The 72,089-nt window shown below is 37.0% G+C and overlaps 2 protein-coding genes across 3 annotated transcripts; one reads left to right on the top strand and one right to left on the bottom strand.

The window, feature by feature from the left end:
• Positions 1-1,014: 1,014 nt before the first annotated feature.
• On the top strand, positions 1,015-29,569 carry LOC139121856 (uncharacterized). 2 transcript variants are annotated; one of them, XM_070687085.1, is made up of 15 exons: positions 1,019-1,199; positions 2,173-2,295; positions 3,699-3,748; positions 5,034-5,133; positions 6,218-6,306; positions 7,811-7,925; positions 9,113-9,244; positions 10,708-10,911; positions 13,273-13,362; positions 15,753-15,818; positions 17,010-17,098; positions 24,259-24,317; positions 25,504-25,595; positions 25,901-25,964; positions 28,665-29,569. In XM_070687085.1, the coding sequence occupies exons 1-15, from the start codon at positions 1,032-1,034 to the stop codon at positions 28,937-28,939; spliced, it is 1,716 nt and encodes a 571-aa protein (XP_070543186.1). In that variant the 5' UTR covers positions 1,019-1,031; the 3' UTR covers positions 28,940-29,569. The 2 variants fall into 2 exon arrangements, with proteins under 2 accessions (XP_070543185.1, XP_070543186.1); XM_070687084.1 differs by lacking the exon at positions 15,753-15,818 and having other exon boundaries at positions 1,015-1,199; positions 28,665-29,105.
• Positions 29,570-35,458: 5,889 nt separating this feature from the next.
• LOC139121857 (synaptotagmin-11-like) lies at positions 35,459-53,563 on the bottom strand. Its single transcript, XM_070687086.1, has 4 exons — positions 52,920-53,563; positions 50,348-51,117; positions 40,547-40,673; positions 35,459-39,945 (listed from the first exon to the last, which is right to left on the bottom strand). The coding sequence occupies exons 1-4, from the start codon at positions 52,951-52,953 to the stop codon at positions 39,638-39,640; spliced, it is 1,239 nt and encodes a 412-aa protein (XP_070543187.1). The 5' UTR covers positions 52,954-53,563; the 3' UTR covers positions 35,459-39,637.
• Positions 53,564-72,089: the final 18,526 nt, after the last annotated feature.

The following is a 72,089-nucleotide window of genomic DNA, read 5'->3' on the forward strand; positions in this document are numbered from 1 at the left end:
TTTAACAGTGATTTTGATTTCATAAAAATAATGCTAAAAGATACAGCTAGTGGAGCTTTAACCAACCCCCAATTGACTCTTTTTGGCATCAAACAGTCGAACGTAAACAAAGAAGAATAAAAATACAAATCTGTAATTTTACAGAGAGTGCACTTTGATTCAGGTTGGTGCCTGCTGGATCCGTCACACCACCATGGAGGTATCTCTGCTACCTCCATGATCACACACATGTACGCAGCAGAACTCCTGACTGGAAAGACTTTTGAAATTTGAAGGGCGCCTCTAGCGTCGGACATAGATAAAAAAGAAAGCAAATTCAAATTCCGTATAGAGGACGCGCTTTGATTTATTTGATAATCCACCAAAAAAAGTTCGTACGTATAAGAAATGTGGATGGCTCAACTTCGTCTGTCGGGCATATATAAACAAGACTGAAAATACATATGTATTATAGTAAAGCTCTTGGTGAAAGAAAACTTTTTACCGGCTTAGTTTTTCGAAATTCGAAATTATTTTTCTCCATAGAGTTAACACAGAGATGGCGGCCATTTTGAATTTCTAATATCAGTAAATCTTGGGTAATTTGTTTCTCTAGTACCAAAATTTGCACGGTGATCCCCTATTTTTATTATTGATTTGGAAAGAGAATGGTTGAAAGATACCTTGAGGAAAGTTAGGGCAAAAGTTCTTTCACTTTCGAGGTGCATACTACCTTAAGGGCGAACTTATTAATTTAATTTGTAGTATTGTAATATTGGTTTTCATTGCCTGTCCCGGACATGTATGCATCGTGAGAAATGTGAAGGCACCTTCTGCTTCTTGAGCAAGTAAAGAAGAAAAAATATAAGAATTCGCTATTAGAGGGCGCACTTTGAAGGGCGCCGCTTACGTTTAATAATGACAAAAAAGAACGAAAATGTCAAACCTGAATAGAGGGCGCACTTTGTGCAATGCATTTGGACGAAGACAAAAGTAGTTGACAAAATCTAACATAGAGGCCGCACTTTGTATCAGCTGGTCGTTTGAAAGATATGTGTGTAAATCTATTTTGGACATTTCTGCCCATCGAAGAGACACGTCGTGGCGTGCACAAATCAAAGAGACTTATCACAGCAACCCGTCCAGAGCTGAACAGAAGAAGTGGAATTAGTATGGATAGTAGGAAGAGCAAAATAAATCCTTCCGGAAAAATCAGAAAGGTATGCTGTGGGATGCTGTGTGTCCATGCACTGTCTGTGGTGGGTTTCGTGTAACTTTTGTCACTGTCAGTGTCATTCCTAGTGTTTCAAAATGTACTATTGTCAGTCAGTTGCCACTGTGTAATACTAGTCACTTGTTGTTTGATACACGGCGGCCTTCGCCGTCTATCGAACCACAAGCGACTAGCGACTGTGCCCTGTGAATGTCGTACGCTCCGTTTCACGCTGTCTAACTGGTACAGGTATTAATTATCCGTCGTAGAGCAACAGGTACCGTTATGGTTGACCTCGACCATAGAGGTCGACAGGAGACTTCCTCCGTGACCTGTCATGGGATTATCGTTCTTTATAGTATAGTGTGACAGCACTCATGATTTGCCAGGTGTTTTAAACCCAATAAAGCCTTCGTCAAAAGAACGTGTTACTCGTATGAATTAAAAAAAGTTGTTGAGATCCATGCTGTATTATGCTAATATAATTCCAACTGCATTACTGTCGCCCCTTGTTGCCATCATGATCATCATCATTGTCAATGTCATTATCATTATCAAGATTATTATTACCAGAAGACAGTGAATGCTGCACCGTTTTATCTAAAATTACTGCATTGCTATGTGAATTCAAATCTTGGATTGCGTCAAAAGAACTCACTCATTTCTCCAAATTCATGACTTGAAAGTGCCCCCTAAACCTGCCATTATGCCGTACACTATGATAACCATATTTATGACACTATTAACTTAGCAGTATTACCTTCATGGATCAAGTTATTCAATATAGCAGCATAAGTTGCATTATTCTGGAGATGACTGTGACGCCTTTTACACCTTCATGGTTGACATACGCCACTCTTGGCCACAGCACAGACAGGCATAGGCAGCGTTTGTGTAATAATGCCACAGTATTACATGTAAATGTCTATAACCCAACCCAATCTTTGAAAATCGCAAAATTATTTGCTCTTCAATTCCAGAACAATCCGTCCTCAAGAATCACAATGGGCTTCGATGAAACACTCGGACCATCAGATCTGAAACAGCCTTTTCAGGACAGAAGTACCTCAGCAAGCAAACAAGCTGAAATTAATAAAATGCAGGTAATTAAATCGAAGCTGTTGCTTAATTAACGATGCAGTCAGCCTGATCAGTTTCAAAGCAACTAACAAAAACTCAAACATCCTATCTGAATACTTCTCAAACTTTCAGTGGCTAAGTGAAATTTCACCGAAATATTTTTTTCAGCAAACCTATAACTCAATATTCACACAATAGCATGCATTACCCTGCAAAATAAAATCTGCAATGTGTAAATATTCTGTATTACACCGAGGCAATGTCTGTCTGTCAATAGAGCTTTATATGTATCTATATTCCATAAAATACCTGCCCCTCCATGCTATGGAAATTATGCTATGTATGCATTGTCAACAGGTACTGTTGTGTCCTTAATACTCTGCTAGATGTTTAAGCAATGAACTACAACCAGCGATGGTATACCACAAGATTTTTACCAGTTCACGACATCTTTGCACAAGCGATAGCGAGTGCATATATGGAGTGAACTGGTCAAAATTAGGTGGTATATCGGTTGCTAAGGTGATAGCTACTAGTATTATATCATAATAGTAAATTAAAATTTTAGCTAAAAACATCCATAAAGGGAGTTTTCTCTAGTTGAGAGCTTGCGCCTGTTCTATTAACTGGGCTATATTGCAAATATAGTGCGGTTATTTTCACATATTGACCAATCAGATCAAGGTATTTGTGCCATCAATACTGGTATAATATAAGGTAGGATGTATCACAGTACCCTTTTCAAGTTAGTATGTCTTGGTGCAAGTACAGATATCATATTGCCACAAGATTTCAATACGTTAAAATCCATATTTGTCTCATAGTAATTCTACCAAGGTGAAATCGAATTGAAATTCTACATGACTTGTGATGCTAATTTGTCATATGACGTCAATTAATTGACTGCAGAAAGCATTGTAAATGTAGATCATGTATCTTTGATAATTAGTTGCAAGATAACTTTTGCTTTAGGTAACCAATTACCATTAATACAATCAAAGAAGCTGATTGGCAGCTTGAAGTGTGAACTGGTCGGAAATATCTGTCATATATCTTGATTAGATTAGCTACAGCAAAACTTGTGCTGACGCAATTACTTTGCACTGATATTGAAATGACTAAACTGTTAAAGTGTCATTGGCAATGTTTTCTCTGTGCCAATTTGATGCACCACTGAATAGATATAATTGTAAATATTACATATATTGGTATAGGCAAGGGCAGACTCCAGGAAACGTCAACAAATTCACCAATTCACTTCAAGAGTTGGAATACTTAAAAGTGTCATATGAAACAGTGAATATCAGTAACATTTACAGCAGTATTCTGTGTAGACATGTCATGTCTTGACTCCAAAATCTTTTGACTAGAGATAAGAAGAAAAAGTCCCTGAAATACCTGCAATATTTGTTTTAATTGTTTATAGATGTTGACGTCGGAAAATGAAGAATTGAAACAGGAAGTTGAACAACTCAGGTAAAATATTATCAACGAACATCCCTCCACTCAACCACAGTCCCTCCACTGAACCAAAGTCCCTCCGCTTAGTCCTTCCACTGAACCACAGTCCCTATACCAAAGGAACTGTGGTTCTTCGTCAATCCCGTATTAGCAATTTTGATCGAAGTAGGGTAATACAGCCAAATTTCTTCAGGTCACAATGAAAAGAAAGAAATTCATATTGCAAAAAGAGTACACCATGGGTCTTGAGTGTCTGGACAGAGGTATAGAGCCCTTGATGACTGGTTATTGGTGATTCATATCCTACATGTGAATAATTTATACAAACATTTTGTAAGCAGCATCACAATGACAGAAATTGCAAATATCTGCTTTAATTTATTAATTTATTCACAAGACGCGGGTGACCTAGGATGTTCATTGCTTTCATGAATATTCCATGAATGGCATTATTGGAAATATTGACAATTTTTGAGTCTGTCTCACTCATGAATGAGTTACCAAGAAATGTTTGTCATTCACGGCAGACAGTTATGACTTCATGTTTTTTCTACAACTGTAAATGGTTTAAATTGCAATGAGAATGTGAAAATTTTGTATCAGTTAAAGAACTGCTTTTATCAAAAAGAATCTGAATCATGAAACCTCTGTTCTCAAACAAGTTCATAAAGACAGTACCACTTCATGAAATGAATTCTGAAAAAAAATAAGAAGAGTGAAAGAAATTGTATAAATGAATATTCATAAGATTCCTCAAGAGCATGACATTGAATTTCACAAAGTGTACTCCTGGCAGATTTACTGTCTGATTTGATCTCTGAGGGCAAGATTTATGATCCAATCTTTTCTCAAGTTTGGGTTCCATACTATCACATCAAAGGGCAAGATGTTCAATGCCAGATAATTGCCTCACATCAAATTCTGCCTCCATGGTGTTAAATGTTGACCTTGAGTTTCTGTTCAGAGATTATAAGTAAATTTCGTATGAAAAATATCTGAAAACTGCAAATCACAGTGCAGTGGTGTGATTATAATTATATACTAAGGATGTTGATAAACAATCTCTGTATTTATGTTTCTTTTTGTTATTAAAGTAAACTAATATAATTTTCTTTAACATTTTCATAATAAAGGTAGATAATAGAAAAACAATGGCAAAAGTTGCCTGCAGACAAGTATTAGGATCACTGCAATGTCAATCAAAAGATTGCTATTGTAAAGCTAGCTGTATATAGCACTCTCTCTTCCATTACAAACTGTAAAAAATGTGTTGCCTTCATGTTTTCATAATTGTTGACAGATCTCTGTATAGTCAGTTGGTCAGTGATGGTAAACAAGAAAAGTTTGAAGAAAGAAGAGTTCAACTTTTGAAAGCTCAGCTTGTACAACTAGAGAGACAGGTAAGATGAGAGATGAACATCAGAATATTGTGACCAAGTCCAAGATTTCTGCTTCATCTGTGTCATTCATTATTTTCATTTGTCTCCTGTTGTGAAAGATACTAAACTTTTCAAAAATTCATGTAAAGTCTCATTAGCAGCAACCTTTGCTATTATTTTCATGAATTTGCTTTTAAACTAAAAGGAGTCTTTCTAGATGTAATGACTGGAGCATACACAAATCTTTACTCCAGGCAGATATACTATCTGATTTGATCTCTGAGTGCAAGATTTGTGATCAAATCTTTTCTCAAGTTTGGTTTTCAATGCCAGATAATTGCCTCATATCCAATTCTGCCTCCATGTTGTTGAATGTTGACCTTGAGTTCTGTTCAGAGATAGAAAATTTCTAATGAAAAATATAACAGGTTTTACAGTGTAGTAGTTACATAAGTATATTTTTTAACATTTATCTAGTTTTCCCTGTTTTGTTTACTTTGTATTTTTTTTACTATTTGTTGATTGTAATGCTGAGTGGCATATTCATTTGAATTGGACTGCAAGCCTAAATTTTAACATGGAAAAAAAACTGGTGGTGTACTGTTGGTCTTTAAGTATCAGAAACCATAGCATCCCTCTATCAGAGTTCTCTGACTGTTCACTGCGTGTAGTGTAACACTTACAACCTTTTCATCAGCAACGTGGCAATGACAAAGACGGACATCTAAACAGGAAAATGGGTGTGAAACGATATAAAACAGCTGTCAGTGGAAATTACCATGATTACCCATCATGCAATTTTTAGTCTTGCAGTGTGATTGGTCAACACCATCATGATTTTCATAACATAAGGCTCAGCCATCAGTTCATTAACAATCGCTAGCTGATTCGCTTTCAGTTGTCTTGGCATTAATCAATCATCATTCTGTGCTTTTTTCAGGATACTAAAGAAATTTAGAGATCAAAAACCAATGTTCCATCATTATTGTACTAGTTTAAAAATGTTTAGTGTTACCTTTCAAGGTAGCCTTTTCCACTTTTTCTTCTTTTTTGGGAGAAGGGGACTGGATGATGAATGAACAATTTGCTGATTTGTCTCCAACAGGTGATACTTCAGTCTGAAGCAATAAGTTCAAGGAGCAAGGTGTTGTTGGAAGTTGAAAATGCAATATCCGCAACGGTAGACCAACACAGGTGAGTTACAGATGTGACCTGAGACAGTCACGGCAGCTTTCAAAGTCTCAACAAATTGTAATTAATGTATTTCACTGGACAGCCTTTCTAGCTTTCAGAGAAATGATGAAATTAGAGTACTTGGAAAATACCAAATCCCGACATTGACATAGAGATGAACATACAGACACTAATAATGACAGACACTGTGAAATGCAACAAAATTTTCCACTAACGTACAGCCTCACACTCACTTTCCAGCAGCAACAACCTAATATTCCATTTATCACTTTCCCTCAATCAGAAGTGGTTCTGATTCTCAAATTTGTATGTGTTTTCCCTGGCATTATTACAGAGTATGTTTAAAGGAAAATGAGTATGAGTTAGAGAATTCTCATCTCTTGAAATTTGAAAAATATGAAATACTGCTTATCCATCTACACCATAGAAACCTTCAATCAAGTTGTACTTAGAAACTAATAGTATGATTAGTGTCAGGGCTTGAGAAAAGCTGACAAGGATTTCAACTGTTATAAACAATCATAGTGTCGCCCTGTGTTTCGATGTACTGATACAGTAGTTGTGTGAACTGCCAGCGCTGTGCTTCCTTCTAGCGCCCTCTTGTGGTGCAACTGATATGTTTTGCTTTCTGTATAAAGTACTGCACATATTGTGATGTTAACTCAAAGCAATGCTACTAGCCTGTCACTCTTTTCCAACATACATGTAAGCAGCTGTTCGCCGCACAACATATTTGATACCAGAACAGTGTACACACCGTAGATTGAAATTTTGCTATGATTCTGGTGGTAGGAATGTATGTTCAATCGATACATGCTGATGATATTTTTTTAATATATCAAAGCAGGTTTTTAACAGGATTTAGACAAGCAAGCATCAAACTGCATCTCAGTTCTGATTTATTATTCACAAAGCTACATTACTAGAGAAACCAGAAAATAGTTGTCAGAAGTGACAGCAATTGTCATTTTATTAAAATACAAATCTGTCCTTACAGCAGATATATCTATCTTACCATGATCTATGCATTTACAAAATCTTACACCAGCTTTTGAAAACATTTGACTCTGCTCCTTTCTCTAGATAACTGTTTAAACATTGGTTCTGAAAACTATGGATGTATCCAGGATCAGTTTTAAAAAAACTATCAATAACAGTTATAATCATTCCAGTGAAAATGATAGATATCAGTTATGGGCAGATCGTCCATGTAGCCGACATGAACACGAAGTGTCTGTTACCGGCTACCAAAAACTATGAAAAATAGTAAAGAATGAGCTACAAAATCACTATCAGTTTTAAGTTGAAGGTAGAATAAGTCTGTGCCTTTGTATAAAATACTATAAAAATAGTAGAAAGTGAGCAACCAGCTGAAAGTTAGTCGAGGAGACCTTTACCGCATATCATTTGCATCTCATTTTCGGCTACACGGACTGTGTGCCCAGTTAGGTGTGTGGAATTTGATTTTCCAAGTATAAATGTTACTTTTCTCTCTTATTATCAGAGCACTGCTAGCAAGTGAAATAAAGGGACCTACAGTGTCTATTGAAAGATCACAACTGACAAGTCTCATTGGAAATCTAGAGTCATCAAGAAATAAACTCTACAGAAACATTGAGGTATGCTCATAATTAGTGTGTTGTGTTGGATTATGCTAGCATCAGAGCGTATGAAAAAGGCAATCGAGTTCCAATGACATGTGTGATATCTAAACAGATATGATGAAAGCTTTAAAATTGGAGATTTTTACTCGATTGCTAGCAAGGAACCTATCCACATTGTATGGCGTGAAATAAAACTCCATAGCATTGTACGAGTGCATCATTTTGGTAAATGGTATATAGTATGTGTGACCATTGTTCATGCTTGTTGTTGATGTGTAATAATTAGCAGAACATGTGTTGAATATTCCAAAGCATTTTTTACAAGTGTAGAAATCCTTCAACCACATAGATGGAGATACTGTACTGTTGTAGTTGGACGTTTCATTGCCCTTTGTGAGTTTGACTTGAAAATGCATACATTACTGTATGTGTACCGGTGTGTGTATGCAGTGATCTCCACAAGGAATTTTTGGGGTGGGCCATCCCATTTTTTTTTTTGAGTGATCTAGTTATATGTGAATAATCATGCAAAACAGATACATATTCACAACTACATGTACAAAAGATGTGCAAATTTTGCATCGTTATGTACCGGTAAATTGGCCTACCCTATGTTTTTTTCTAAGCTATGGAGAACTCTGGGTATGTGTATATGCACAATGAGAAGTATAAAATGAGTGAACACTGACACTGATGGTTTTATGATGGTTTTGTACCACTTGACGTGCATTTACAATGTCTGTGCAGTTTACTCTCATGTACTCACTATTTTTTCAATAAAAAAATACACATACCCCTAGTGCTGACCTATAGCCTAGCAACTCATTTGAAACAAACATTTCATCGCAAAAATGACATGATGAATTGAAGTCTGGTGTATTATTCATGTGCATGTACACTTTAACATTTTCAAAATGCCATCAGAAGCCTCATAAAACCTTATATACATCAACAGTGGCTTTGTTCCATGTGCATATTTAATTTACATATTTGCACTGAATAATCAGTCAGCCCTTCATACATTTTTAAATAGTGAGCATAAGTTGCCCACAGTGTTTTAATAATTCATAGCAATATTTGTTTCATGTAAACAGTATGGATTATTTGCACAGTTGAGAAACAAATATTATAACGAACTCAGCTATGATAGATATACTTTTAATTTTTTTACTTATGTTTTTTTATCCTTCACTATTATACAGGGTCATAATAATGCTAATTATGCTAGGCCTTTGTTATTTACCAATCCATTCATCAAAGAAAAACCTGATGAAACTGTGACAGTATTGGATGTGTGTTCTGGATCTATGAACCATATCAACTTGAAGCAAGTGGTAAGTTTCATGCTGTATGTCTCCACCATATAGAATTTCTGAGGTCAAAGTTCACCATCCACATTAAAAAGACTCGGTGAAAGCCTTCCAGTATTGAAAGCTCACTCATAGAGGCACCTGTCCAATAATAATGGTTTCTTTTTTCCGAGCTTAATACAGGAAATTGAATGGAAGATCACCTGTGGTGCGTGTCTCAGAACAGCTGCGTTGAACGAGGACACTTTGATTGGTCTTCATAGGCAGCTTTTACTTTTGATCAGATGACATTAAAATTAAGAGAGGAAATGTGCGGATGCTGGTAGATGTGTCAGATATTGCGTGCAATTTCTCATGAGAGAACAGGTTGTCTGTTGTGGTAGATCGATTTTATTTACAGCAATACTTAAATTATTGCTATAACAGTTAAAAGAGAGCAGTGCTCTCATCAATATCATCAAACTCTTCACCACTTAATTTTGCGTATCTCCGTTATTTTCCACAAAGTAGGTGGATCTATTAAGATAGATGTGCTTTTAATAGGGACAGATATTCGGACTCTCAAACTTTTAAATGATTTTCTGGTATGATGCTTGTATCAATTCAATTTGAAGCTGGTGCCGTAAATGAAGTTCTTGGTGTTTTTGAAAAACGAAAATTTAACTCTTTATTTAAGGGGTAGCAGCCATTTTGAATTTCAAATACATGTATATTGGTTAAACTTGTGGTAATTTGTTTCTGCAATGCCAAATTTGCTTGGCGAATTGTGATTTTTAATCTTTATTTTTTTAAAAAGAACAATTTCACGATTCCATGACTTTAGCAAAAGTGTAAATGTGTCACTTTGAAGGCATGTACTACCTTAATGGTAAAATGAGGTGAAAAGGTTAAGTATGCTGGGTTCTTCACTGAGACAGAATTTCCACGTCTCATCATAGCATGTGCAGCAGTTGCACATGCCATGTGTGGACATCAAGCTGTGCATCCGTCCAACATACAGATTATTGATCTCGTTGAGATTGTGTAAGCATTTCGGGAATGTGTTTTTCTCTTTGCATCAGCTCTCTAGCAGTGCATGTTAATATGACAACTATTTTGCATCATATGAAATCTGTGGTAGCTGGGTTGTATGATCTAACCGCAAGACATATTTGCCATGTCTCCATACCAAAATGTGCACATTAGAACACATGTTTGGCAAATTCCACACGACATGAACAAGGTACTCCTTTAAAAATCACATGTCACAGGATCAAAACACCAGATTCTCAAAGAAACACAGGTGCAGATAGTCAATGGACAAATTTGATCGAAATTGATGTAAGCAGTAGTCAAGATCACGCAGGTAATGATATAATATGTACAAATCTACATATACGATCTAAACCAGAGTGATTGAAATCAACATTGACTTTGCATGATGTTTTTAGTTTATTCTCATCATGTTATTCTGTTTTCAATATAGTATGTTCATTTTCTTCCGTCAGGCGAAATTAGAATCCAAACTCTTCAAGTTGCATCAGGAATTATATCATTTAAAAAAATCATTAGAGTACACTCCAGCCCTGCCAGCCAGCATTGAACCAATCACAGAACATTTGAATCAACAAATGCAACATTGTAACAATTCACTTAGCGACTGTTGTCAAGACCTTCTCTCTTTATCAATTCTCATACCAGCTGCACCATGGGTAAGTTTTTGCAATATCCTTGTCTATCTGTATGTACATGTCTGTCTGTCTGTCTGTACACACACACACATATATATATATATATATATATATATATATATATATATATATATATATATATATATATATATATATATATATATGTGTGTGTGTGTGTGTCTGTGTGTGTATATGTATATATATGTATGTATGTGTATATGCATGTTGCAGCACAATTTGAGAACTCTAAAATGAAAGTTTGGTTGTCTTTTGCCCATTTTTCAATCCTTTGACAATCAAATTCTACAGTTTTGTTTCCTTAGGGAATGTTGGACTTATACATTGGAAAATGTGTACAAAAGACAAATTTCATTTTTAAAGATACTGACTTCTAAAGAAGAAGCTGAAATGTATAACAAACACAATTTTTTTCATTTCAGCGTAAAAAAAGTGTTCATATCAAATGCTGGCATTAAACAGTAATAAGTTCTGACAACTCTGAATATCTTCTCTTATCAATAATATGTACAATATGTCATCTTTTTTCCGAGCCGTTCTGCTTCACAATCGCCTTTTATATGCCCCGACACAAAGACAGGGGCATATAAAATGCATCGCTGCGTTCTCACGTGACTACAGATCAAACTTGTAGTGATAAAGTTTTGATAGGCTATCTCCATGTTTGAATGTGATGCGTTGGTTCAATTGTCATCTGGTCTATTGAATGTGTCACTTTTGCCCAAGGTAATTTGTCGGAGTGTTTTTCCTTCATTGAGAAAAACATAACACAGTTCTTGAACATTCACTATCGTCAATAGATTTCACAGACAGTGTGGGAGGATACTTAAAAAATGGGAGGACACTAGAAGAGAATTCAGGTGTCGCTTTAAAGCTTTGAATAATATTCCCCAAGAAGTTGACATTTAGAGCTGATAAGGAGTTTAACTGCCCACTCAACACATTTCTGAGATGTCAGTGACGCAACAAGTCTGGTCAAGCATTTCAGAAGAAATTTACAAGATGACAGATTTTCTCTATTTTGTGTTACTGTCATCAAGTCAGAGCTTATAAAATTGATGATTTTCTCTCGTTGTTTCTCTGAGCCTGGCATTGTCTATCAACTTCAATCTTCTTCTAAAACCGTGCATTTCTGAATGCCATGAAACTAGATTGTAGGTCCCTATATAAGACTCACTTCAATTTTTTCACAATGTTGAGGAAAATAGGCAAGCCAGGAAGGATAATACTGTTTATGTCATTTACGTAGGAAAGGTTGGTCAGAAAATCTTTAGAACGCCTGATTGTAAATGCTTTGATATTTGTTTCCAGCAATATGACCAGACTCGGTGAAATTTCACAAAGTTAAAAAAATTTCGAGGTTGATGTCATGTAACCGATTACCGGAACAATGACAGAATTCTATGACCTTAGAGAGTTGGTATGCATAAAATTATTAAACACCTGTTATCATAACCTATTAGGTTCAAGCATTCAATAACTTGCCCCTGCTGATGTGCAGTGTGCTCGGAAGGTTATATCTGATTGGGAGTCTTTTTGTATTATTTTATTATAACGGTAAGATTCAGCCACCAAATTGGATATCAGCTTCCGAGACGCTACACATCAGCCCACTTTCCACACATTGTATTTGCACAGTATGGGGAGTTCCAATATGGGTAATAACTCACTGGGAATGTTTGACCTCTGACCTACTGATTCATCCGATGTAAGCAAAGAAAGTTATAGTGCTTTGCGTAAGTTGTAATGACTTTTCTAATAAGCTATTCATGTCATACCTGAAATTATTACAATCATAAGCAGACTGTGTGAAAATAATTTCTTATTTCAAAACTGAACAAATTGAAAACAGTTGTATATTTGGCAAGTACCGTCCATACAGAGAAAGTTATAGCTAGCATGATGTCAACTGCGTAGTTCTGCACATGAATTTATCACTCTGGCAGATGCACATTCAATTCACATTGTGTCATCAGTCCCCAAAACTTCAAAATAAGCCTAGAATGACATAAAAATTGGCCAGTAAAAGCGGTAATGTGTATAAAAACAAGGTTATCAAGACTCAGTGATTGATACATTGTACTCATCTGCAGCTTGTCAAATACAGCACTCACTGTAGTTTGTGAATAACGTTAGACTGTTTGCCTGAATGCTGTTGTATGTTCAAGTGTTTCTGTATATATGCACACAATACACGTAATACTAGATAATTTGCCAAAAGTTGTAGTTCTGTGTAATTGACATGTAGAATAAGAATTTTACAAGAGTATAAGAGTAGAATAGAAACCAGAATTTTGTATTGCAAGAAGAACTGCAAGGGCATGCCAATGTCTTATTACCAGATTTTCATTTAATTTACTGCAGGGCCTTCTGAACAAGCCAGTACTCGGTGAACTGACTGTCGATAAAGTCATGAAATCACTTCCAAATTTTACAAGAGGTCAACAACAACAGGTTAGTTATCGTGTATGAGTGATGGTACTTCTGTATTTTATTTAAGCATTTGTCAGGTCTGATTGTTTTTTCAGTTTGACAGTTCAGAGATCTCTTTGTTTCATCATTAGGAAAAAGTTGCCGGTGAAAATAACACTGTCCAATGCAGATAAAACAACTCAACAAGTCTTTTTCAAATCTGTCTACAGCTACAACAAGTCCTTTTTAAAATCTGTCTACATCTACAGTGGCTATTGCTAGAAATGTTTGGCTATGCCAGACATACCGGTAGTATCACAATCCTGCCTCCTGCAGGATACTTTCTGTTTTCAACTTTGAAGAAAGAGAATAAATACGATGAGTCAGAAGCACTCTACTGGTGAATTTTGTCAGAACACAGCATTCCCGCATATTACTGTAAACAATTTCTACATATGCATGTAGCTAGGCAGTTGGTAATGAAATGCACACACTGCTACAATAACCCTCAAGTTTCCTTGATGTTTAGCAACGGATATTTGAAGTCTAACTTTTTTATTACATGTAAATGTAAATGTAGCTATCAATCAGATGATTTTCATTTGTTATCAGGTAATTTTTGAAATGAAATTATATTCTCCAAAATATGCCGAATATTCAAATATGAAGATAGATGATGATTAAGATTTATAGATGATGTTGAACTTTTTGCAAGCTTGAAATAACAACTTGGGTGGTCATTTATTTTGAGGAGCTAATATGTAAATTTGTCTTTTTACACTTATTTAAAGTTATCGGTCTTTGTATTTGCAAAACAGGTGCTACTAGCTTCCGTTTCTGTTCAACCAAATCTATATCTACTGTCTACAAAACCACTTATAAAGCTTTTATCAAATTATGTATACTATCTCATCCCACAACGATCATTATTTTCCACTTCTGAATCATTCAAAATGTGCACTCAGAAAAAAAAATTAATCCTAAATCTATATTCCCAAAATTAATGAAACGCTTCAGTGAATGTCTATACACAGTGAAATGTATCTGCTTCTATCAAGCAATATACTAGTACACGTAAGTGTGTACAAAGCATAATGAATTATGGGTAATCTCAAGTACTGCGTGCTGCCAAGGAGCTGCATGTACACAATGCACATTGATTGATCAGTGTTGGATTTTCAGCTGTCAGGTGGTCATGCAAAGGGGTCGTAACATTTTATGCTGTTCAGCCTATTAAAATATATTATATGAGTTGAATACTGGTGTATTTTGGATGACACAGTGCAAAAATAGAAACAAAATGCAAAGCAAATGTACAGTTTGACATTTCTTCTTGCATAGCGTCTTAAACTGCAAGAGAAGAGTCACCATCTTTTGGCATCATTTTTGTAAGTTTTTTATGATTTGAGTGGTCAGTCACACGTTCATATATGTTCACATATCTTGATTGGCATCTTGAAACATGCTGCTACAGTGTAAATGTAATCAACAATCCATACAGTCAGTTCAGCTTTACATGTAGAATGGAATCAGCAATGACATACAAGTGACTTCTACCGTAGAGGCTAGCATCATTAACCTACCAGGGATCTAACAACAAATTTAAAAGTATAGCATACAGGGTCATATTTGTCATATCACTCATTGCTCATTGATATTATGGCATTTCATGGCTTCTAAGGTCACAAGTTATTCCTGTACAATGTCTTTTTCATCAGACATATCCAAGTAAATGGCTTTTCAAGGAGATCAGAAATACTCGATAATATTTTTTCGATCACCACAAATTGGTACAACCATGATCTGTTTTACTGCCTGTGCAGCAGAGTTGGCCCTCTATGGATTGACTGAATGTTCCTTCATGTCTTTGATCCTTGGTTTGCTGAAAAAACAAGAATGCTACATTTTGAATTGACAGAGTTCTTGACTTTGTCACACACCCACATGCATATACCACAAGTACTGCGCACAGACAAGAAATAGCACAAGTGCTGATGACATGAAACCCAAACAAACAAACAAGCAGACATGACAGACAGTCAACAGACTACATTTCATATCAAATTTTTATAAAGCTGATGTATCAACATGTTTTTATATGTGGACTGGAGTAAAATGCCTATTCTATTAGTTATGCATTCCAGTGATAAAAAAATGAAAAAAGTGAAACTGAAAAATCAATATACTTTTCAAGTTTGTGTGATAATGTTTCATATACCTGTAAGCACAACAGGGTCACAGACACAATGTTATCAAAATGTCCTTCCCTTTGTTCATACAGTAATTAAATGTGAATATGCCGTGTATAGAATCTAATATTGCAACCATTCTCATGTGTCAGGTAACAACGAGACAGGATAAGGTGTATAGTTTCACATTCATTTCCATGGTTATTGATGAATGTGAATTAAATTTCCTTTACCACTGAACAGGGCAAAGCCATCATTGAAGCTCTATTGAAAACCGTAAATTACAGCATTGAAGTCAACAATCGCAAGGTCAGTGATCTTTTTTGAAGGTAAAAAGGAATCTCGGACATTTCAGAGCAATACAGCAAGATCTCATCCATGTAGAAAATATTCATTTAAGAACATGGTTCATTTCTATGGAGTTTAAGAATAAATATTATGATTCACCTGATCAATATTAAATTTCCTGGCACGGATGAATATACAGTATCATATAGTCTATCTGTGTATTCATTGCTTGTAATATTACACAGACTCATTTTTAGCTGTTCTTGTTCATATATTTACACGTGTAAGGTACAAAACGGGAACTGTAGCCACTGCTCGTTAATAATGCAGATAAAGCTATTACTAAATTAAAACTCTTGAATCAGTGAATATTTTGACTTCTGAGTGAAAAATTACAATCATTGTTCCGTAAAGTTTTTGAAAAGTAATTGATTATTGATTACTATATGGTCTGGGTGATTGTGTCATAGTCTTAGCATCCATCAATTTTCTTAATTTCATTAATGTTAAGCTGAATGATGGGTGCAATGTTGATTTGGCCAAGAAAATCTATGGTCTACAAAGATTTTGAGAATGAACTCTGTATTATTGCCAAATACGCTGACAGGAATTCTTTGGAACTTTGTATGTTTATCAAAAATGCAATTATTTCAAACTAGTACAACTTTGCTTGTGTATGTATGTTAATGTGAACACAATTGTGAGTCTTGGATCAACATAAATTGAAGTGATATACATGAACTAAAAGTCAATTCACTAGTTTTAAGTCATTTCATGTACATGTATCTCTATGGAAGCCATATCATTAAATCTGGATACTGTGTTTCTGCTGAAAAAAAAATGACCTTGACCTTGTCTTTGCAACAGTAAAAGTGTTGGACCATGCAAACTTCTAGCATCATTTTTAAAAATGGATTTTGAGCAATTGGCAGTCGTTTACCTCCAAATTATAAAACTCTGTGGACAGGTCACTAACTTTGCCAAAATGGAACAGCCGACCTCAGTCAGTAGTTGAGGAAAACAGCACTCAATTACACTATATACACTGCGACTTATATGTGAAGTTGCCCTATCTGAAAATTCCCACTGCAGGTACAAAGATTGTGCCCAATCATCTCTTTAATAGCTTGTAAAGAAATGAAATATTCTCACTGACATGTACAATTTTTGTCAGTTTACTGTTTGTGATTTTATTGTCCATGTTTTTCACAGGTACATGCCTTGCAGGAAGAGCTTGGTTATCACAAAGCTGTCTATGAAATGCAAATACAATACATCCAGTCTTTATTTGATTCTGTCAGGTAAGTTCTCAATAATGAAACAAGGCCTTAGATGTCATGTGAACTCTCCCAAAGGTTGTAGATAACATGATATAACTATGCTGTCTTGTAAATACAATATCTTGATAATTATTTGAGTCTGTTCAAGGAGCATAGTGATTCTGCCCAGTAATTCCCTACAGTCAGCTTGCCTGCAATAATGTCAGCACAGAGCATATCAGTGTTGAGGGCAACTGTGTAAAAGTTCACTGTACTGTGGTTTCCAGTCTCTCAAACAAAATTCCCAAAATCACAAACAGCATTCTAAGGATTGTGAGATGTATTGTCTTCTAAAAAGAGAAATACTTGAGATGCTATGTTAAGTCAGATACCATGATTCAACCGGTATGTGTCATCATGCTGTTATTATAATATACATCATGATTGGCCATACACTGGAATGATGACTGTTGTTGTCCAATGAAATTCAACGTAAGATAGGTAGTACAGCTGTACAGATTTCATGCACATTGACAGTACCAAATTAAAATCTTGGCATGTAAATCCTCAGTGTATGAGAACATACTGAAACCAGTGTTTTCGTGTCATATCATCGGTAAGGTTCATCTAAACTATGTGAAGGTTAGAAGACTTGTAGGATGAATCGGCCACATACAGTATGCAAATCAGGTGACTTGAAGTGCTCTTTGTAACATAATGTGTTCAGAGTGGTCTGTTGAACAGTCAGTCTGAAGGGAAAAGGATCCTTCTTCGGTGACATTAACCATTTGAGTGCTGTAATTTTTCCCACCAAAATTCTAGTGCAACATTTTACCTATTTTTGTAATTTTTTTTCTGTACTTTTTTATAATTTTTGACTAAATTGACAGTACTCTCCATTAACTAGTTTTTAAAAAAAATTTTGGAAAAAAATGAAAAATTGTCAGGATTTGAAAAGAAAATTTTCTTGGTTATATTTTATACAATTGACAAAAATTGACTTTGGCACTCAAAGGGTTAATGAACCTGTTTAGACTGACCATGCCTTTATGATTGTAAAAAATATGTTAGCTTTGACCAGGTGTATAAATGTAAACCTACATAAAGTGTAAAGACAACAGACCTTTGACTGTCATGTAATTTTCATACATTTGCTAAATCAACAGCACTTTACATCAAAAAATAATAAGCAAACACGAAATTTCCAATGTAGTGTCTCTTTGAATTTGTTCATGGATTGATTCACTCATTTTATTATGCTTCTTCAAACTAGTTTCTATAGCTGTGAAAATTCAAGCAGTTTTGACAAATACCAGACCCCATGTGGCATTTGTGTAGGTGTAATATCATGTTATATCTTGAAAAGCCCAACAGAATCTTTCAACTATTCTGACAAATTCCTGAGGAAAAATCTTTTAATGCTACTTCTTATAAAATTTTAATGACAAAAATCAAGACGAGGAGTGGCTTTTTGTCTTGCAATGATTAGATTTCCCACTTTATTGAAACTGCAGATGAAAAAATGCAACAATCATTTTTGCTGGGTATAATTCTGTACTTGTCCCATCATTTGCCAGGGACTTCTATTCTTGATTAAATTTGATAAACAGTGAGCTAGATGGAGTATGGCAATATCCCCATACACAAACTTTGTTGGTTTTTAGCTCACATTTGGTTATACCCATGTGAGTTTATCGTATAAGCTGAAGTCGATGGCGTCTGTATGTATGTGTGTATGTATGTATGTATGTATGTATGTATGTATGTATGTATGTACGTACAGTATGTCCGTCAACATCAAAACACGCAAACCGCTGCACATTTCAGCTTGGTATTTGGTGTGTGGATGCATCCTGGGCTATAGATGGGATTTTGTTCAAATGAAGTGTGCATTGCCAAAATTATGCAAATGAGCTTACAAAATGTGAAAATGGTCAAGAATTAATATCTCGAGAACCGCTGTTTTGATTGCTTTGAAAATTTGTGTGCAAGTACCTTAGGTGAACCTTATACAGTTTTATGAATATTGTGAAGATATCCTTAATTTTGTATTTTTGCTGAATTTTTTGGTGATTTTTCTCATTTTCAGTAAAAATTCTTCTTCTCTGAAACCGCCAGCCCAATTGCTCTCAAATTTGGGTTGGATCTTTGTGAGGGTGTTACGCTTCTAATTTGTTGAAATTATGAAAAAATTGGGAAAATTACTATTTTGGAGCAATTTTGTCATTTTTGGTCAAAAAATCTTAAACAGTATTTTCTTTTTAAAACCCCCGGACAGACAGCTTTTGTATTGGTACACAGACATACAAAGATGACAATAGTTCGATATGTGGAAATTGTCCTGAAATATACAATTGTATTTTTAAGACAATATTGTCATTTTTGGTCAAGAAAACTTGTTCTCAAAATTACTGTTTGATAGCTTTGTAATTTGGTATAGAGTCCCGAGGGATGTTATATTAGATAGATTTTCTGCTCAAAGTGTTGGGAAACCCCCAAATTTGTATATTTTAGGTAATTTTCTCAGTTGTGACCTTAAATGACCTACACCAACCCAGGATATGTTGTGATACAGTTTTGAAGGCTGTGAACATAATTTTGTCATATTCGGTATCGATTTGTAGGAAAATTTGATCCAGAAAACAAAGCTTAGGTGAATTTTTTCATTGCGGACCAATTTTTGCAACTTTTCTATGTGAGACACACAGTAAGTGAGGCTACCCACAATTCCCCTTGATTTGTTCACTCAGACATTTTTTGCTAAAGGCTTTTTCAATTTTATCAGTTTCTTAACGATTTTTAACTTACAATTTAAGTTCAGGATTATTTGTTAAAATTATGTTCCAAAATTATTGATTATGTTTAAAATTCAAGAGTAAATTGAATGAGAAGTCGATGTTTTGAGGTGCTAAAAATTTCACACTTTTCAAGGTAAAGTTATCAGCAACTAAGATGGTCTCATCATACCACCTGTCAGACATGCAAATTTCCTTTGTTACAAACATAAAAAAATCAATACCCTTTCTTTTGCCAACACAGATGCAACTTATTCCCTTAGTTTCCTTGAAAATATTGTGTATGGCTGTCAAAAATTTGTCGACAAAATTACAAAATTGCTATCTCCTCCGCGGAAAAGGGGTTGATCTTCTCATTATTCACAGTGAGAAATCAGAAAATCATGATTATCAGAACTATGTTGCCAGAATTTTGAAATATGGACCGAGTTGTTCTCTGTACAGAAGAAATTTGCTTCACTTCAGTGAGTGATCTCCGTGTGTACTGATCATGGAGAATTGTGGGTAGCCTCACTTACTGTGAGACATACAAGAACTGATGAGAAATTTGGATCCCGGATAATTCCAGATGTTGTAATCACCACCCACAGTGGAAGGCATTTCACCATCTGTAACTAACTTAAGTGCTGTTTAGATTAGAATGATAACACCCATGGCATTAATTAAAAACTCCCCAAGGTTGTAAATATATTTCCTGTCATCTGATGTTATGTAATACCAAGGGATGGAACATTTGATATTCAGGAAGGGGTAGGGTCTTGAAGATTGATGAGGTAGCATTACTTTTTTACCAGATCCTTGTACATTTTTTACCCACTCCCACCTTTTCTTCTTATCAACCTTCTCTGTCTATTTTTTGTTGTTGACATTTGCTTATGTATTTAGGATCTGCTTGTCCCATTGCTATAGAAGTTGATATGCATGTAAAAGATGACTCCAGTACATAAGTTGGAGACCATATTTGCTTTTATCATGCTTGTTTTTAGCTGGTTTTAATATTTCTCGAATGGACCAATTCAAACCGAATGTGAGCACACTGTCCTTGACGGTATTTTAGTAACATGTTTCCAGACGACAATCTTCACTCAATTCTAAATGCTGAAATTTGTACAGCCATCACAGATTGATGAAAGTTGCTCTTGTGTTTAGCTCTGTACACTTGACAATTCAATCCAAGAATGTATGCTGACTCTCCGGGGCCTAATTTGTCCAGTCACCTCATGTCATTCATCACATACAGGTATCTGTTTGGGTGATTGATTCATCAAGGATTACAAATAATGGCATCTTAGTTTCATTTCCTCAGGGATCCTGTGAACTTTTACAAATTCCTTGCCATATCTGTTACAGTTATGTTTGTGTTCCTCTTTGTATTGAGACCTCGAATATTATGAAATGCACATGATTGCTAACTGACATTAGAAAATACAGACAGAGCTCTGGGAATTTCACTCCACACAGACGCTACGCGAGATTAAGAAAAAAACTAGGAGTTAATAATCACAGCTCTCCACATTGACAGAAGAAGAATTCCAACTCAGTGGCACTGTACAAAAGAGGCTGGTTGTGTTTTTTTCTTCAAAAGCCATGTCTCATCTGAGCAATGATAACATAATCCTGAAACTTTAATGGAAGTGCTTATCTCCAAACTTGTTGTCTGTGCTGTCAAAACCTATCTATGGATTACATTGAGAAATTCCTACTGAGGTGTGTTGTAATCAACAAAATGGGTCACCCAAGTGATGCATTTCCCATCACTTCTCAACAGCCAATGAAAGTCTAGAATCTGCTATGTTTTATCTGTGAAGAATGATATTTACAACAGAACTGTGATAGTCTGAGTGGGTCAACTTTGCATACATCTAAAGTCAAAACAAATAACAGACATAAATTTAACATCACAGTATCTTTATTTGATAACTCTCCATTTCAAAATTTAGAATCTAATATCGTTTTCCAATAGTGAATTGCGTTGAATTTCATCATATCATAGTGGTTTGCTTTATTTTATATAATTGTGAAAGCTAAAGTTTTCCTTCAAAATTTCTTCAATATGTCTCAGGCATAACTTACAAAGTTCTTCCACTTGCATATCTGTTATATTTCAATTTCTCTTTTATAAACATTAGCTGTGGAAACACAACTAGCTGTGGTAGTAGGCTGATCTATGCAGGTCATGACCTGCATAGATCAGCCTACCCCACCACAGATAGCTGTGTTTCCACAGCTAAATAACCATATGCTGAAGGCTAGGAATTTTCAGCAGAACATAGGCTTATAGTATTATCAGTCCCTGCTGAGCAAGATGAATCTCCCTTAATACCTTACAAGATCGATGTCTGAGACGTATACTCCTCAAAAAGTATGAGAAATTTTTAGATCAAAATGACTGAAATACACGTCAGGTGTGATTTGCAATTGACAAAGATAGACATCAATATTGAAATTAGCAGTAGGCTTCAGCAGAATTGCACATCAAATAGAACAAACGTTTGGTATCTACCAGTATATGTAGTTGGCCATGTATGTTTACTAGACATTGGATTTGTAACCAACACAATTCAACTTGCAGGATGTGAATGCCAAGTCAATTGTTGAACAAAAGATAATTTAAGTTTGATCATAACTTTAAATGGCTTTTTATTAGAAATGACCCATTACCGCACCATTATCTCAAGAACAACGCATAATTTTTCAGTGCAATGTCAATGTATAAAGACCACAGAGTTCAAATGAATTTTCAGTCAGTGATCCATTAGTGAAATAGCTAATTCGATTAAGTGTACTAGAATTCTTCTGTGTGTATAGTACGTATCAATTTTTTTGTTCCAAAAGGATATGGTTCATTATCTATGCATTAAATTAATCATAACACAGCTGTTATGAAAACACACCTCATAAAAACGAAATTTTAATTTTCTTAATGGAAAATATCACTTCCAGACTTTTTTCTGTCATCAAGAAAAATGTTCAGTATTCGTCCACAGCAAGGTTTTATATTTATTTGACTCAAATTTCCTGTGCATAAGGAACATTGATATGAAGTCAGATACCATGACACTTCTAGCGCTTTAGATTGATGAACGGTTGAGTCCTTAATTTCCTACGCAGGGATGAGAAATTATCATAGAATTGATCTACAACGAAATTTTGTTGCTTGTAGAGTCTAAGATGGGTGTTATGTTCATTTTTTGATTCCAGTCACATAAATAGAGTTACTTAAATCTATCCTGTGACTTGTGTAATATTAGCTAATTTCATTGATTTGCATATAGAAATGAAAAAAAATGTCATTTAAATATTATAGTTTTCTTGAAACTTTCATAAGAGACTGTACAAGAAGCCAGATTGAAAAATGTATTCAATGAGAGGAACCACTGCACAAGATTTCAAGAATAATGGTAAAATTAATTCTTTCATTACAAAAGAAATGTAGAAAAAACGCTGACTCAGCAGTTTTTCTCTGTGAAGGTTTATATCTACACTGAAATGAAATGGCAATGCTTCAGTTTTGAACGGCACTCCACTTCACTTAAGGTTGAAATTAGTCATAAAATAATGTGAATTGCACAAAATCAGTTAATAGTGGCTACCTGTAACATATGCAGTAATAAAGAAAATAACATTATTTTGAATTTTTTGTAGTTGTCCTTGGCATTTTGCTAATTCACAATGTCTGAACTAAATATGATGAACACAGCACCCCTTTTATTCATAATAACAAACACAAGACGTGTGACTCTCCCTATTCATGACTGCCTCCATAGTAGACTGCGTGTGTATATTTAGTCCGACATCAGACTAACTTCCTCTATGTAAAGAAATGCTGTGAGTTTCCTTGAATGTAAAAATAGATGATACCTGACATACATGTATGAAGGGTGGGACAACATCAAATAAAGTATAGAAAAATCAACACTATGGTGTTTGAAATCAAACTGTAATAGTCTTGGCTTATAGTTTGTTAAATTCATGAAATAGTTTGTAGTTTTGTGTTTCTTACCGATCACAATCTGTGCTTCTTTCCCCTTTCGATGTATTATCTAGCAGTAGTACTGTAAGACTGTCAAGAATAGTTATCACTTCAGTGCGAAGTTTATTGTGTTTTCTGGTCATTATACGGGTAAATTCAGTTTCATGTACATGTATGTAGTTGCTCAAAACTATTTTCAGTACCTTTTTGTAACAAATACTGGTATTTTCTCCTTGTATAATATACTGTATTAATAATTATGATTGTTTGCATCCAGAGAACATTAGGACTACTACCGGTACTAATTCTAATATTTCTATTTCTATTGTCATACTTGATTTTGTACTTTTGTCACTATTATTATCCCTATTTTATCATATCAACTGATAGTCAAACTGATATTTAATTTCTTCTCTTATTTCTGCATGACTCAGGGAAGCATACAAGACTTTTGAAAGGAGCTCTGTGGAATTAGTCTGCAAACCATTGCAAAGTAAGACATGCTATAGTGTACCTGTATGCATACACTGTCAACATCTGTTGTATTTGCTTTCCACACCAATGTCATTCATGAAAGTTTGATCTTCCATTCTTGCGAAAACATGTTGAATTTGGCAGTTGGTCTATGCAGACACAGCAAACTGTTCATCTGAGGTGTGGCTTACCTTCATCGATTGAAATGCCATCCAGGTGTACAGACTGTAACTAGGCATCCTTCAGAGTAAAATGTTGTACTTTGACTACTGTAGTGTTTTATGGAAAACTGACCCTGAATAAGTCATGCTATACCAGTATACACAAATAGATATCGATAAACTCAAACACAAGAATACACATACTCCATGTCTATGTATGTTTGTTCACAGGTTTTGTTTGTACCATGGTCCATTCAATTTGGGTTCCACCTATTACAGCAGACTTCATCATTACCTCTATGTACATGTAACATCATATTTATAGCTGCTCATGTGCCCATCTCACTAGAAATTAAAAACAAGCCCATATCATAGACAATAATTTGCATTTTGTGTGAAAATCATGAAATTATCTACTACGTTAATCTTCAGAAAATGTTGAGCTTCAAGTTTAGATCTCTTCTCTTCTTCCCAAACAATAGACACAATAGTAGCAACTTTTAATATTTTCAGTTTATTTTCTCTATAAACCAAAGTTCATTTCTTTTTCTTTTCTTGAAAGTATGTTGTAAAATGAAGCTATAGCCATGGCATTGCAATGCATTGTTGACTCAAATAAACCACTGTATGGAATAGAATTCAAATACCAGCAATAACATTTTACCCTACTCACTCACAGGCAGTGTTCATATAGTGAGAACTGGACATTTGGCATGACTGTGAAGAATAGTAAAAAACTATAAACAGAAAAATTGCTGTAAAATACAACACAAGTTATAGCCTTAATCCCCCCACCACACACACACACACACACACACACACACACTTCCATTATTCAACAAACTGTCTTTGCTTTTAGTCTGTAATCTCTTATATGTACATCCCTTTCTTTTATCATGAATGCAATATGAGATTGAGGAGGGATTGACTCAAATACTGTAACCGGCTAAAACATTGAATGATCTCAGTATCTTGTATTTCACTCGCATGTGAATGAAACGTTCGGTTCTTCTATACAAATTTTTTTTGTGTCCATTCTATTAGATGTCCTTGATGCCTTCAGTACATTGAAAGGAACCGCGTCAGAAGAAGCCTTGAGAGAATTTTTATCAACTTTCAAGGGCCAAGCAGATCAGGTATAAATGCATTATGTTACTCGCTGCTTGTTTCCAGTGCAGAAACCAGTCAAGATTAATGCACCTTTCATATTACTAGTGCAGTATTTGCAGCTGTTGATTGTTTTTCTAGATTATATTTCTTCTTTGTCACATTTAATTTTTAATTATACCATACTGTTCAAGCATACTGAAATACCCAGTATTCAGCACATAACATGTGTTGTGTTTTTCTCTGTGAACAGTTATTCGGTATCGGTACTGTCCAAACGTGTTCAAATACCCAGTATTCAACGCATATGTATTCTGTTTTTCTCTTTGAACAGTTATCTAGTATAGTCAAGTCATTGACGCCTGCTGATACATCAACAGAGGTTCCAGAAAAACAAAGTGAGTTGTTTTCAAAAAGTATTTTCAGATCTCATCTTATTATAATTACGCAATACTTGAGTAGGATTCTTGACTTTATGTGAGAGTCTGGCACCTGTTATCCCACTTTTATAAATGTCCGCATGTCGGGACCACGTGTAAATATTGTATGTGTATGTATCATGTATTGTATCATGTATTGTTTGTGTAGGTATCATGTATTGTATATGTGTAGGTATCATGTATTGTATGTGTATGTATCATGTATTGTATGTGTAGGTATCATGTATTGTATGTGTAGCTATCATGTATTGTATGTGTAGGTATCATGTATTGTATGTGTAGGTATCATGCATTGTATATGTAGGTATCTGTTACCAGATTCAAACCTGTAAGAAACAAAAGGATGTGCCAATTTATCATCCAGTGTGTATACTCACTGTAAATTTAAGGATGTTAATTCATATAAACGTGACATTTTTTAACTCATACAATGAAATAAAGGTTATGCAAAAATTCTGCAGGTCTGATTAGTTTGATATTTTTGGGAAATGTTTCAGTCGGTTGATAGTTAATAGTGAAATCTCTTACTATCGACCAATTGAAACATTAGCATGGTCAAAACTATACAAATTGAAATAGGTGTTCACTGAGATTTGTTATGCTAATGGATGGTCAAATAGAGTGACAAGCATGGCTACAAGGTACCATAGGGTTCAATGATATTCAGCACAAAATTCAAAAACATTTACTCATCAAAAATTAAAATATCCTAATAAATAATGTGAAATGATTCGTGTTGACAGATGGTACCTGTTCAGTAAACATGTAAATTAAGCAAATAAGTTTCAATTGATGGATGTGTTACATTTTTTCACAACAAATATCAAACTTTAAGGGTGTGGTAACCAAGAATAAACATATATATATAATATCAGCTTGATTTGACAGACTGGGCAAGGAAAAATGAGCACAGAACTTGTGGGAACATGTCAGCTGATTAAAGTTTTACACAAGAGTTTCATACCTGACAGATTTCACATCCATAGAGCCTTGTTTCTTAAGATCTTATTAACCCTTTATCCATTGCTTTAGAGAAAATATAAATTCTTACAGTGGGTTCATCTATATTCAGGACACCAAAGTTGATAATTACCCAGCAGCAAGCCACACCGGATGTTCCATTTTCTCAGTAGTACATTTCCCAAATATCAGTGTACACTTGAGCTGCCTGTTTGTGGCACAGATGGGTTAAGTCATGTGAGACTAATTTGATTGTTTTCAAATGTAAATCATTCGTATCTCTATGAATTTATGACACTGTAATACAAAGCTGTATGTTTACAGAATTTGTTTACAAAATTGAGTCATTTAAAGCGTTGACTTTTACATTGCTGAGATCATCTGGGCTATAATGTCTTATATACCATGGGTCTTGTGGGCCTTGTCTTGAAAAATAAAGATTAGCGTCATCCTAAATGAGCTAATTAAGTGACCATAACAAGGTGTTTAAGGTTCATATGTGTTATATTACTTGCCATATGAAAACCTTACAACAGTGATGTGTGCATCCGTACCTGTGTATTCTATGGAAAGATGAAAAACACAGACTTTTCAAAATGGCCATTTCCATTGCTCCTGTATGACCTAATATTTTTGCTGGTTATCCAAATTGTTGTAAAAAACATGCAATCATTTGCTTCAAACACTAAGTAACCATGGCAAATGGATTACAAATGCAGTAAATATGATCAGCCATCAAAGAATTAGAAATCAAGATAATATAATGGAAATGAAAATTACCAATGTAAGCGAACAGCCTTTTAGTGCTTTCATTATCTAATACTAAATGAAAGCAGTGTCTTATGAGTAGCAACATGAATCAAAGTTAAAGATAATTAGCACTTCAAAAAATAAAATTTTAAACTTGCATTCACACCTTGTCAAAGAAATCTTCAACTAATTCCTTTCATAATCAAATAAAAATTAGGGGACTGGTCACCATGGAAATGTTCAGATTTAAGAAGCCAATCACATCAAAATACCATTATGCTAATATTTGAAATTCAAAATGGCTGCCACTACCTGAGATTACTCCTCAGATTTGCATTTTCCACACAGAGAAATTGAAACTTTAATGAATAAGATTCTCTCATATAGTTTCAAAGTGAGCCCACACAAGATGGAGACATTCAGAAAATATAGTCAGATTTGAAAGTCTGGAAATCTAACCCCAAGGCATTTCTTGCCTTCAAGTATTACTTCCAATGTCTGATGCTCTGGCTTATCAACAATCAGCTTATCCATTGTAATTCTTAGAAATTTCATCACACTTGGAAAAAAAAAGTTCCTTTCACTGAAATATCGACTAGTACTCTTCTTGATTAGATTCCAAAGTCATCATCTTTTGTACATCTTACATCAGTGTACACATTTTCATGTCACTTTATTGCATTAAGAACATCTATGAACAGATTACAGTTCAAATAAAAATTGCCTTATACAAGCTGATGAAGTAAGTGATATAATTTCAGTGCAATAGGGTCTCTTAACTGTATGTAGGAAAACAGCTTAAAAATGAAATCTTGCAGATGGTTTCTCATTTGTTTGAGAAAAATATGTCCATCACATTACAAGCACAAATATGATAGTTATCATATTACTGTAGGTATTTCATAAATCTGTGAAATACTTGCCTTTACACCTTCATATCTTTTACAGGTTTGGAAGCCATTTCTGAGTTCAGTAAACATTTTTTCACAAGTCTGGAAGAGCTCCAGGGAGAATGTCGGAAAAAGCAGAAACACCTCAGGAAAGATGTGGAAATGCTGAAGCAACAGAAAGATGAAAGTTTGAAAGAAACTGTCCAACTCATGGAAGATAAGGAGAAAGAGTTGGCAGCCAGGAAGGAGGAGATGAGTCACAAACAGACATCAAAGACAAACCGTGAAAATCCAAACCCCAGCACAAAAATATCTTCTGGTAGAAAAACGTGAAAAAGTGTGACCAAGCTGTGTTGCTGCAAAAAAGTCAGGAATAATAACCACACCTCAGGGCATAGACAATGAAGGTGGTTTTGCAACATCAATTTTAAATCTGATATCTATATTCCAACATGCCGCCAAAAGTACTTCTCAGAGGTTCTGATGAAATGTCTTCAAAACATGTCAACCTTTTCATCCTAGAAGAAAGCTAGTGCAAATCCTTTCTTAAGACAGCTACTAGAGATTTCACAGTTTCTTGGTGGGCAGGGACTTACCATACATGTACTTGCAACAGATGAAGGACTGTCATCAGCAAACCAGAGATTTTTTTTTGAAGATTGTTTGAAATCTGATAATGAAATGTTTCATTTAAGTACTGTAAGCTAGCTGTAACTTTTGATTTATTTTTATTTAATTTTATTCAATCTGTAAAGGACATTTTCCTTTCCTACTCCTAAAATCATATTGATGTGCCTTGTGTTAATCCTTTTAATGCCGGTTGTATTCCTGCATTATTGCAGGCAACTCAATCTTAGTCCAGAGTTCATATTCATTTGTCAACAAACACATTGCAAATTCTACATGATTAAAGGCGTTTGTAAGGCTAATGCTAGAAAAAAAAAATAAAAATTATTTATAATAGTTTCTCTTGTGTCTCCCCTATTTCGTACAAACCTATTCGGAATTTGGCAACCTAGGTCAGGTTTTCCCGGCTATTGAATGCATTACCTTTGAGTCTGCGCAGTATAGTGAGTTAGTTTCTGCGTGATTCCGGGTGAAACTCCCCTGTATAGCGTTCACCCCACTCATAGCGTCCACTCCACTCACGCACACGTTTCACATGAAAGCAAAATACAAATCATTGCGCTCACTCCACTCAAACATTCACAAATCACAGACTTGAACCAAGTCTAGGCTAATGCCTGAAAATGTACTTACTTTCAAGAACAAAAATATGAACATGTTATCAAAAGTTTCAGCTATTGTCATGCCACATTGTTTACCAGAGTCATCACTGTTAAACTCTATACACAGAGCCCATATTCCTATCAAATAGCACATATATATAGTGCAGTAAAAGTGTTAGTTAATGACTCCATTAGTTTCCATAGATACACAGGATGCTGGAATCCCAAATAGAGTACAGTAGTTTAACTTTGCAGTTGACAAACTAAAATTGTCAATTTCGTGAAATTTGTTTTACTGAATAGGACATAATTTTTCTTGGTATGTCCATGTCAGCAGATGACACTGCAATAGACATCATGTTTATCAAAAAACACTGCATGCTAAAACAATAAATGTAAGCTGTTATATAAAAGTGTTTATGGCCATTCATTTAATAATGTGACCCAATGTTATACTGTTTTTTCACTAATGAGATGGTCAAGACCTTGACCAATAAAATAAATTCAAGATAACAGCTTAGTGGTTGATCATCAATGAATCAGTCAATCCTGTACCTTTATTTTCCTCTTAAACTCTCTGACTTTTGTCAGCACAAATTGCTCTGTCATGTTACATGTAGATTATAGAGAATGCATTGGAGTGGAATCTGTGCAAGGGGGCTGAATGTGATCCACAGCCAGTTAATCCCAGATCAAGTTTTATGTGTAATCCTAGATCAAGTGTATGAGTAATCCCTGATCAAGTATATGCAATTTATTGTATTTAATCCACTCACATTATCTATAATAATGATCAGAGAACACATGCAAGAATTACTTAAGAGGAGGGGGAGATGAGACCTTAGTTAGCTTTAAGGAGCATGAGCAACTCACATCAAGACTGCATGGCCTCTCTGACATCACATCAATCACCTCTGACCCCATGAACATGTATGTTCTGTAATTCGTTATTGATCTGATGTAGAATTCTTTCAAAACAGTTATTATGCATGCTAAGCAATGAATAAATGAGACTTGAATATACCAAAGTGCTTTTACAGTTGTCTTTCAAAGCTCAGTACATGCAAAACAAACTTGCCCTGTGTGTTATTTAAATAATTCAGGTACACCATGCCCCTTAGTGTAGTCAGTTTTTTTGTCATGATGACCTTAGATGACCCTTAACCTCTGTGAATAGAAGATCAATAAAAAAAGTACTGCTTAAAGTTTCAAGTGAAGTAGCATTGCTATAGGCTGTGAAGAAATGTTACGTATTGTTTATGAAAGCAATGAAAAGTGTTATGTATGACTGAAGTTGTTAATTTATCCATGAAATCAGAACCTCTGTTGAGTCATTTATGGAGGACAATAATTTTGTCATTGGCATTTGGAACAGCCGGAGTAAAAGATCCCCTTGTCAACATTCCAATACTTTTAATGTGTCTAGACATTGAATTCCAAGGGTTTTTATAGTCAGTGTACATATACTGATGTGTTATGCCCCATGGGATCTATTTTGAAGAAATCAAAACACTATCAACTACACACATGTCAGTGTCTCGTTAGTGTATCTGTTGTGATGAAATATTAAAGTTTGTATTAGCATAGGTCCACTGATTACCAGATCTGAAAGAAAGGAGAGTGTCTGAGATTTGTCCTGATCAAGAACATGACCTTCAACTCCACCTTGATGAAGGGGTTCTCTGTTTTCTTTGTAATATTACAGTTTTTGAAGATGGTGTGAAAATTTATTATGCTGTGAAGTTTTCTTGCCAATCTGTCACCAATGAATGTTGTAATGTAGTAAACAGCCAAGCCTATTTGATGGGTAGAACTCAAAGAATATGTGTCAAAATATATATATATAAATATATATATATATATATATATATATATATATATATATATATATATAATAACACAAAATTACTTCAAGTACAGTCTTATATATGTATTATCGGGACGTACCATTCTATTTGTAGGTGGTGTTAAAATTTGATATAAGAAATATTTGTTTTGGTGGCGACATTTTGAAATCAACTCCCAACCAACCAACGTCCCGATAATACATATTATAGACTGTCGAGCTAAGAATCCTTTCACTTCTTCTGTCTGATGATTGCAGGATGCATGAAACTTAAGTAACAGATATCATTGCTTTGTACTTGAAGTAATTTTATGTTATTATTTATAACGCTCTGCCTTAGCATCGAGCACTGTAATTTCCCACGAGGACATACTTCGATATAATATATATATATATATATATATATATATATATATATATATATATATATATATATATATATATATATATATATATATATATATATATATATATATACTTCAGATCGATTACAGGTACATCAAATATTTTGCATGAAAAAACAATTCATGCCAAAAAATCTTACAGTGATAGAATTTCATTTTAATTTTCTCCTCTAATGCTTTCATGCCACGTACGAGCATGCTCAACTTTCATGAATTTCTCATCTGTAATTCATACTAGATATCAGAATTCATGCAAAGCAGTGTCTGGAGTGACAATTCATGGCGGCGCTGAACTCAGAAATCGATACTGATGGTTGTTTTACATTTGAAGGTAAATGCCAAGACGTACCAACTTTAAAATCCCGGATCAAAATCTTTATGGCGGTATTTTCAGATGTATCGATTCACCCTTTACATAGTGTATTCAGTCCAAGCACAAACCATTATTTGTAGGTTGGTATGGCTTTCACTGACACTATTAAAGGACATACAAAAATAAATTCCAAACAACAATTTTCCTCTCATTCGTGAAAAATTCATAAACTGATGAAGAGCGGTTGTACTCATTTGAATTTCACACATGACTGGTTGCTCCCAACTCTCTTTGCTATTTTATAGTCTCCAGGCACTCAATCTAGCGGGCTATCAATTTTATTCAACCGTATGTAGAGCCATGTTATGAGAATGTGTGTGTTATGTGTGCGTGTTTGTCGTGAAATCAAGTGAAAAACAAGTCAACTGGCGGCCATTATGTCATTAGAAGTCAATTACTGCTCTGAAAAATTGTCAAAGATTGCATTTGCTCGTACTGTAACAGCATGTTGCTAATTAATCAAAAAATTGTACAGATGTGACTGCAATAGCTAATTTAGTTTGCAAGACTTTGCAAGAGTTACTTTTGCTGTCTGCATGAAAAGTGTCATAGTTTCCCCATCCTCCTTTTCCTATGGTATTTTCCTGCATCTCTGTTTCCTTTGATTCGCGTCTATTATAATGAGGTACAATACGTATTTGAAAGAGACATATTTCCATGGACTGAAATTCAAGATGATATATGGGCACAAACCGCAAAATGTTATCATATAAAGATGTTACATTAACAACCTTGTGTGGCGCATATTTAGTACGTACTAAAATTTATGTCGCCAGCTAATAAATTTTGCACAATGATGGATGAGTCCAGCCTGGAGTTGATGCAGTTGATGAAAACCGACTCTCTCTCTCTCTCTCTCTCTCTCTCTCTCTCTCTCTCTCTCTCTCTCTCTCTCTCTCTCTCTCTCTCTCTCTCAATGCATAGGCCTACATACTTTAGTCGGCTGTACTTCTGAATCTTTTTTTTCACAAAAGTTGTACGGATCGCTCCTAGACCAAGTGTGTTTGACCCCCAAAGTATTCTCTATATTGGACCATCGTAATAAAATCCAGGCTACTAAATTCCACCAGCATCTTTTGGTATAGGCCGCATACTAATTAATATGTATTATCTAGAATGATATGAATATGTCCGTCCTATTTTTGCGCAGTCTTATTTAAGAGACCAATAGAACGAAAGCTTAAAAAGCTAAAAAAAATCTGCAACTTCGGATAGTTTTAATTATATGTCCGCTTGTTTTGGATAAGTACTTGAACAGTTTGCAAAAGCAAAGAATAATTTTGACTATCATCGGTTCCATTCTGCTCTACAAATTCCAATATCAGTAGATGATGTGAAGTGTGCAGGAAAATCTAGGCGTCACCCTTGCTCTTTCTGCTATTCGCACCAGCTATATCTGATTTGCTAAATGTAATCTCCACTGACCAAAATTAGCCGAGGTGCAGAACTTTTGGTATGTTGAGAATGGCAACGCGTACAAATTTTTAACCTTTCGGCTCTCAAAGCCCTTTTGCTTCAGCGTAAGTTGTCGTGTTTGTGAGACACAAGAGGTCATTAAACTTCTTACTTGATATCGACAAAGTGGGAATACCTTAAATAAATTGTTTTGGAAGATTAGTGTGGATTGTTCAGTGTTAACAACACACCGACCTACATTTTTTAATTGAGTACGTAGTTTTATGAACAGACATTACAATTAGGCTATCATTTGTATCGTAGAAATAGCTACTCCAAATATAATACAGTTTGATTTTTATGTCATGAGAAACATTGCCGATAGATTTATTTTCGGGCCATGCTGGATGTTAAAAAATTAACACCACTATGCTAGGTATACTTGGTGTGTAGAATTATCTCAAGCAGCAAGACAGTTGGTTAGAGAACACCCTAATCAAGGTATTAATAGGTTTTAGAAATTTGCATAATGGCTTTCTAATGAACCTTGAACTACATTTTTAAATCTACCGGCCATGTTTAGCGTGACTGCCCTTCACACGAGTGATCGCGCAGTACTTTGTAAAATCTGACACAATATAAAGAAAAGAATATGTGGTATTCTAATAGTGTAGATAATGCTTACACTGGTCATCTCTTTATTGATAAAATATCTTGGGACAATATTAAATCCAGTTTGATAATCCAAAAGCTCAGGGCACAGCTGTGCGACAGTTCTCAGAAGTGTCTATACCTGCAGGCTGCACTTCCAATCAACGAGGAATCTGGCTTTGAGTACATAATTTACACAAAGAACTAGTGCATAATGGAAGATTCGCAGAGGCAGTCACTTAGTAATATTTACGTTACATGTGATCTAGATATATTGATGTACGCCGAGGTCGTGCATTTCTATGGCTTATCTGAAATCTGCATAACACGTACAAAGAGCCCATTACATGTTGGGTAGAGCTGTCGGAAGTTGGTTTGATGTTTCAATACTGCCATGTACCTTAAACACAAACCGTTAAAACAGCATTAATACTACTCCTAAATCCACTGCTTATTTCAATAGTACATAAATACATCATTTTAAAATCCGTCAGAAGTACGTGGTACACGGCAGGAGTCTTAATTTGTGTCTGACGAGAGGTAATGTGGTATATGTGATTAGCTAGGGCACGGTCTCTGGTTGGAATAATGAGACGATATTTTCAAATCATGCTTATCTTTACAATGTACAATCATTCAAAATCTTGAATAAAGCAAGTAAATATATTGAACGATGCAATTTGATAATATAAGTGAACAGTGTAGTTGAAATATTTCATGTAAAAACTATAGCCTTCTCCGTATGTTGAAATAGCATAATGTAAAAGTGAGACCATTTTTAAGATTATAGGCGAACTCTAGCATGGAAAAATTTTGGCACATGAACATGTGGTTGGGCACTTTTACAGTAGCAGACCCGGGCTTTTTTCATACTTGGAAGACAAGGAGCTAAATACATAGTAGACCGTGGCGACGCGTCACTGTTGGGGGCAAAACGCAATCAGAGATCAAATATTGCATGCTCATAACATTTACACAAATATTTTATTAACACAATTCATATACACAAATCATATAATACAATCGACAAATTAGTTTTTCTCAATTTGGTTGTAAGTCGTCATCGTTGACATGTCACCATGAAAAAACGACTGAAATTAATTCTCGATTGAAACTTGATGTGGTAACTTATGTTCCTCTGATGTGCTTACTTTGGCTCTGATGTGTTCACAAGTAACTTAATTTTGGTCTGTCTTTGGTTCATACATTAATGGCAAGACAAGTGGTATTCAGCATATTTCAAATTGACCCCTTGTGAGGTGAGAACATGAATAATTCATGACCTGTGTACTGCTACTTGCATATGACGAACGAAAGGTGACACGGCAAAGGACCAGAACAGGCAGAGTTGTATGTATACCTTGAAGCTATGCAGCTGAATGTGCCACCTGGGAAAATATCATCTGACGTGAAATTCATCAAAACTGAAAACTGAAACGGAGGCTTCAATAGGTTGCCGGTTTGGAAAAAAACAGATTAAACAGATCATGTTTTGGAAGGAGAAGAAAGCTGTCACACAATGTGGATGGTTGACTGTGTTATGTTTGTTAACTGGTGGATTTATAGTCGAAGCAATTTCTCATTAACACCTCAAAAACTGTTCATTCCAGAGTTGACCTTATGGCCCCCTAAATGTAACTGCTTGTGCTGATTGCTCATTTGTTTTCTCTGCTGACGAAAACAGCTTACACAGCCACTATAGCTCGACCTTATTTGACCTCGTGATTTTTCACGAATGAAATAACGCCTCAGCTCTCTCCTCGGGCTCTTCACTGTCTCGCTCTACAGCGAAATCAAATGATCAAATTGCGAAGACATCCATTTAATCAGAGCAATCAATACAACTGAAATGAAATACAGATGGGTAATGTAAGTCACATCTGGGATTAAAAAGTTGGCGCAGCCAATCAGGATGAAGCACTGATGACGACAATCTCACACCTGGCCCGAGAAAGACGGCGCAGCCAATCAGCATGAACCATCGATAACTTCAGAAATCTTTACTTTTAATAAAGTTCAACTGAAAATTTAGATAAAACTTTATAGAACACTGAAGCAAATTTCAAAACATACTGCATCATTAAACAAAATTATATCATGCAAGACATACTTCTTAAAACTTGCAAATAAAATCCATCATATATTTTTGTTTACCTTTCATTCCAAGAAATTTCAGAATAAAATCTGACACTGTTTGTGATTTAGTTTCGCCAGTAATGTATTGATGTCATTCCTGCCGGATGATTTACTAGATCATTATCATAGAGAAGACATGATGATGCAATGTCACATTGGAAACAAGAAATCACAAACAAATCATGGAAAATGTAGATTTGAATAGACTATGTGTTCTAAATTCATCTACAGATTATCTCGACAGGATTCAATTAATCCCGTGCTTATGATTATATTATATATACACAGTAGTATTTAACCATTTACAATAGTCATAAATTTTCTAATAATCTATATTACAGCTTTTTATTTAGAGCAATTTTTTTTGCCAATTCCCTGAAAATAATGTACAATACAAACCATGCATCGAGTGACATTATGCAAACATCACCTAATTCGTCTACTTATAATTAAGAGTAAATGTCAAAGACGGAGACCCTCTATCGTCAAGCTAAGGGTATGAATTCAAGATCAAATCATATCATTCGTTCTTCCTTAAACAGCCCTGGAGTACAAATGTCTCGCTACTGGCATTTGATTCTTTTACAGAGAGGCCACTGTATGATGATTCTGACCCCCAGTAATTGATTTTTAGACTGAAAAATAACTCACCGTGTCAGCTTGACATTTCAAACACACAAAAATGAAAGACGATTTGCCCACAAACAAAAAACCATGACATTCCTCCATCTACTAAGTCAACTGCATGTGGTACATTCCTCACTTAGGAACTTTCTCTGCGCCAAATGTTATTGTCGTAATATTTAAGTGGGAATAAATTGGCTATATATATTTAGCCTACAAGTACAGAATGGCAGTCGCTCACTGCAAATCACACTCAGCTTGCCGCTCTATTAACCATCCCGATTTAGAAAGTAGAATTTTCCACCGTTTTCCTAATCATATTTCTTTGTTCCACTTAACCAGTCAAAAGGAACAAAGTCGGGCCAGCGCTACTAATATCTCGTTTAGACTGTACTAAAATTCGGTAAAATGACTGTCCGTGTACCAGTCACGTCGACCCATGATTTCTTTTACTTCCAGCAAAATAACAATATCTTTTCTTGGTTTGTATTTGAAGCAACTACTATACCTCAACCATTCACGATATTTTATGACATGCATTTCTTGATAATGAATGCAGAGACTAAATTTCACATCACTCTCACTTTCAATCTTAAATGTCTGAACAACCAAAGTGAAGACTTTTAATCAGAAAATAGATATTCTACGAATTGGTATTCAACGCTTTGGGTTCAATTAGCTTGCTCAAACGTCTTTTTTGACTAATCCTTTTTTTCTCAAGTTGTTTTTTAGTCAGATGAACATCTTCTAGCCTTTTAAATTGTTTGAAGTAAAGAAACAAACAAACAAAAATATAATTTGTTGGAACAGATATTCTCCTAGGACGATTAAGTACTGGCAAAAAATTGTAAACTCTGCCTTGTATCATTCCTTGTCAATGCTTGGAAGCTTGCATTTGATAAATGATATCAGTGTATGAATTACTTCATAAAAGTATAAAGTACACATTGCCTAAACTCTTATATGCATGCCTTGGAACCCTAGCTGAAAGAACTGGCCATCTGTCTATACAACAGTGGAATATTAGTGCACATTCTAACAGCAACATATTAATTCGCCATTCTACAACCATCGTACAACACTGCACAATAAACACAAAAATACAATTTACTTAGGGTAATTGGGCACAATATAAGACCGTCTTTACAAGGTTAATGGTATTTAAAAGGCAGTGCAAAGTTATCTTCTTCGCGCACGTTCGCAGTCTACACGATAGATTTTAGCATATTATTATCAATAATATATATTTTGAAGACCTGTTATTGGGTACATTCAACGGTTTCCCTGTAATCATCTGACTTTGTGAAGGTAATAAGTCCTCCCTAATATCTACTAACTGATCGGAATGTTGACATTTCAACAGAAAAGTCAATAAGTTGTCAGACTCAAATTGACTGAGTACGATCATATAAGGACATCACAAGACTCAATTCTTGTAACTAGCATCGAATGATCCCCCTTTTCCGCTTTTATCGGAACTTACAACAATTAGATTTCGTCGTATCAGATTAGGTAACACCCAACGACCGATAAGAAAAGTCTTTTGACGATAAAAACCTATGAATAACGAAGGTATGCGTCATGTGACCTCATGTTTAACCTGTTCGATGAAGGGCCATATCACTAAATTAGTTTTAGGCCTTCAAACGGCGCAATTTCTCAATCGCCAAAATATATCAGAAACAGTTTCCGAAGTAATCGCTTTGAACTCTGGTCACTTGTCTATAATGGCGCCACTTTGCCTTCAAATGGCAACCTAACAACTATTTTATGTGCGATCTAAAGCTGCTCATCACATAGTATACATAGATAACGTAAGGCTCGGTTAATATTAATTGAACAGCTACACTATTCTAACATACATGTGTCATATTGTGGGATCTCCATGTTTTCAACGTTCTAGTTTCAAGGAAGCTAGCCAAATTGAACCTAATTAGCCCTGTTCTCAATTGACAATTTCTCTGAGACACGGTTAAGTATACACGAATCATACCCAGTGAAAGTAAACTACAATTAATTTGAATGGCCGAGTTACAGCTACACATTTGATTTTTTGAAAATCAGAGACTATTCTTTCATTTAAACTATAAGAATAAGTATCCAGGGCTGACAATTCAATAGGGACCTATATTTTACACGATATACTGGATAATCACTATTGAAAACACTTTTGCACAGATCATACCGGAAAGATGTCATTCCGTTGCTATAGGTTACAATAATTCCGTTGCTGAGCAACCACTTGATATGTTATTTCAGAAGATAATGACTTAAAAGGTGGCATTGCTGGAGATTGAGCTCCATCTCTCAAAACTAAATGTAAATCAACAACCAAACAAGCTACAAAAATATTTTTGTCATCTAATTTCGACGTTACTCTGATAATTTATGCCACTCTGCGATCTGTTTTCGAGGGTTTTCTGTGATTTCCTTCCAGTGTCGTTTTTCCTCCTCGCCGCTCGCCTTCGCTCCGATCACCAAGCGACCGATGATTTCATTCTTGGTCACGCGGTCGTGGTCCAGTATTTGGAATTCCAGGCTGACATTCTGCAAACCTTCAATGGGTACGTCGAACAGGAAGGATTCGTTGAAGACGGGGTTCAGGGTGCGTTTCTTCAGCCTGGTTTTCTTTTTAGCCAGGCGTTGATTGTTGTACATAAGATGAATCTTCACATAAGGATCTGGGGTAAAACATGAGAAAAAATAGGAAAAAAATGCATAAACAAACATGCATAAACATGCATAAACAACACAAATAAACAAACAAGACGGTGTTTTGATCGCGTTTCTATCGACCTACATCACGTTACCTATCATCGAGTTGAAAAGTTAATTACCATGAATGTTGCCATGGTAACAAGAGGAGACATACGTCACACTTAGAAATGTGCACTCGCCGAAGAACGGCTAGCAGTTCAATATTTTCTTTAACAAAGAAGGCAAATTCGACGGAATGTCAATATTTGCATGATGCCGAAGCGAAGCGATTGAGAATTTTTTAAAAAGAGTGTCGCAAGTTTAGCTGAATTGTAGCACGAATATTCTAGCTGAAGACATTATCAGGCAAGCTCAGATAATACCTTCATCTTGTGAACCTGACTTACAATACGTAGCTTGTTTTTCATCTCAATTAACGCCGAAGATCTAATTATTAAGATATTTGTATAAATGGACGCTGTAATAATACGCTATTCTGGCTTCTGATAAAAGATCCTAGGGCACGCCGTTACCGGTCTTTTTCAACGAAATAAATGCCTGCATCGTAGTAAGTGATAGACATACCTGACAATCCGGTCACGTCCATCTTCGGCAAGTTTCGGGCTTTCAGCACGACGACGGTCAAACGGTTTGCTGCCGGTTGGTATGACAACGACACCAGTAAATCCCCATGCCCTTGATTACGGAGTACCTGTACAAACGAAAGACGGTCGATGAAGTCAATTTACGGACATCATTTACTTAGTTGTTTCCCTACGGTTTAAATCTTTATTTTTTATTATCTCCGAAACAAAACCTTGATACGAAATCTTTCATCCGCGACTTCATGTAAATTACCATTATGTCACCCTTAATAAATCCCTAGACCGTTCGATATCTTCCGCGGCATTTTCTATTCATTTAGCTCTCAACGGAAACAGACCAACACAAATGTTGATTCCGCAACACTATATTCAAATTGAACATCGTATCTGTACCGAGACAAAATGCGCTTATCGATATCCATGAATGTGCACCCAACCATCCATCCATCTAACCACATACATACATACATACATACATACATACATACATACATACATACATACATACATACATACATACATACATACATCTCGGCAAATACGCAGTGATTTCAAGGTAAAATATTGTCGCTATAAATAGTGTATATTTATGCAAAGTACATGTATATTTGAGAATGAAAGATCGCTCAATACAATCAATGCACGACAATTGTGCAGTAGAGGTGACTTGCAATCGAGACGCGCGCGTGTCAAGTTCAAACTTGAAACGTTTATTGATTCATCTGTACGCTGCTTGAAACGTCCTGGTTCTTGCTGACTCTCCATCATTATATAAATGACAAGTAGTGCCCAGCAGCGTTTCTAAATCGTCTTCACGATAAGGCTGCCAAACCACAAGATGATCAGAGAGCACGCTGTTGCAGACGACTATCTCTCAGACAGTTTGCAAGTTTTATTCGTGGTTCAGTACCCAGAATGCATGCTCACAATGAGAGCGGGTTCAGGGAATATTTTACAGTGTCTTGTCATCAAACGCGATAACGTTTTTGCGATGATGAATGTAGATTTACTAAATGAGTTGTGCGAAGAACATCGTTGCACAGAAAATAATATAATATAAATATAATGTAAAATGCCGTAAAAGTTAGAGCTCATGGACTATAATAAATAGCTTTTTCAATTCACAGCACGGATCTAAATGTCGCATTGTAGTTTGAAATTTATTTCAACACATTTGCTTATTACTGGCTTACATGTACCATGATAATCTTTCGTGTCGACATATAATTTGCCATTTAATAAATCCTTTCTTAGACATCCGATTCAGAGATATATAGCAACTATTCGTCACTTCACAGTTGATGCACAACATGTGAAGAGTAAAGCTGACCTTTGTGTGACTGACCTTGCCGAGCTAAGACTTGCGATGAATCTTTGAGATGTCGTTTTAGGACACCAAAACGATAAAACTATTTGGAATCTAAATGTGTCTGTCCAAAGATATTTCCCTTCACACATATCGATGACACACAGTGGTTCACGTTTAGCGGACTAGGGGCTTGAACTGCAACCGTATTAAGCTAGTGTTTTTCATACCGTCAACGCTCTACAGTGTCATAACAAATGACGTTTTGAGAAATGTCGAATTTAATATCACTCAGAGGATTGACAATCATATTTTCAGATTGTTTAATGCATTTGGCAACGATCATGAGCGCAAAAGTCCAAGATGCAATTTCCATTTTGTCAAAACAAATGTGATAAACATGACAGACGGGTTCCTTTGACGAATTGTCGAAACGTCATCGGGGACGCATAATGTAATAGCAAAGGCATAATATATTGATGGGCCTGAGGACAATTCCACTGAGATAATACATGTGGTATTTTACCATGCAAGTTAATGCATGTCCGCTTCTTTAAAAGTATTCCCATGTGTACATTATTTTGCTCGTGTACAAAAGATGATTACCAAACGTCCTGTAACCATAATTTCATACAAGTGAACATTCTTTAGAATCAAACTATTAACTAAATGACATTTATAATATTACAGTTTTAATAATTGTAAAATGATATACTCTGTCGAGTCATTACTAAAATCTAAAGATGGTGGGCTATCATTTCTCTGGCTGCTGTGTATAGGCATCGAAAATATGCATCAAAGACTTGAACGTGTTGAGTGACATATACATCATAAATCTTACAGCGATTTATTTACATATTTATTGTAATCCAGCTACGAGCTCAACTTTTTATTTCTGGGAAATCGTTTACAGGAAGTTTGTGACCAATCATATCCCGTCGATGTTTCATCATATTAAGTTAGTGGTTTTCGTTAAGTCAAATCTGAAACCGTGTGCTTGCACCAGATGGCGTTTGAAATGCCTATGGGAATGCTGGTGAAAACCTTGCAGAAATGTATAATTCATACATTGAGTTTACCTGTCTACAGAAATGTATTCATACATTGAGTATACCTGTCTACAGAAATGTATTCATACATTGAGTATACCTGTCAACAGAAATGTATTCATACATTGAGTATACCTGTCTACAGAAATGTATTCATACATTGAGTATACCTGTCCACAGAAATGTATTCATACATTGAGTATACCTGTCACCAGAACATTGATTAGTGGTTTGTTTACATCATCAGTCTTGTTCTTGCACCTGTTTGCCTCTGCGTTATTCCCATGACGATCAGTTGCCTTCTATCTAAGGTTCACTTCACACTTAAAGGGAAGATGTACTGTTGTTAATTTCAGGAGTTAATTGTGAACTTGATGCCCAATTGTGTTTATCATATCATATATCAGAAAATAAAATACAATTTTAAAAATGAGAATTTGAATTGGATCATCAGAAGCTAAAATTGTGAGAAGAGGGGCTCAAGTGCGGTCTGAATGACAGAAAATTTGGGATGAGTTTAGACTTGAAATAGAAAATTGCTGTTAAAATTTATCGCTTGATGCTTGACTGTCCGCTGGTTGTTTTCGTTTCGATATTGCTGTTTGTGGAAACATTTTAGTCACGTGAAAATTGATGGTGTTTTTTGATATCAACCCATTTAATATTGGATACCTAGGTATTCTCCGCCTTCATGTTGCCATATTAGACATCTTCCGGATGTTGCTTCACCGCGCTGAAAGCTATTTGAAACCTAAACCTGGATGTCACATGAGATTTGTCGAACCAGTGTCGCATGATTTTTGTAGTGGTGGTGTTATCATTTTCACCAATGCAGACGTTCACAGCAAACTTAATTTGCAGTGCAAACATGATGGAATGGTATTTGATAGAATTTTTATGTGATGTGCTCTATCAATATAAATGCCAAGTAATCACAACACTTTGCTTAACTAATCGACTACTTTGAAGTGAAGCCTCCAAATTTAATGACGTTCGTTATTTTTGATGCGTACGAATAGTTACTCTAAACAACGAGACCAAAGGAAAATAAAACTGCCTTCAGAGTGATGACGTCATTGAAACGACAGCGTGATGAATATGAACAAATAAAGCTTGACTCCCTGAGAAGCTTGAAAAAATCGATTCAGCTTTGTTTTTATATATCTAATCGATTATCTATGAGCAAGACTTGTTTAAAATTGGGAACGATCGTTATAGTAATAAATCCGTTTTGTTCGAGGGCGCTATTGTCGTACCCAGTGAACAGTTTTTTAAATGGCAATTTTGACATTTTTCATCATCAATCGATGTTATTAAAGCCACAGTACCTTCAGCGTGCTGATAGTATAGCGCCGTTTAATTCGTCACGTAAATTCAAATGAAGTCGGAACGACAGCCAATTATGTTTTGTTCGAATCTAACCTCGGGGCGATGAGGAGATATTGTCACGTTCGAACAAATGCGAGCCCCTGGAATACAAGATAAATGTGTAAAAGTATGCCAATTTAGCAACGACATTAAGGTAGTATGCGCCTCGAAAGTGAAAGACTTAAACTTTTGCTCAAATTTGCATGAAACTTTCAACCACTTTCTTACCAAATCACGAATAAAAATGGAGGTTAACCGTTCAAACTTTGGTAGTGAAGAAACAAATTACCTAACATTTACTGATATTTGAAAATCAAAATGGTCGCCATCTCGGGTTTACTTTTATGGGGAAAAAAATAACTTTTCGAAAAACTAAGAAGGCGACAATTTTTCTTTCTACAAGAGTTTTAAAATGAGCTCCCATGAGTGGTAGATTAGAAAAATATTATAAAAAATTGAAAGTGTTAATATCTGTCCCCAAGGCGCGTTCTACCTCAAACGGATGAAGCTACATGTGTTTTGTTGGATGTGAAAATGCCAGGATTGTACAGGGGGAAATAACAGCAGGACGTATTGGCTGGGACCTGTCTCTGCCATAATGGTTTTGCTTGCAAAGGTCAAATACTTGACATTTAGAGCCAGGCACGACTCGTTGATTTAGCAGACGTCGTTTCCTTCGTGAGAAGAATGACAGCAAAGTACAATGGACTTCTTGATTAAAATCAATGTGTAAATTACCGCTACGTTCCACTTCCAGTAACATATAATGAAAGTCTCGTCTGCAACTACTTATTTAAAAAAAAAGTTTGTCCGGACGTTACACTACTGCAAAATGAAAAAATAATCAGATTACTGTCTGATAAGATAAGTGACGAAACGCCACGGGGGAATTTCCGCATTTCGTGAGATTTCGAAAAATAAAGATTTCTTTAAGGTTACAATATGGTTCACAAGGTTAGGGAATAAGTTCTATGAACGACGACATGAAGGAATTTACAGATTTTCTTCCGTTATGTATATGCCTCCTGTATTAACCAGGGTTAAATGGCAATCATATATTTTAACTGTCTCGCTAGAAAGCTACTGGCAATGCCTGTCTTTAGGACTATCCAATTACAAGCCTGTCAGCTATAGTACTTCAACAGATTTAATTTCGTTTTCGTCATTTTGATGTTGCCGATAAGAAAAAATGGAAAATAAAATATAAACTTTAACAAGGACGGATGTCAGCCATAGAGAATAGTAACGCAAGCGGGAAGAGTTGTTCGCCCGAGATATGAGACTAAACGGAATATTTATGGATACATATTTCCGTAAGATGCTCTGTATATCTGAACTCAACTTCCGGCTGTTATTGAGCTGACGACACTTGCATTTTACCTTACAGGCTTATGTTTCATTTTTGAACCTCGTACTCGTAAATCGAATAGTCTACTAAAAGTGCATGACTTAATGAGTGAGATCTTATTCGATCTGCATTCGATCCGTTCCACTTCCACTGTTCATAGTCCAGTGTTAGTAACAGTGTAAAAGTGGAAAATTAGTCGTACGTACTGTCATCGAATATCGAAAGACTTACTGGTATTTATGAGGCCACCAAAATAACATTTTGTCTGACATAAAACAGCTTTCGGGACGAAATGCGATAAGTGTTTATGAGCAGACTGAACACTGAAGTGGCGTTGTCGTAAATTTATTTTATTGTTCGCCTTGTGCAGGCAAAACGAAATGAAGAATAGAGGATTCGCGCCATAGCCATCCTGTGATGCCGCCCACATTCAAACCAGGAAACTGATGGCCATGCAACAGAGCGATAAAGCGATTGCTTCTCCTGATGAGGTCATGATCTCAACCATTTCGTCAAAACGCGGCGGAATCGTCAAATTTGGCGTCTATCGTGTTTTGCCTATGCTAATCGTCAGAATAAGCCAGTATTTCGCAAATTGTAGCAATTTTAGCCAAGCACTGATCAAAAATGTATGACAAAATTATTTGTGGCACAAAAATTTGTGTCGGTCTGCCCAATGGCAATAAAGATCTTCCAGCAAGTGCAGTCACGTGGTGCTCCAAATATGAATACTCAAAAGGGTGCAAACGTGTGTTAATCATGTATTGCATTTACATGATGCATGGATTTAGTGTGAATTGCTCGCAGAAGTTTTGAGGGGTGATTGGTTCTTACTTCTTGTAACACAGACATGTGAAATTTCAAATAACAGCGACAAACCGAGACGCCCACAAAAATGTACGAGATAACTGCTTTTTAACTAACCGTAATGGTTTACCGTGACCGATCGCTGAGGTTTGATAGCGATCTGGACTACCACATCAAACGTACAGAAATAACGATTTACGGCAATCCAACAAGTATCGTTACTTTATTTAGCTCTAGAAAATCCAATGAAATAAACTGACTTTAGACGAAAGCTTGCGCTGTTGCCATCATTCCGAGAATTGCAAATCAACTGTTTTTAAAATCCATATTCCGGGCAGAATTGCGTCACCACGGGCATATGACAGAATTTTAATCACCTGTAAAACGGACTAATTCACAAGCGAATCCAGACTGAGCCTGGCACGAGCCAGTCAAATCGGACGTGTGGGCGGAATATGACTTTGGCCTTTTAATCTGTGAATGCCACACGTACGAACGAAATGTGATGTCGAAGCGAGGATTTGAAAATCTACGTTATCTATTCAAATATTTGTCACCCCATTCTCTTTGTTTAATTAAGCGTTCTCTATCTTCGCTCGTGTTGCCATAATATCCTGGAAATTTTCGAAAGTTGATAGCTTGTAAATTGATCGGGCAGACACCTCTTGATATTTACTCTACCCGACGAGGCATTATGGACACTATAATGCTGAACAAAGACACGTAGATTATTGCCTTTTTTTACTCTTCCTATGGCAGACTCAGAAATATCTATTACGTGGGACTCGGAGACGATCATCGGATTAAAACTGACACTAAAATATCTTTAATCAACAGTCAAACTAATCTAATACCAGGAGTTTTATTGTCAAAAATCAGAGAAATTGAAGATATTTTGTAATCATCACAAAATAAAATCCAAAATGTCCTTTGCTTGTCAGTCGGCTGAACACCCAAGCTAGGCCTCTCAGTGACACATCCCACGAATAAAACTACGGTTCTCATTATACACACATGCCATTTCTCCACGTTTGTGGCTCTGAGCATATTTCAGCTGAGTACCGGGTCACTTTACATTACTCTTCCCGACTTAATCAGCTATAAGTGACTGCCTTTCTTCGTCGAGCTTAGCATGGAGCGCCATCATTTCTGCTAGAAGCAGACACGCCGTGTACTTGCTGTACACTATCTCCTGTATACATGAGTGACAAATCTTAATAAATCGATTTGTCATATCGTCCACACGCACCACGCTATTCCCTATTCGCTTACCTGACGTCTCGATGTATTTAAATGAATGTTGCAGTCTTGACGTTGGTCTATTTTGTCTCGTAAAATGTAAAAATAACTTAAATATCTCTAAATATACATAACGAGCATCACGTTTCAGATATCTACTATTTACGCCATATTTTCATTGGAAAAATCAACGATTAATATTTACGTAATTTAACTATCCCTTGCAATAGTTAATTGATAATAATAGAATAATTGGCAATTTAACTCACGCCTTAATACCGTTTCTCTAATATAACTGCAATTGTGCCCGTTTCGTATAACTGATAGTATTCCCGATTATATCCCAAGCGTTTGGATTCTTGTACAGCAATATCTGTCCTTGATGGACGTGCCCAACATTTAACAAAAGTCTTATCTCGTTGCTTGACAACATACTACAAGTATCACCTGAGCAAGCATGAAAAATTGACATCCCATCACACACTGCTCGTAAAGTCTAATGTCATACACTCTCTAAAGATCACTGGCAAAAACTGACTCACTGGATCACATTTTAGCAAGCAATACCGAGATCCTCCATAGTCCTTTCCTAAGTTCTAAATAGCTTTCATTTCATTTGCATGAAAACAAATCACAAGTTTTTATTTCAGTATCTTATATACACATCACATGTCGTACGTACATAAATTATTTTTGTAGTTTGTATATTTACTTGTGCAAGCTACTTAAGAATAGAAAGTTTCTTTTGGTATTATTTTGGTATATAGTAAATCGATCGCTAAATCGTGAATCGAGTATTTATTAAACTCATAAGTAAATGTAAAAATAGATGGATAGACTGATGGATGAATAGCGACATCTATCCATTCATCCTTCAAGCTATCCATAGATAGAAAGAAAGAAAGAAAGAAAGATATATATAGATAGATGGATGGATGGATAGATAGATAGTAGATAGACAGATATTAAATAGATGCATACATATCTTCATTCATTCATACATACATACATACATACATACATACATACATACATACATACATACATACATACATACATACATACATACATACATACATACATACATACATAAGAGAAATTAAGTGAGAACTGTTTGAAAATTATTCGATATTATTCATGACAATTATCAGTATTCAAATTCATTTAATTTTAGGGGTGATTTATTTTTATCGATCATTCTTGAGTCTGTAAACGATGACACCGTACTTGCCTACGCCATCGTGACACAGATGCACCGTCATTTAGAAAGTTCAGCGTTTCATCGACATATCGAAGTTATCTAATTTTTCTCGCCCTCCCTAGTTTATTAGAACTCGGATGATGATGCAACCTCTTCAAATTTATGTCGTCATCTGGTGGCGAAGGTCAAGAGTGCACACCTCCATGCGTGGAGATCGCCAAGGAAAGTAATTTACGTAATTATTTCAGACACTTCAATTTGAGGCACAAGATTGACTCATTCATGATTTCCCTTTGGCAGAAATTCGATATTTTATTTAATGAAACGCTCTATAGGCTTCGTCGATAGGAAGAGAGAAATTGTATTTCCGATATGTTTGGCAGAAAATTGACAAGAATAGAAATGATCCAGTCAAAATGGACATCTCGGTGTCTCATGGCAAGGTTGGATGATCAGAGATATAAACAACAGCCGCGTTATTTCTGACCACTATGGAGAACTAGCAACACATATATTTATTAGATTTCATATCTGTCCCCTGACCCTGATTCATTGAATGTTGTAATCTGCAAAGTAAACAAGTACTCTTACATGACTTTGGAGAGTTTTTAATCACATTTCAGACAACTGTTCTCGGAAGGGCGGCCGAACGATGACAAATGTTATGTCTGTCGACGTGGCTTCGGTAACTCGTGGGAATTATGTTACAAATTCGTTGAAGATGGATCTGATGGCGTGTGATTAATCGAATGTTATTTTTCAGATACCTCGACAGGGATTAGCTCCGGCATTATAGTCTCGCAATTAATTGTGCAGAAATAGTATTAATTCTGTACTTGATTATTTGCGTTGTTTCAAAGACGTGAAAGTCAACACCAGGGTCTCGGCGAAGTGCACCGAGTGGAAAGGAGTCCTGATTTAATTAATATGAATTATGTCGTTGCCAAAGCAGTTACTAGATACATGTATTTTAGTGGCTCAAGCTCCTTTAGTAAATTTCAGTAAAAGAGTAGGTTTCTGTTTTAGGACAACAGAAACATAACGAGTCATCGGCTGGTTTAGATCCACTGGCGTGGGCAACACGAAAGTCGTGAATTCCATATGCTAAGATAATGTGTGATTTCTTTGAAGCTAGGCATACCTTATTAATACTACAATTAACTTTTTATCATGGAGACAGATTCCAAACACAGTACTTTCTTCATTGCATTTAACATTGGTACTGTAAAATAAATTGTTTTAAATATTTTTTCGATTAATGTACTGTTCATGTATACACACTTCAATACTTACACTCTTTGAGTAAATGTATATCATAAAAAACTGATTAAAACGACGATTATTAAAGCGTTGAACCATATGAGGATTTTGAATTAAAACACTCATTGCAAATCAGACAGGGTCCCCAAAGGACGCAACATAACACGTCTCTTCTCATCTAAGCACACGTTTTAAGTTCTTACCTTCGGATTTCGAGGTTTGATATCACGTGACAGGTGCACAGCCGTTTCGCTCATGTCAATGTTAGCCAATGGGACAACAATTTCTCCGATGACATCATCTCGCGAGAATCTGTCAAAACTGAGGACGACGAAGTGGAGGGTGATTCCCTGCAGTTGGTTATAGTGAAGACCGTAGAACGTAAAGGTTTCCTCGTAGACGGGATTCAGTGTTTTGCGTAATACGCGGGTCTTGACTTTATGTTTTTTCTCTGGCAACAGACAAAGTTTGATGTAAGGGTCGGAACTGTTGGTTGTCGGGTCCTTCACAGGCAAATCGGTGGCACTGTGCAATGTTACCATAAACGCGTTCTTATCGAAGTCATACTCCACGGAAAAGAAAAGGTTGCCCAACTGCGCAGACTCCTCGTTCTCACCTTTCAGCCATGCCTGTTTACTGTCCTCGCTCTTTTTCTCACTCTCGTTTTCTATGTACCACTGTGTGTTGATGGTGTGGGGCTCAATCGAAGAGGAGGTACTGCTGTAGGACTTGCTTCCGGCTTTCTTCTCGGGAAAGGGTGCCTCCCCTTCGCTCGTAGGCGTTACCAGCGGGGATTTCGGCGTGGCGCTTTTTACTGCAAGTGATGTTTTGCCAGAGTTTTCTGGCGGTGTCCGAACAGACGGGTAAGGTACAGAGCGCTTCGGTCGGCAGAAACAGCGGTATATCCCAACAAGCAGAGCGAGGAGTATTGTGACGACAGCAGCACACACGCCGACAAGGGCGGGCGTTGAAACTGTGGACAGACAACGTAAATAAAGCAAAAAAACAAAACAGAAGAAATAGCGAAGAAAGTTAAATAGCCTATGGATTTTCTTTATTGAGTTACTAAATGATGTAAACGAAACTTGAGATGCGAGAACGTGCGTAACCACGGTAACCATGAGCTATCGCATTCGACGTCATGATAATGGTATTTACAAGGAAGTCTAAGATTTAGATGTAGATGAGACAGAATATGTCTACAATGCTAAACATAGTAACAAAATCAAAGAGCCGATACAAGACCTCGAAATAAAAATTCACCTTGAAAAGAGACAGTCATGACGACCGCTCTTCTGGATCGTCACCCAAGGTGGTGAATGCGCCGTACTTCCGCTTACGATGAATGAATTGTCGACAGCAAAACGGCAAAAGTAAGAAAGCCACGGGGCTAATGAAAAAAGGTTTTAAAAGGAGACCCTCAGCAGCAACATCGCACAGTGTATGTGTAAACAGCGAAATTCAAATTTACCTTAGGATCAGTCTTCAGTCGGGGCGAACGCTTTAATGCATTCCCGCCTGCGATAGTGACCCCGTTAAACAGACAAATGAATTCATCGACGCAGTACCGATGTGAAACATTAAAGATAATAATGACGCAGGCTAACGTTTATAGCCTCAGATGGCAAACAAATAAATTTACGACGCGAAATATAGCAATAAACCGCTATAACAATATAAATTGACCGATGGATTCTGAAAAAATCTAATATAACAGAATATTTATGACAAATTTGTGGCCATTTTCGTATTAGTATAATTACCTGATTAATTTCAACCCTATACTCAGTGTACGTTTCATTCCCTTGTGAATTACATGCATGTTTGTATGGCCTAATATTTAAAGATATACGAACGCCGTTGTAGCGTCTTGAATTGTCACTTAATATATGCACATTGAATTCTTTATCATAGCGTCAACACATAAGTGGCTATCGCATAATAAGAGTTGAATACAATCCCAAGGTGTACTTGCTGAACAAAAACAGTCGACTCTTCATATCGCTGTAAGGAGCAAGTCAAAATCACCCTGTCTAAAAGTAATCTATTTAAAAGTTAATTCGCTAATGACGGTTTAAACCTGTATCGGCAACAAATATCGTAATATCCTAATACTCAGCTGCTCTATGTTCACAATATTTTAATGCAGTTATGTTCTATTAACATACACACATTATTTCTTCATCCGTCATTGAGTCCCAGCAGAAACGGTGCTACGGACTACAATAGTGTATTGACACTAACATTGAACGTCATTCAATGCCAGAAATTTTCCAGAAAAGTGTTTTGTTTTCATAATTAGCCCATTCTAATGGAGGCCCTAACATTGCCTCCCTCGCTTTGAATCAACGTAAATCCTTCCCTGTCGCCTGGACTTATTCTTACCGTGGCTTCTAATCGTCCGATACCCGCTCTCGAGAATGGATACAGTTTACGGGGTCTTATTCTTGGCCCACGTTGAGTCTATTATTTGCAGTATTCTCAAAATTCTACTAATTTCCCATTATTTCTGCTGCCACGTAACCTCGTTTGTTTCATTAATATTTGATTGCATTGCAACTAACCGTACAACACTTAGGCCACCACTATGTACATTTGAAATAACGACAATTAGCCAATATCAGGAAAAGACGCAATCCTCTTTCCATTTTTTTGAAATATTATCACTTAATTCTTCGAGACGATATAAAGCAATTCGGTCGCATACCGGATGATCGTTGATATAATTTTAGAAATAAAAACTATGTGGTTGTCCAAGAAAAAAATATTACTTACGTAAATGGTGCGCGTGTGGAGACGTTCCCACCATGTTTACATCGACATAATGATCTAGAGTCTTTCTTCAGTTCAGTAAGATAATGAAGAGTACATCCTGCAGACACGATAACCTTACCCTCAGTTGACTGTCATTTCGTAATAGAGAATATATATAGTTACACCCGGTAAGAAAACAATCGAGGGAAACGTGCCCCACAGACAGCCGTTTTCATCCACGAACGTCTTGAATTAAAAACGGCCAAGAAATCAATGCTCTCTCATTGACGCATTGGTCATGTGGTAAACATGAACGGAAAGCTGGCACAAACCACTGGACAAATAGGGGGTGTTAACATCATGTCAAGACGACTAAATATTCAGTAAATGAAAAGGCAGTTCTTTAACAATGGACCGCGTCATTCATGTGGAGGGGACATTAGCACGGTAAGAAGCACAAATCCACTTGAATTCCAATAATCCTGACACGTAATCCGCAGGCGGAATATGAAATACTGATTTCATTTCAGGCCCCAAAATAAAATATAGCATTTCTCTACATGTAGATATCTTTCGCCGTCGACGACTTGGATGGTTCGGTCGATTGACGTAAATTCAAGTTAATAAGAATGGGTGTTATATGACTGACTGTAGTGTAGGTTAATGTCAAGAAACGTCCAGTGACGACATAGCAACCGAGTAGTTGTCATAGAAACATCATTAATCTTCACTACAAGGAAAAAAAGCGTCTGGATGAAGGTGGCCTAAAATCCTCGGAGTGTGTCTTTTCATTTATGTTTTGTCGAAAGCTTTCTTTTCAGTAGTCTTGCTTTAATTTTACTGGCTGACTGAATGATTTTCCATTAAGGAGCTACATGTAGTTATATGAGCTTCTTGAATCATATATTACCGTTTTCACCCATCGCAGATTTCATTATATTCTTCTCAGTGTAAAGCATGGAAAGGATAGATATATGAGTTAGCTTTTGGCAAGAATACTGAAATTTAGTTTGTAGTTGCTTTCCTTATTGAGAGCGTGATTATTTGTCATAATAAATCCCACTTTTGATTTATTAATGTCACATGACCGAAGAATAGGCTAAATATAGGAACTTGTTCTTTTTTCATCTGATGTTTCAAAATCACATGGTTTTAAGGAACTTCCTCTTTAACCGGCATTCTAATAATATCACAATTTCCAGGTTTCGGTCAGGAGTACAGGGTCGTCACGTTTTCATAAGAAAATTTCTGCCCAATATAGAACGAGTTAGACGTTTAATATCTATAAATTTAGGACGCGCAGCAGATATTTTAACTCCAGCAATGAACTTTTAACCTTCGTTGTCAGGGGAACAACCGAGAAACACGAAGATGCAATGTGCCCTCATCGTTAGATAGCCATACGCATTTATATACACTTTGAATAAATGAATACGAGTAGTAAAGTAAACGTGGTCAACTGGGATGAAGTAAGAATTTTACACCCCATTTTATTCATTTATCTACATGAAGTGAAGGAAAAATTAACCATCCATGTAACTAAAGTATGACCCTGACCTATATACGAACTCACGCACGCGCAGCAGTGCATTGTCCTGAACTAAGCGGGGAAATTCCCTGCTGAGCATGTTTATACACGTTCCGAAGGTGTACGGGAAATTCCGTGTGAGTCATCACCATCAAACTAGCCTATATAAAGGAGCTTTTTTTTACCCCGTTGTCAGTCCGGCCGGCCGGTCGCGGAGTCTAGCTGATGTGAATTTTTTCCTACTGCATGACTGAGGTCTGAACTCGGAGTTCCTATCGGTGCGAACTTGTTCACCTGATAGATAAAATTTTAGTAATTTCCTCTGAACTTAAAATGTGACGGAAGACCATTACTTCAAATAATATGAGACGTTTCAGATGAATGGTACTGATATCTAAAGTGTTCACTCTTTTATCTCTACGTACAAATGTAGTTCCTAAGTCGTTCTCTATTCTATTCCCACCAACAAAACATTCAATACTCATTTCCCCTCCCCGATCTTTATCGATACTTATGATAATATCACAAGTTGTTCTGTTATCTGTTTTCATAGCATAATATCCAACCAAATCGTCAAATTCATCTCCAGTAGCTAACTTTACACATCTAATGAGAACTGTACCATGTTGAAGTATTTTCATATTATCAGTCATCTGTTGATTTACAGTCTGTAAAGTGAGAACAGCTGCTCATCACCGACACTTTTAAGACCCAGTTTCTTTAAAGTTGTGTCCCAAAATAATCTAACTGGAACTCCGCTAGCTGTATACGAGCAATAATTCTCCCCCTCGTTTATCCACCTTCTTAGTGTATTATCTGCCTTCATTATTGTATTAAGAGGACTAATTTTAAGATGAATTGGTATACCAAGAAGTGCAATGTATGGATTTGTAGGAGTAAGCCAACTACGAAAATCTAACAATTTATATTTGTTTACATTGCTATCAAAATAAATCACATTCGGAGTTCCTGGTGGTTCAGCAACACCTCCTGCAATTTCACTATCCAATATATCTAAGATGTTACGCGGCACATTATAAGGCATGAATTTCTGACTAGCCGAATCCCATGTCAGAGCAAAAGGAGTAGAATCATTCGAAGCCTTTGTGGCGTCAATTACAGTTTCATCAATGTCTTTAAGTTCGGAAAATTCTACAGCATGTTCGTGGGGTGGCGCCGCGGCATTGGCTAAAACGAAATATTTTTCGCGGTCTTTATAACGAAGGACGTAATCCTTATTATGATTAGCAGCCATCTTAGTATTATTGTTAACTTTAACATCACTCAGATCTTCAAGCTCAAGATTTGCATACGAATTGTACCTAGACCGAAGCCACTTGGATCAGACATACTCCGTAGGGACCTATATACAGTGAAAATTAAAATAATACCTTGTAATATACAATACACAGTCATGGCTTCAGCTATAGGAATGACAGTTCTCGGTGCTGTATTAAATGCAACGGCATTCACAGGAGGAAATATTATCGGACAAAAGCTTTCTGGTAATGGTGACGCTCTTATTGAAGAGAAAGTCCGACATGATAAAGCATTAGAAAAATTTGAACATGATCGCAACGTCTGGTCAGAAAAAAGATTACTCCAGGCTGACTGGGAAAGAGAAAATCAGGCAAAGGACGTGCATGCTGCGGCAGAATTAAGAGATACAGATGCAGAAATCCTGGAAGAAGCAGAAGCGGTGCAAATCAACTATGCATCAGGTCGTTCCGAAGGCGAAGCAGTTCAATTCTCAGATTATTATCAACCCAGTCCTGAGCAAAAGAAATATGAGATGATCTATATTGCTGGAGGATTGGTCGTGGGATGGTTTATCTTCCGATAGGGTTACACCGGTAGGGCCCGCTTCGGAACGACTACAGCAATTCAATACAAAAGCTAATTGGCCAGTTATTGAAATCGATCATGTTCCCATCCTGATCTGTTATCCAGATACGAATTGAATTCATGTAATCTCCCCCTTTTCTCAATGGCATAGAAATTGCTCCGTTTTAAAATCGTAAGTAACCTTTTCACTTATTTCTCTCGTATCCCGGATGGGAAGTATTTGTAAACAGTTCGATACTTTCCCCTGTATGTATCCTCCGGAGGCACCCGAACCAAATGAAACATAATTTCCAGTAACATCGACTACATCTGAATGAACTATATATTTAGTGACTGTTAAGAAATCCACTTTCTTCGGACTCATAGTACTTTTTATAACTGGGTTGTTCTCAGGTTTATCTGAAAAGCCGACGACGTTGGCGAAGCTACCTGTGGCATTGAAATAGACTTTAATATCTTTAGCCAAAGTTAGATAAACATGGTTTGTCGCAGATGTTTTTCAAAATTAATTTTTTGCTTCAACCCGATTGCTTTGTTTAACGTATCGATATTGTAGTTACCTGGACGTATTGATTTAGTCTTCTTCGGTTGGTCACCTTCTTGATATTTTATTACATTATTCGTCGATGTTATGTTATGCCATGAATTATATAGTCCGCACTCTAGCAGTCTTATCTTCGTAAACTGTGTCGTGTCAATACAAGGGTAAAAATTAACAGTAACAGGTTCACCTGTTTTGCTTTCAATCCAAATGATCATCGTTGTACGTTGTATGTATATATTACTAAGTATAAATGTTCGATGAATATATATTATTATTCGAAGGTGCCCATTACGAAGTATAAGGTTCTGCAGGAATAATATTTTTCTGTTCAAGGAGATCTTTGGTTGCTACCGCGGCAGCAGTCGCACCGCCTAATTTTGCCAATCGAGTCAAATTTGGACGACTTGGATCGCCAACCTCTATTTTCAGAAATTTGCTGGAGATCATAAGATATCCCATCGCAAGTCCTGCGATTACAATACCATCGTACATTGTGTTTACAACTGTTTTAATATCCATGATTGCTGACTAGTATATAAAATAAAAATAAAAATAAAAAATATGGGGAGTTAATCCATCTCATACAATGTAGAGGAGCTGGGGTTCCCCTCTCCCTCCCCCTCCCCCTCCCCCTCCCCTCCTCTCGGAACCCCTGTCGGAACTGTTCCGGATGGAGCTGCTACGTGCTCTGTTTTTTTCGCTTTCTGTGGAGGATCTTTCCGGACGTGACAGGGGTATGTCGAGCACGCCCCCAATATAACCCTAATGCAGTCAATGAAACTCCCACAATTCCTAAAACAAGATAACATTTATTATACCAGCGTGAATTATTATCACACTGTTCTTTCATTGTAGGCGGTAGGTCTGCTACCGCATCGCTCCCCCCTCCCTCCCCCTCCATTGCTTTTAGTTTCTTCTCCCTGTTTGCCTGTTCCATTCCGCTAATTTCTTGCCCGCAGCAACTCTCCCTGGATGCTTCGGCGGTAACGTCACTTTCTCTATGTTGCGCTGTGGCGTAGGGAAGATCGTCCCTGACGGAGTCGTTTGCGGTGTGGGGGTTGTCGGCGGGGCTTCTGACGGAGTCCCTGGCGGAGCCGTTTGCTGAGTCGGCGAAGTTGAATCCATTTATTTCAGGTACTATATTAAACCCGATTTTTTTAAAATTTAAATGTTTACCCGTAATTAAACCGGTGGAAATTAGAGCAATCAAGGGGCCCCACGTGTACCCTATCCGCCCTGATAATCGTTTTATTTCACTGTTTAGAATAAAATCCTTTTAAGATCAGTGGCATAGTTATCTCGATCATCGATTGGAACTACCTAACTGATTGCACGGGCTCCTAGATCTATGAAACTTTGAGTGATGGTATCACTTATAAGAGAACTGTATTTCGCTTCATAGACTTTAAAGGCTCGTGTTATGAATTCATCTTTCCACGTTTCCACTTCTCTAACTGTAAACTCCTTACCAAAAAATAACTTACTTTGACCACTTGCGATGACACAGAGTATTTTTTCACGTTTTGTCTCTATTATGGATTGAGCGTCAGAAGGCACCGAAGGCGCCGAAGCCCCTTCGGAATGCGCTGCCATATTTGCCGCTGCCGATGACTTTATTAAATTCTCCATTGTTTGCAGTATGTTATCTATTCTTAGTAAAAAATAAAAAATTCGTTTAAACCTGAATCCGAAATAAAGTATTAACATAGTCTGGAATGTTAGTACCCTAAAGAAAATCGTTCCGACAGGGATTCCGAGAAAATTCTCCTCCATTTAAATCTATATGTATATAGAAACACGAATAATGAGTACAGACCTATTCCCAGTTGCTTTTCAATTGAATAAGACGAGCGTACCGACAGTACAGCATGCTGATATTCCTTCCAAACCGGACGGGGGAATAAAACCTATTCTCATGGACTTAGAAATATATGTAACGCCGACAGATAAATTTACTTTTCATCCTCGGGATGTGTTCAAAGATAACGTAATCACTCATCGATCAGCTAAAGAAAGTAATGTCTGGCTGGGCGGACCAAACATGAAATACTGGGACCAGCAATTAAATTTCGCCGTATGGTGCAGCACTACTGGTTGTGGTATATCATTCGCCCATCTCTTCGATAAGAAATTTCCTCCGCAAATACGATCATTCTGCCGTTTCCATGTATATTTACAATACGTCGGATCCTTCATGAAATGGGCGTTGCACTTCCAGACGATACCCCCACCTTCAAAGCGGGCGACAATCCGTACAATCTCGTCCAATATGAACTTCTCTGTACAGAATTTGGAAATATAAGTCCAACGAAGTCCGACTTTCGTTATCGAAAAGGTCAAAATAAAGGTCTTGGTTATGGATATGAATATTACACTAATCGTGGTCCCGTTCGACAGCCAAAAGCGATATACAACGGTCGGGACTTTTTCCTCTCCGCCGACGGAGGCGTTTTTCTATACACATACAATTTTTGGAAAGAAAAAACATGTACTGTCCGACAAAGACCGACCACACTATTATTTCTTCCGAAATGATGGATCGGAGGGACAATATAATAGTTTCATTCCTCTGACAGGAGACTCGGGACTAACAAAGGCCGGTCTCGCTCGCCTCAATGAAAGCCTTGAAGCCTACGTATATTGTATACTCGGCGCACAAGCAAATATTCGCAGTACCATTGTGGGCGATACTGGCAGTGCAGAGCAAGTCCGAAAAGAATTCGGCGTTCTCCTCGAAGATGAAATTCGCAATACCGACAAAGTAATCAGTTATCGGCGATATCAAGACACAATAATGAATACTGGTGTCAAACTTGATATGGCAGTCTCACCAAATTTACTTCTCTTACCGTCTGAGATGGTCATCCTTTCGGGCCCTTTAATCTCGGGTTATAATAATGAATTGCAATACGCAACAGAATCTATGTCCTTCGGGGTGAATGGTGATATAAACACGGAAGTTCGAGAAAGTGCTGTACACGAGATGGAGGGGGGAGATCCTGTGAAGTGGCAGGACGAGTCCGGAGAGTCACCTCACAATGACACGACTCGGGGACCCCCTCCCCTCACCCCGGAACGGGCAGCATCTGCAGACCCTATTCACGAATATGGTAAAATTGGTTTGTTATCTTTAGCAATATTCATTACTATTGTAGGTACTGGAATAAAGTCACTAACTATATAGTTCATTCAGATGCTGTCGATGTGACTGGGTTTCATCTAACTCGAACCAGTAACTTAAAAGAACTAGAAGAGATTCATTAATTTACAGTATATAGATCCAGAGGAAATGTCAATATACGTAACCCCACCATTCAACATGATTATAACTGGACCGACATATTCTGGCAAAACAGAATTTATGTTGGACCTCCTCACCGGTCCGTACTTAAGGAAATTCGAATATGTGATATTCATTTGCCCAACATTCATGAATAATAAAGCGTATAATAGAAGATTCATTTTCACCGATGATAATGTGTTTATATTTCCAGTCGGACTCGATGCAGTGGATGATACATTAACCTACGTGCATAAAGAATGGGCTGGAACGAACACTTTAATAATCCTCGATGACTGCGCCTCGTCCAAAGATATGAAGAAGCGCAGTAACGTTTTAGTCCAACTTGGTTTCAGCGCAAGACATGACGGATTATCTGTCTGGGTTCTGACTCAACAATATACTAGTATTAGTAAACCATTTAGGGAAAACATACAGATGTTAGTACTATTTTACACACCGAACAAGATAGACAACAAAACTATTATAAAAGAATATGGAATGGAGGTGTCAGAACGGGAAGCCGTGGGCCTAATCAAGCAATTGAAAAGTAGGCCATTCAGTAAACTAGTATTTCGTTTACGGAATCCGTACGACATAAAATTATTCGTATAATATAGCAATTATGGAAGCTGAAGCCGAAGGTACTCTTAGAGAATTATATTACAACCCGAAAACTGGTTTTGGAGGTGTACAAAAATTATATGACGCAGCGCGTGCCAGCGGACTGAAAGTGACCAAGAAAGAGGTGCAGGAGTGGTTAAAAACTCAGCTAACTTATAATCTACATAAACCGGTACCTCGTACTCGTGGGGGTGCCTTCCGGGGAGGCCGACGCGTTTTTGTAACATCGATAGACGCTCAATGGAAGCGGATCTCGTGGAATTCCCTTCATCATTCGCAAAAGAGAATCGTAACATTAGATACATGCTAACAGTAATCGATGTACTCAGTAAATACGCATGGGCCAGGCCGATACAGTCAAAAACGGCTGATGATACGTTACAGGCGCTACAAGACGTGATTAAGAAATCCGGGAGAAGGCCCGACAAACTTCAGACAGATGAGGGGCGGGAATTTACGAACCGAAAAATGCAGAAATGGTTGGAGGAGTCGGGAATTCACTGGTTTCACACCTACAGTGACAAAAAAGCTAGCGTCGTTGAACGTTTTAATCGAACCCTCAAGACGATGATGTGGAAATACTTTACATATAAACAGACACGTTCCTGGCTCCCCATTCTACCAGAACTTCTTGAGAATTACAATAACACCGTACACGGAAGTATCAAAATGAAACCCAGGGACGTAACAGAGGAGAACGATTGGCAGGCATTTTATACACTATTCCCTGAGTTGGCAGCCGGGGGAGCCAACCCTGAATTCAAGCCGGGAGAACGGGTCCGAATTACAAAATACAAGACCACTTTTAAGAAAGGATATTTACCAAATTGGACAGAGGAGATTTTCGTGGTTTCAAAAGTTGTGTACGCAGCTGGACTGGGAACACCACCAGTTTACAAAATAAAAGATCTGAATGGAGAGAAATACTCGGCACTTTCTATTCCGATGAACTTCAGAGCGCACCTTCAGAACGTGGTGCTGACGAGCTGTACAGAGTAGAACGAATTTTGAAGACGAAAAAAATTAGAGGAAAGAAATATTATCTGATAAAATGGAAAGGTTATCCAGAAAGTTTCAATAGTTGGGAGCCAGAGGAAAATGTTATTAGAACTTCGTAAGTTCCTGTCCATGGTACTACGTAAGTACTTCGTAAGTTCCTGTCCATGGTACTTGTCAAGTACTACGTAAGTACTAACGTAAGTATTTACGAAAGTTATTCAATAAGTACCATGGAAAAAGTCTTAATTTCTTGAAAGCCGAAAGTGTCAGTTTACCACCCCACTTCCACCCCCCACCTGGCCAAGTATTTATCATGTACTGTCGTAAGTAATGTTCACTTACTGCATCTTTTTCGGCCGTATGTGGATGAGGTGGTACCCCCTCAGTTCCTGAACATATTAAGTTTGCAAGATCTTCAAAACGACTTCTCATGTTACCACAGTCCGTTCTTTCGAGTCCCCCTTTTTCAGCTTTATCGATAAGTTCTGGTTGAAGTATAATGTACACAACTGACATAAGCCATAGACAAGTAACTTCAAAGTCCCCCTTTTCATAATGTCAAGTGCTCGTAGGTCAAACGAAGCATTATAAGCACACACAGATTCACAAGCGTTAAGAAGTTTGTGTAGGTTCTTTAGTGAGACTCGAGGTTGTTCTAGTTGTTCTTGACCAGGTGGGAAGTACGCTTTTTCAAGTTCCTCCTCCTTGAAACCGTCTATTAAAAATCCCTGGCTGCCGCCGCTCCATGCAATTCCAAAGTCAAAAGCTCGTGGATATTCTACTGGTCCGACTGTCTCGGTATCAATTGTTGGATTAAGTATATTCTTGAGAACGAGGGGGGTAAGAGCGTTCCGAATTACCAAACATGGAAGTCTGTAGTCGTGGCAAATTTCTAAGAAAGTCTGTTTGAACTTATTGTGAATCTCTTCTAGTTCTTCTAAGGCGGCTATTTCGTACGACCTGGCTCGAGTCAAACACATTCCGCCTGCAATAATCCCAAGGCATATCTTTGAATATGATAATGAAACTGGGTAAATGGTCAAATGCTCTAGAAACAATCTTTTTTTCTTCCGTTGCACGCCCCGGATTCGAGAAAAAGTCAGATGTTGAATTATGGAAGAGTCACAAATAATGTATTGTTCTGAAGGGAGGGGGGTTTCCTCCCTCCTCCTCCCAGCCTGACATTGTAAACTAAGCGTATGTTCTATAAACTGGTTCTGAAAATCGGCAATCGAAACGTGGGTGACACGCCCATTATAAAAGTCGGCAATGTTGCTGGAAAAACTAGTGTCAAATTCTGGTACGTGATACGGATCCAAATTTACTGCATCGTAACTCTTACCACTTCCAGTTGGTCCATTTATGAATATGTATGACATTTTAGGATACTATATCATAGAAAATTTTTTTAATTTTTTTTTATTAAGATATATACGATAAGACAATGACAATCCTTTCTATTTCAGATGCAATAAAAATACTTGAAACCGGAGAAAAGAATATTCAAATCAGTGACGAAGGGAAACTCATATTTGGTGAATCATTGGTAGATCCTTTCATATACGTAGACAGTGAGCTAGAAGTAGTTTTCAACATCGGACCTAAATATGGTTCTAAGAGATCCAGCTACATGTGATGGGGTGTGTGTCCCGTTGGCAACCGAGTCTTCAAAAGTTTACCGATTTAATAATATTCCGTACCCTAGGTGAAAGTTTCGATGCAAGCGGGGCTAAAAGTTATGCTGCAAGCCTGGCCGCTCACTCCAAGAATACTACCGGATTTTACAATCCATCTAAAGTGTATCAGAAGCGAGGGAGCGAGGGGCCTCAGCCAGTTGCGTATTTTAAATTTCTGTTTAAAAGAGGGAGAGGGCTCACGATTTCGCTACATGTATTGATATGGTTCAAGAAATTGACTGTGCTTTTAAAACAGTGAGCCCATTGCCAGTCCGAGAAAATCCTGCTATTGTACCTCGTAATATCAGAAAGGTAGTAAGATAGAATTCTTAGCATTTAAACCGCGCTTAAGTAAGCGTGGCTCTTTCTTTCACTGTTGAGAGGTATATTTTGTGCTGCGCCTAATAAACCAGAAATTCAAGATGTGGAAGAACTAGTCGACTTAGAAAGATTAGGTGAGATATATAAACAAATAAATGCTGACAAAAATATTATAGTGGATTTTGATGACCTATCATAGAATAATTATTTTTTCATTTTAAAAATTTTTAGGATAGTATATATCATAAAGATGGTCAGTCAATTACATACAGCATTCAAGGGAGCAGTTTTACAAAAAAAATTTCCTGAAGTCAAGCGAGTCAAGGATATCGGGGAGCTGGTGGATATTGAAGGTATGGTCAAAGAAAGCCATTCGGAACGAAAGATGTACTCTGTTTATACTGAAATGGAAGTCAAATTATCGGATCCGAAAACTGGTAATACACAACCGCGTACATTGTATGTTAAATTAAAAGATACATACACAAAAGATGTAAGAGGGGCGGATGTGGGGCAACAATTAATAGATCGCTACGACCTATGCTTGATACAATTGAAAATGTTGAGGGTTCTGGTCTCGTTCTCGAGGAGATACTTAATTTTGAAGTAATTCTAGTAGAAGTTTTACTCGGGGCTGGCCCGGGGGCTGGCGCAGTCCAACTTCCCGGATGGTTAAAAATAAGCATTGTGTGAGCGATCTGGTGCTACCTTCGGGCAGCGAGAATTGTTTTCAATACGCCATCGTAGCAAGTATAAAGTTGAGCGATCCGGAGTTTCGTGAAAAGAAATGTGGTCAGGTAAGGAGAAAATGGAATACGTACGTCCCATTTATGGCTGACTACTGTTGGGAAGGTATTCCCTTTCCTACGCCCGCCGATCTGACTGTATTCAGGCGCTTCGAGCAGCAAAATCCAGGGCGTCAAACTTCAAGTATTTCAGATCTACGAAAATGATCCCACTCCCCCGTCCGACATAACTGTGTTATATAGTGCCCATTCCGAAGGTGAAGCCGATAGGAATCAAATAGCAAATATCTTACTGATAGTGGCGAAGACGGCGGCCGTTCTCACTTCGTACCAATTACTGCGGAAAATCGCCTTCGTAATTCTCGTACTAATCGAAAGAATGAGCGCAGACGGAAGTGTATTTGTATGGTTTGTAAAAGAGGTTTTAAGTCAACAGAAGAATTAGAAAAACATCAGGTATACTGTGGAACAGACACTGCCCAGCCAGATTTTCCTAAGGAAGTGTGTCAATTTGAAGGACATCGGAAGAAGGTCCCCGCCCCCTACGTCGTCTATGCAGATACTGAGGCAATTATTGAGAAGGGGACCGGCCGACACATTCCAATTTGTCTTTCGTATGTTATGGTGGAACGGGGGTGGGGACCTTCGGAACGAGGCCCGGGCCGACCCACTGTTTATGGTAAAAGAACTTCACAGGTCTCTCCTGTGTTACAGACTTTCTAAAGGATATGAAAGAACGGGCCGAGTATTATTCTAAATCGTATTATTGGAAAATAATACCGATGAGGGATCCTTCTAATTACCGGCGCGACGGATGTGATCCAGTCTGTATTGCATGTGGAGAGCCGGCAGGATACCGAGTAGTGAAGGAGGAGGCGACCTTCTATTGCGAAGGATGCCGGCCGTCGAGAACCATTCCTATCTACTTTCACAACCTCAAGGATACGATGGTTCTTTTATTTTGAAAGAATTACATGAAATCGTTACCGAAGGAGATGATGGGGGTTCCGGACCAGAGCCTAAAATCATAGCTAAGACGAGCAATGGAGGAATTATGGGTCTCTCGAAAACATTTATTTTTCACGCCTCAATTGTTGTTGCCGGAGGGAAGAGGGAGATAAAGAGACGTTTCTTTTCTATAAAGTTTATGGACAGTGCTCAGCTGATGATGGGGTCATTGGCGAAGTTGGCAAAAACTGTGCCGGAGGATGGGTGGACGGCGGCCCCACTTTCGTACCCGGACATTCAAAGGGCGAAAGGTTTCTTCCCTACGAATATTTAGACTCGGTTGACAGACTGGGAGAGGGTGAGCTCCCGGAGAGGGAGGGAATTTTATAGCGAATTGACGGAAGAGGGGATTTCGGAGTCTGATTACGAACATGCATTAAGAGTATGGGACGAAGTTGGATGTAAGACGATTCGTGATTATATGGAATTCTATTGTGAGACTGACGTTCTACTTCTTGCAAATATATTTGAAAATTTCCGTGACACATGTTTAGAAGCATATAAGTTAGATCCAGCCCACTATATGTCAGCGCCTGGCTTGACATGGGATGCTATGTTACTTTACACGGGTAATAATTTGGGCTCATTCAAGATGCTGAGCAGATGAATTTCGTACAGAGGGGGATTCGAGGCGGTATCAGCCAGTGTAATATTCATTATTTACAGACAAATCATCCTGCTTACGGGAATTACGATCCAGAGAAGCCGGTGACCGAAATAAAATATCTCGATGCAAACAATCTCTACGGCTGGGCAATGAGTCAGGCAATGCCTACGGGCGGACTTCATTGGATGACGATGGAAGAGTGGGAGGAATGGGGGAGCGGGTTCCGGAGGGTGGGGACCTGGCGCCACCTTTCCACCAAGTTTTCTAGAAGTAGACTTAGAATATCCGACCGAATTACATGAAGAACACAGCGATTTGCCATTAGCACCACATCACTATGAATTTCCGAGGCAGGGCGGTCGACTGATTACAAGTGTGATGGATAGAGAGAGATACGTCTTACACTACAAGTTGCTGGAATTCTATCTTCGGATGGGAATGAGATTGAAAAAGATTTATCGGGTGCTTGCTTTCGATGAAGCTCCATGTCTCGCGAAATATATTGACTTTAACACTAAAATGAGGACAAAGGGGAGGACAGATTTCGAAAAGAATTTCTATAAGCTGATGAATAATGCAATGTTCGGTAAGACAATAGAAGATGTTCGAAAGTACAGAGACTTTAAATTTGTTTCGGACTGGAACGGCACGGATAGTGGACGTAAAAAGATTCAGAAGTATAATCCAAAGATGAAACATATAACTTTCATAACTTCCGAAGAGGATGGTGATTCCTGCGACAGTGCCCTACTGGAACTGAAAACGGATGAGCATAGATATGTAAAACCAGTTTTCATCGGCGCCGCAGTACTGGAACTTTCTAAGCTGCTTATGTATGAGACGCATTACAATTACTTTCGGGCCCAGTTCCCTGGAATACGATTAGCCTACATGGATACTGACAGTTTTGTTTACAGTGTACCAATACCCTCCCGGACCCGGACGTAACTTTCAATGATATAGTCCGAGAAGATGTTGAAAAGAATGGTGAGAAGTCTATATATGATACTAGTGGGATGAGTGGACCCATGGTGGCCCCCAACTTTCCGAAGATTAATAAAAAAGTGATAGGTAAATTAAAGATGAGTTGAATGGTGAACCTATTCTTGATTTTGTTGGCATACGCTCGAAAGTGTATGCTTTTCGAACTCCAACTTCGGAGACGAAAAAAAATAAAGGGGTGAAAGATGTTTGTGTTAGAAAACATTTAAACTTTGAAGATTATAAAGATCTATTTGAAACTGGGAAGAAGCCGGAGCCGGCACAATTTGTACAGTTTGTACGGAAAAAGGCTGGAGAAATCCGTAGTGAAAAGCGCAGTAAAATCATGATGGCGCCAAATGATATCAAACGTGTGCAGTTATACAATCCAGACACAGGCGAATGGTTGGCAGAAACATGGCCGATAGGACGGACGACGGGTCATGGTTAAAATTGTAAAGACATTAATCTACTATTTTCAACAGTGACCTGGGCATCACTGATAACATAAATGTGGGCAAATATATTATCATTGTGAGCGTCATCGCCACCCACGCGGTATCTTTCTTCAGGATCTCAAGTTGAATTCCGTCCTTTGTGTTCATTACTTTTAAACCATTTCCATGAAACTCAATATCTTTAAAACTACGCAGATCGATAAACAGACAGAATTTATTCTTCAAATAATCGGCCTCATCTATATCAATTTCACACCAATCTTTATCTTCAGCAAAATACCGTCGCACCTCTCGCCAAAATTGTCTTGGTATCATCTTCTGAGCGTACACTTTATTTGCAATGCCTTCGATTGATACAGACACAGATTCAATGGATGGGTTAAAGAAAAGTTCACTGTTCAGTTCTGCCTGATTCTGATTTTTAGTGAAGAGTATAGCGATACCTCTAAGCTACGTCGTGGTACATTTATATTTTCATTGATAACCGTGTCCGATTCTTTGAATGGGATTGTTCTAAAATAATGTATATGCTCGTAAAGGTAACTTTTTCCACCGTTGTAATAACCAGCAGTTGACCTCGCGAGATTGAGGTCAGAAATTGTCTCGTATTCCATTTGAATGTTTTTTAATTTATAATTGGTTGTAATAAACTGATTACTGACAAGTAATTGGGGGGCGGGTGCCAACGTAATTTCCCATTCAATATGACTCCCTAACGCTTTTGGATATGCAACTCCATGACCTGTCACGAGGGGTGAGTGAGACGAATAGCATATTTTGTTTTATATGTGTCGAAAAGTAACTTATCGCCCACGACGGCGGCATCTGCATCGGTCGCACCGCTTCTTAATTTTCTTAGATTTTCGTTCTGAATTCCGTACAGTGTCATGTTCGTTCTCTCCTTTTTATGTTGAAGAGATCGCGATAACATTCAATAAGGTTATATTTATTCAAATCGAAAAGTGTCTGACCCTCAAATGTGAGTTTCATACGCTCCACCAAATTTTTTGCAACATTTTGTACTACACGGGTAGTTCCACCTCCCGTTACTTCGAGATCAAAAACCAGGTCGAAAGTATCTGGAACTAAGAGTACTCCGCTTTCTAACTTCGGACATCGTATGATAAGTGTCTGGCCTGGATCTGCCTCACTTGGATTATGAGCAATCACATGATGAGTTCTTTCTGACTTCGTTCCATTCGGTATTCGGTTGGTGAAAGTCGGTGATAATGTTCTATCGTACCCCATTTTCGTGTAATGTATATAGTAGAAGAAAAAAAGAAATTACATGTTAAAAAGAAAATTAATCACATCTTAAGTTTCACTTCGTGTATATAATAACTTAGAAGAAAAATTCAAAATCACATCTTACGTAAATATTTCCGTCTGCCTGAAAGATAAATCGATTGCCTGTGTCGCGAATCAATCGAAGGACCCAATATTCTTGGAGATGATGAGCCTCTTGGTCATCCTCAGTATCCTGGAATACAGCTATGAATTCTAGTCGCTTAAAGAAGTTAGTCTTTTGACATTCCTTCACGAAAGCTAATATGTTATGATAAAATTATCATCTTTGAGTCGGACACCTGGATTTGCTCGAAGGATATGACGATTTACCCGCCGGAGTTTGCACCATTCCAATTCGACAGAGAAACCAAACAGGTCTTTATTTTAGAAAGAAACTTTGCAATATTCTTTTCACCAAACATGTTGATGCCGTAGGGAGTGTGATATATTAATACATAATTTTATTTATAATGACTAATGTTAAACCAGTTAAAAATATCCATAGCTGTTCTCCAACAAATCCGACAACCGATCCCGCTGTTTTTAATAGAAAACTGACAAGGGAGCCGATTAAACCTGGTATTGCAGCAGCACTTTTTGCGGCCAAGGTTTTTAACCATTCGCCAAATTGCTTTACAATTTCTTTCGCTTTTGTATATACTTTGGGCGGACCTGAACCAGACCCGCCAGTTCCTGCTCCTCCTCCCCCTGCTCCCCCTCCTCCTCCTCCTCCTTTAGTTACAGCAAGGGCAATTGTTGATATTGTCATTCCAAGGGCAGTCAGTATTGCAGCGATTGTTATACCATTTCGTTTAAATAACTCTGTCAGCTTCAGCCTGAGTGACAATTCTGGATCGGAAATTACATCACGAAGAGACCTAGTCGTAGCCAGACTTTCACGTGCCTCACTGATCTTACCATGTTCGTATTCAATTCGATTGTCAACTTTAGCTTCTCTTGTTATAATTCAGCTAGTAGTTTTTCGGCTTTTCTTTTTCCTTGGGTGCTCGTTTCAGGATCCTTTAACTGTTTTTCAACTTCTCTTTTCTCTAGCCTTATTTTAACTTTTTCGTTGTTAAGCTCGCCAAGATGCATATTCGCAATCTTTAATTCATCATTAAGAGCTCTATATTCTGGGTTTAGATTGTTCCATTGTTCGATTTTATTTTCAAAAGCTTGTATTTTATCTGCATTACCAGAAGCATCTTGCCGTAACTCTGTCAGTTTATCTTTGTATATACCCATGTCTTCTGGCGTCATCTTCTCAGCTGGTATTTTATCATTTTCCACATCTTTAGAATGCAATGTACGTCCCACAAATTCGGGCTCTCTATATTCATATACTTTATTTACAAATTCAGAACCTCCTGCCTTCTTTTTTAATGTGGATTTCTCTAAAAATCTACTTCCTTTATCTGTTGTAACTCTGATTTTTTTATAATACAGATCATTACCAATAATCTCAGCATTTAAAATCAATTCGGTTCGTGCATCCTTATTAGTAATCCTATATTTGTCTAAGAGTCCTTCAGCCATATCTTTTGTAAGTTCTCTCTCTGTTTAATTAAATATCCTCCTGTGGGCTAGCAAGGAAAGGATCGGCTTCTGCAAGAGCATTATCATCTTCTATAAAGAATGTTTCAGCAGTAGCGTCATCATCATTTAAATTTGCATCATCGAAATCCTGGAGTGGTATATCTTCTCCTCCTTCTGCCATATTGTCTTTCTATATTACTACAATTATTTTATCCCCCTTACATATACAGTAAAAATGCACATCTCAGTTGTTGAAAGCGTTGAACAGTTGGCTGATTACATAGAAAGAACAAGTGCTGCATATCGACGAAGTTATAAATTAATGGGTCGAATTGATATGGCTCTCAATATTACTAAGGGAATTCTTGTAAGCTCTGCTGTAATAGCGGCAATTCCAACAGTTCCGGTACTGTTAGCCTTAACTCCTATACCAGGTGTTGTTATTGATGTGATACAAGGGAAAACTGGTGTAGCAAAGAGACGAGAGAAATATAAACATTATTATGTTCAATATAAACAGCTGCTTACACAAATACAAGAAAAAGGCGCAACCCTTCGGAACGAGGAGGCTCCGGGGTCAGAACTTATTCAGGACATATTTCATCAGGCGCTAGAAATTCAAAAACAAGAAGGATTTAGTCCACCTCTGGAAAGATACTTAAGACATTATGGATTGAATGGATATGAAAGTTAGTTCGTACCGATAGGAACTCGAGTTCAACATCAGCTAGACTCAGCCACCGGCCGGCGGACTGACAACGGGGCTCCTTTATATAGGCTAGTTTGATGGTGATGACTCACACGGAATTTCCCGTACACCTTCGGAACGTGTATAAACATGCTCAGCAGGGAATTTCCCGCTTAGTTCAGGACAATGCACTGCTGCGCGTGAGTTCGATCTATAGGTCAGGGTCACACTTTAGTTACATGGATGGTTAATTTTCCTTCGCTTCATGTAGATAAATGAATAAAATGGGGTGTAAAATTCTTACTTCATCCCAGTTGACCACGTTTACTTTACTACTAATACCATTATGTTAAGTGTCAAACATTAGCTGCCAAGATTACAAAAGAATCGTGCTACTTAAGCACGGCTAGCCTTTCAAAATAGGTGCTCGTTGAGGGTTTTTTTGTTTTACCTTTCCTAGTATCAAGTTATTTTCTTGTGACAAAGGAAAGTCTATGCGGCAAGTATCGTCTTCACATATTGCTGTTATGAAAGCTGACTTGCGTTTAGGTCAAGGTGCTTTTAAGAGAATGACAGAGGTAACATATGCCAGGTCCAAAAATAATGTCGAATAGATTTGTGTATACCTTGTCGACACTGTGAGTAATGTAACACGTTATAGCTGACAACTGAATTCTAATCCAGATTAGAATTCAACTGTCAACAATCATATATATTATGCATAGTGTGTTTGTTTTACCAAGGCTAATATTCTGCGCTTCAACGTACTTAAGAAAAGAAACCCAAAAACATAATTGTCCCTTTAATGTAGTAAGCACCTCGAAGTGTGAAATCCTCATCATTCTATTTAAAAAATCCAGAATAAAGATTAGGGATAATGTGCAAATTTTAGTACTTGTGAACAAATTATCCAACATTTACCGACATATGCAATTTAAAATGGCTTCCACCACTGTTTCAACTCGTTGGACATGATTTAATTTCGATTTTTACAATTCATAATGATCCCATCCAAGCTGTTGAGCAGAAAAGTATTGCAAAAGTGAGGAAGTCCGAATTATGA

This window comes from Ptychodera flava, chromosome 21 (genome assembly GCF_041260155.1).
Source record: "Ptychodera flava strain L36383 chromosome 21, AS_Pfla_20210202, whole genome shotgun sequence".
In the NCBI taxonomy this organism is placed as follows: domain Eukaryota; kingdom Metazoa; phylum Hemichordata; class Enteropneusta; family Ptychoderidae; genus Ptychodera; species Ptychodera flava.

What these genes read in the sequence shown, in the direction of transcription:
- LOC139121856 (XM_070687085.1), top strand. Translation starts at nt 1,032, where the DNA reads ATGTGTGTAAATCTATTTTGGACATTTCTGCCCATCGAAGAGACACGT. An exon ending in CTTCCGGAAAAATCAGAAAG is followed by an intron (nt 1,200 to 2,172) that starts GTATGCTGTGGG and finishes CTTCAATTCCAG; the next exon opens with AACAATCCGTCCTCAAGAAT. An exon ending in TCAAGGGCCAAGCAGATCAG is followed by an intron (nt 25,596 to 25,900) that starts GTATAAATGCAT and finishes CTCTTTGAACAG; the next exon opens with TTATCTAGTATAGTCAAGTC.
- LOC139121857 (XM_070687086.1), bottom strand. Translation starts at nt 52,953, where the DNA reads ATGGTGGGAACGTCTCCACACGCGCACCATTTAC. An exon ending in TCCACACGCGCACCATTTAC is followed by an intron (nt 51,118 to 52,919) that starts GTAAGTAATATT and finishes GTCTGTCCACAG; the next exon opens with TTTCAACGCCCGCCCTTGTC. An exon ending in TCAAACCTCGAAATCCGAAG is followed by an intron (nt 40,674 to 50,347) that starts GTAAGAACTTAA and finishes TCGTTTGTACAG; the next exon opens with GTACTCCGTAATCAAGGGCA.